We start from the raw sequence: 70,767 nt of genomic DNA on the forward strand, positions 1-70,767 counted from the left end.
CTTAAACGAACATGAATGCGGGAGAGCAGATGAATCAGGAAATTAAAGAACTTGTTAGTATATATTATACAATGTTTCATTTTCATATCACATTAACAACTTGTAAACTTACACTAATTCATGCTGTCACGAAAAGTTACCAAATGAAACATAATTATTCTAATCATAGGCATTCTATTTAAAGTTACTGATTTAAGAATTATCGATAGCAGTATCCTAACAACGTGCTATCTACAACAGAGAAATAGAGCTCTTGAATCAAAATCTTGATTCGTCAAATGACCACTAACAGAGACTTATTGATGGAACTATGTTTTTGCGTAACCATGCTTTCACGGTACCAAGGAAATAAATCTATTTAACCAAAATTTAAGATATTGTAGGAAAGCTTAGAGTCAGATTCATGGATATATGATCTTCAATCCTACAGACATGGTTCAATACGATAAAGCTCTAAAGCATGGTTTCAGAGTTTGTTCATAAAATACACACATCTATGAGTGTAACATAAAATATAAAGCACACCCATTTAGCATAAAAACTAAGCATGACTTCCACTCTAACCCCATGTTTGGATGGTGGTTTCCCGTGGTTCATTAATATATGGTTTTCTAGGAAATCATGTTTGTTTCCATTGTTGTTAAAATTATGTGGTATGGTGTTGTAATCCCGTGATTCATTCCATGGTTATATAACCATGAAAAGTCTCAATTTTTGAAACCACGGATTTGGTGATTTTTCCGTGGTTACTTATTTCATTTCTCCATTATACCCTCCATCCTCCACCCTCCACCATCCACCCCACCCCCACCCCCACCCCCACCCCTGCCCCACGCTACCACTCACCCCCACCCCCGTTGGCCAAAGAATACTCGTGGTAATCGGAATCCCTGGATTAATCAAGGAATACTCGTGGAGCAGTGACCAAGGAGATCTACACTCACAAACTCGTCAATCCAAAGTTAGAGCAGAAAGTTTAGATCTCTGTAATAGCTAAAGTCAATATATAGAGACCAAGAGAATAGTTAAAGAAAACTTAGATTTGTAAAGAGATATCATAAGTGGAGAGTAGTAGTGTTTTGCATTCCAAACATGAGTATTTATAGGGAGAATACTAGGGTAAGGGTTTCATGAGCGGGAAACTTGCATTTTTGAATCACGGTCAAAAGTGAACTTGATAGATATTCACGTGAGATGTTAATTGAAGTAGTGAGATTTGGTCTGAAACAAAAGGGATTTGACACCCTTTAAAATATTGAAAAAGGAAACCTATATTCATACACGCCAAAAGAATAGCAGAGAAGGACAAGCTTTGCACAAAATGGGATAGATAAAAGCTGTCCATGCTGGGAATAACCGAAACCTTACCAGAGAACCGATAACATTTGGTTTGGTTTGGTGTTAAACTAAAAAAACCCGAATTAAAACCGAACCGAACCGATAGATACAAACATATTTAAAATATTATATATATATATATATATCTTCTTAAAATTTTGGCTCATTCTAAATCCAATACAAATTCAAATAATTAGAAAGAAAAGTGTAGCCCATTTAAGGTAAAATAAAAAGAAATTTGCTAAAGGTAAAATAAAACATTTCCCCTTATCTAGTTTTACGGTTCCCTCTTTTACATGTCATCTGAATTACTACTAATAAGCTAGCATTTTATCCGTAACAAATTAAAGGGGAGAAAATGGCAATTGGAATTTAAAAAGATTTGGTAAATGACTTTGTCTTTCTATTTATCATTTTTTGTTTTAACTTCTGTGCTTTCTTCTCAATGCTTCATAAACACGATGAGTCTAGAAAACAAAAATTCCAGAGAGCTGCGAAATATCAAAAGGCTGTATGTAGGGAGGTAACTACAATCATGAAAAGTAGATGTTATGTTTCTGTAATTCCTATACCCATAACCATAGGCCTATACCTAAATAAACTTAATGAATTAATTAAAAAGATTCTTAGATTTGAATGAATCACGGTCAAAGTTGTATTTAGTTACCATTTAATTCAAAGGTTCTTTGTATTAATACATTCTTAAAATCCGAAAAAAATCGCAAAAACTTAACCAAACCGATAAAACCGACATAACCAAAACCAATAGAATTTATACTATAATGGTTTGGTTTGGTTTGAATATTAAAAAAAACCCGACTTAATTGATTTGGTTTGGTTTAATCAAAAACCGAGTCAAACCGGACCATGAACATCCCTAGATACAAGTCCTACATAAAATTGACATCTTTTTAACCCAAAACATTTTTGGGCAAAAAACATATATCTACATAGTAAGTGGGTATATTTACAGAACATGACGATACTTTTCAGTTTACAAAATATATCAATAGATTTGTTACAAAATCTATACGAATCAGGTAAATTAAAAAGAAGTAAATAAAACACATTAAATAAACTGTTTACCTTATTTTATCCATTTTTCTCTCTCCATTCAAAATTAAGAAATATTGTTTCCTGATTTTCTCCAACTTTTGCTCTTTTATTTCATCCACTTTTCTCTTCTCATTTAAAATTAAGAGATATTGTTCCCTAATTATCTCCAACTTTTACTCAAAAAGTCCATTCTAATCGGTAATTTTTATGTACAAAGTTCATACTCCAGAAAACATATATGTATAATTTTTGTATGCAATATGTATAACTGTATAAATTCGTTATAATTTTTATATATGAAACATGTATAAAAATCGTATGTGTATTTTGATTATGATAAAGTACATTTAAATTGTATAAAATATAATCAAAGTATGTATAAATTTTGAGAAAATATGTATAATAAATTTGTAATTGATAAAAACCAGATTCCATACAAAATTCATACACTAAAAAATAAATATGTATAAATTTTTGTATGCAATATGTATAACTGTATAAATTCGTTATAATTTTTATGTATGAAATATGTGTAAAAGTTGTATGTATATTTTGATTATGATAAAGTACATATTGTATAAAATCTGATCAAAGTATGTATAGATTATGAGAAAGTATATATGTATAATAAGTTTTCTGATTGATACAAACCAGATTCCATACACATTTCATACACTAATTCATATCAAATTTTTCGCATTTCATACACACTGTACCGCATATATCTAAATGATATATAGAAAATTTCATACACATTCATATATATATTAGTTTTCAACATTTTTGAAAACTACAGTTTATATAATATATAAAGATTTCAAACACACAATGATCACACATATCTCAAAACGATACAAACCAATTTTTATATACAATTAATACACATGTCAGTAATAAAAAATACTTTGTAATATTGGTTTGAAAATTTATTTTAGGAGAGAAGATGAATTTTAGGTCTGAAAATGATATCTATCATAGAAGGAGAGGGAGAGGGAGAGAGAGAAATCTTTTTAAAAAGTAAAAGAAGTTAAATGGTAACTATCCTAAGATTAAGCCAACAAAAATCAGATTCTTTTCCTTTAAAAAAAATCCTAAAATCGTGGGATCCCATTAAACCAAAATCTGGTATACTTTGTAATTTTATTGGTATGTTTTGTAAATAAGGAAAAGTATCCTCATGTTTTGTAATAGAGTCTTAATTAGTATTATTAGGTCATTTTCCCAACATTTTTTGGCCAAATTTGTATCCAGCCCCTAAAATGATGCTAAGCAAAATATTCTTTTCTCTAAAATCAGTAGAATATTCCCCCTCCCCCACCCCCCCCCCCCCCCCCCCCCCCCCTCTAATTAATAGTAACGTAATTTTCCTTAATAAAATTCTTCTATCAAGGGTGTCAAATAATAGTCCAGAATCCATTCAAATAATAGTCCAAAATGATTTCTTCCTACTTTTTAGCCAAATTAGCTCCTATAAGCTGAATACTTTCTTCATCTTCCATATATTGAGCCTGTTTGGATGGGCTTATGCCTATAAGCTGCAAACAGCTTATAAGCTAAAAAAAATAAGTTGGGGTAGTCTAACTTATTTTTTTTTTGGGTAGTCTAACTTATTTTTTTTTTTGACTTATAAGCTGCTTTAGATAAGCTAAATTAAATGGGCCCAATTATTTTTTTGAGCTTATTTTAAGCACAAAATGACTTTAAGCTGGCCAGTCAAACACTCAAAAAAACTGAAAACAGCTTATAAACAACTTATAAGTCAATCCAAACGGGCTCATTATCTCCAATATAACGTCTATATTCTACGCTTAAAATACATCAAGAAAAAAAATTGATTTCTTCTTAAAAACTTATAAGGTTATATTTTCACATAGTTTGGTATCATATTTGTATCCATTTTTATACATAACAAATATACATTGTCTAATAGTGTAATAATTGTTTGCGTGTGCTTGTGGGTGTGTCTATACATATGCATTTGTGTTTATTTATGCATTTTATTTAGTAAATATTTTCAGTATATTTTTGCAGAATAGGCAAAAATACACAAGATATATAGCAACATACATTAAATATTTATAGAATAATTCTGGTGTATTAAATTTATAATCAGCAAAGTTTTGGCTCACTCTATGTAGGTGCTACATTGTATATTATCTTATCATTTGTATACATAACTGAAGGTCTCTTCACAATATATATATATCTGAAAGTTTGTCTACATCCAATTCTCAGAATGTATACATGGTGCTTCACAATCCCCAAAATGTATACATGGTGCTTCACAATCCCCAAAATGTATACATGGTACTCTTCTTCTCAGATGAATTTTCAGAATGTATACATGGTACTCTTCTTCTCCGTCAAATTTTCAGAATATATACATGATACTTTACAATATATATCAGAAATTCAGAATGTACACATTGTACATTCACAATATATACGAGAACATATACATGGTACTTCACAATATATACCAGAATGTATACATGGTACTTCACAATATATCATGATATGATTTTTAATTTTGATAGGAGGAATTTAAGAAGATGGAAAGAAAGAGAGTGAAAAAGTGGAGGATAGATATGCAATTATGGAGAGATGGAAGAAATGAGAGAGTGAGAGAGAGACGGGAGAGATTTTAGAGGAGAAAATTATGGGATAGAAAATAAGAAGCAAACAATATGTGAGGTTGATTTATGCTTCATGCAGTACAATTAATGACCTTTTTATGGCAACTTATTAAAGTTTGGCTAGTATATGCCAATTAAGTCTAAAATTTAGCACACCATGCCAAATTTCATCTATTATGTGATGACAATCAATAATTAAGATGTTGAAAATAAAGTACAAATATTGCAAACTTACCGTTAATGATTTAGCATAAAGATAGATACAGTATAACCTATCCACTCATAACTAATTTAATAAGTATGGAACTTGAAATAAAATAACGACAATCAATTATTAATTTTTTTTTTGCATAAAGTAGTAGCAACGTTGATAATAAAAATGTAATTTTACTACTACAGTCAAACCTCTCTATAATGGCAGCGTTTGTCCGAGAATTTCATGGCTGCTATAGTGAGGTGCTGTTATGTATGTATAATGACATTTCATGTTAATATCTCATTTAGCTGTTATAAACAAAAATACACAAAAAACTATTTTTCTGTATCTTTTATGTTATAAATGAAAAGAAATGCTTGTTAATTTTAAAATCTTAATTGATTTTCATATTTCAATAATTAAAAAGACTAATAAATTACTCATAAATTCATAACTAGTTGTACCATACCGATAAAAGATTATAATCTAAGGAACACATACATTTGAAATTAATTAAAAGTTTTTAATATCTAAAGTTTGATTTAAGAATTGTACAATTGTAGGTTGTTTCGAAATTTTCGGACTCTTTGTGATAATATAATGATGATTACCATAAATATTTTAATAACTTGTATACATAATACATTCTTATAAAATATTATGACACAATATTCGAGTATGGCCGTTATAGAGACGTAATTTTACAAAGAGTGTACCGCTATAATGAATGTCACTGCTGTTATAGGTAGAATGCTATTATAGAGAAGTAAAATATAACATGAAAAATCGGTTCCGGAGAAAATCAGGCCGTTATACTGAAATGTTGTTATAACGAATGACAATTATAGAGAGGTTTAACTGTAATAATTGACTGCCAAGCAGCCAAGTTTATGTTTAATAAAGATTGCAAACATGATGTTTCTAAACAAATGTTTGCCAGATGGCAAGCTCTTTTAGCACCATTTGATTTTGAAATTCATTATAAAAAGGGAGCGGATAATAGTCTTCCTGATTTTCTCACTAGTGAATGTTGAAGTTCATAACTATCATTTTCTCATTTGCAGGATGAGACCCACATTGACACCTCCCTCTAATAGAGGAAGGAGAAGAGGACAAAAAGGAACGGGCAGAGGCACTGTTCTTGCCCAAATGGGTAACAAAAGACTAATAGCCGACAATATTGCAGAAACTTCTGGTAATACCCAGAAACAAATCACTTATGCTGAATATCCTGCTTTTATAGAAGCACAGAAAAAAGGGGATAATATGCCTCCATCATATTCCAGTGCTCTCGCAGTTGATCATAATGAGGACACTGATTCATACAAAGGAAATACTCATCGCGAGTTAATAATTCTCCTTGAAAATGATGATCTCCAATGGAAAGATGAACCTTGGAAAATAATGCAAAGGTATTTTGATACAGCGTCATACGCTACTCCGACTTATAAATATCGGATGAACTATGAAATGATCCTTTCATATACAGGGTCAGCTGAATTTCAACATTTTTATCCTGCCAATAGCAAAACGATTTTTAACTTTTCAAAAATTATCATAAAAAAGATATTTTCTCCAAATGAATGGGGAATAAGTCCATTAAAGGACAGGAAGTATATTCACCCAGAGCAAAAGGTCCCAGTTAAATTTAATTATTGGGATTATGTTGAAAGTTTTAATAAAACTTTCCTATATCAGAATCCTAATAGGAAACACTCATGGTTTATAAAAATCTGTGTCAATGTTTATAAACAGGGCATTCCAAATTGATTTTATCAATGGTGGATCCATTATGGTCAACCGTAAAATCTCTACCAGAACCTTTCAAAAGTTTATATACTTAATGGGTTGATGTTTCTCCAAAATTATAGATTTGAAAAATAATATCACTTTCTCTGAAGAAATTTCTAATATGTATTTCTTCATTGAATTTTCGATTCCATGGATAATGAAATGGTCAGTAGAAGTGGGTTATACCCCGCAAAATATGTCTTGCTTAAACATAATTTTTTATACAAAATTCTGGAAAAAATTGATTCAAAAATCAAAGGATGGACTATCCCAAGACAAGTTTTAATAAATCAGATTCAGACTACTATTGCACATTATAAAGACTCCATTAATTTCAGACAAAAGGAAATTCCTAGTCCCTTTGAGCACATTGCTCGAAAAATTCAGATGAAGAAAGAAGCAATTCCCCCAGAACAGCTCATAGCAACATATATGGAGGAATTTAAATCCAATTTAATGCAACGTCTTAATATGGAAGCTATTTCTGATACATCAATGGCATCTGTTGGTCATACCACTGATAATGATGATGAAGATGAAAACGAAGACGATAATACTCAAGTCTTAGCAGGAGAATCTCAAAGTCCAGATAATACCAAAGATTTTTTCACAATTTGTGGCCCAATTCATTGGTCAAACGGAAGAATCTTCCAGTTCTACAAAAGACAAGGGCAAGACACCGATGAGATAATTGGTGGGACCCGCCACTAGGCGGCTACTTTAATAAAGAGGAATCTGCTTTTATAAAGCAGCTTTAATTATTTGTATCGTAATAATTATGTTTTTACTTTTGATCACTTTCAGCCACTTTTACTTTTTACTTTTACTTTTACTTTTATCTGGCCATGATATTGTCGGCCATTTTAATTTTGTTGTTTAGTGTGCTTGATCAGTTATATAAGGATCATTCTTCTTAGGAAGAAGGCAAGTCTTGGATCCCCCAAGCACAAGCCTTCTACCACTCCCCGTTGTAAAAAATCTTCCTTCATAAATAAAAGTTTGTTCTTATAAATTCCTTTTATGCTGAGCACAACCTTCATCTTTAAGGTATAACATTTTTCTTTTTCTTTTTAAATTTTATTTAAATCAGTTCATGTTTAGCCTTATAGGCTAAATACTCCGTTGCATTACGTCACACTAGACTACTAAGATCATGGTAATAATGCTTTAATGCATCATGATCATGCCAAAACATGATGTTCAAGGTTAGGTAGAGACTGACCCAGGCGGACTGTTCATAACCAAGCGGTGGTCCTTTTGTTAGCCCGCTTAGCCAAGGATGGCGTTTTAGGGCATTTGTTGGACTTGTTCTGGTAGGAACAACCCCAACACCAGGGTTAGTAACCTAGTAAAACTGTTGTTACCTAGATGGCATCATGCGGTGGCGCGATCCTGCTATTTTATGAATAATAATAATAATAATAATAATAATAATAATAATAATAATAATAATAATAATAATAATAATCAACAACAACAACAACAGTGAAAACTAAGGTATTTAATTTATCACTAACTTAGGAGCCCACAAAAATAAATTGGAAGAAAGGAGGAAAAAAAATTAGGTGTCAACAATGTTTATTTTTTTAACCCAAATAAATGATAGTAATGGTGAGTATGATTTTGGTAGGTGAAAAATCGGTGCGTCTTAAATTATTTACTGTCCTCGCTTCCTAAAGCTCTTACCATAATTATGGGTAAATTTAATAAGTGGTCGCATAATTATGATATTTTTCACCAAAGTCATATAACTATATTTTCTAACAGAAAAATTACAAAACTTTCACTGTACTAACTCAAAAGTCAAATAATTATGTTTTTCTAACAGAAAATTTATGAAATTGTCACCCTACTAACACAAAAGTCACAATTGTCGGAAATTCTAACGATAAGTTTTTACTCTATATTAATTATTATTTTATTTTTAACTAAATACGGACCAACTAAAAGAGGACCAACCTGAAATGACACGACACGACCCGACACAATTTTTGAGGAATGTAGTGTGTGTGTATTGAAAAGCGTTATATTTTATTGGATAGTTTAGAAATTGAATTTTATGGAGTAATAGTTACTACGACAAGTTATCAGTGCACTAGAAGTTAAAATCATGTGATATTTAAATTCTTTCCGATCCATTAACTCTTTTAGTTGTTAGAAAGATTAGAGTTGATTTGTTCGAGTATTTTGCATGCGATTCTGAGGAAAAGAAAAAGAGGAAAGAAAATGTATGGATAAGGAGGTAGATATTTAGAATCAGAGAGCTCAGGAGACAATAAGCATTACATGCATGTATTTTTTTAAAATTTGGAAAATTTTCGGGCGATGATTTTCAAAGAATGTGTAGAATACGTCATTTGAACACGTACGAAGGTGGTAAAAATTTGGTGAAAGGCTAGAAAATTGGGTCGGATCGATCCTCTTTTAATTGGTCTGTAATTAAATTAATAATTAAAAAAAAGGTTAAAATGTTGTAAAAAATTATCATTCATCGGAAGGTTGAGTTTTCCGACAATCGTAACTTTTGTATTAGTAAAATTTTGTGATTTTTTTGTTAGAAAACATAATTATGTGACTTTTTTCATTAGTAGGGTGAAACTTGATAACACAATATACTAAAGTTTTTAAGTTGAAAAAATAAATTTCAAAACACGTTATCCTGAAGTTTGAGGAAGCGAAGAAGAAAAAGAACCAACATTTTCTTGCTTTAGTTAAATATTGTAAATAATTTATAAGCGTGGGATAAAACTTAAACGACGGCCCTAGAAAAGTAATGTTTACCCAGGTGACGTTCCCACTATAAATCAATACAAAAAATAGGACTCTGTTTTACATGTATCTCCGATAGATTAATTCATTACTTGTTATAAAATAATAAAGCAAGAACAATAATATTTGGAGAGAAGGAGAGAAGAGAGGAGAATTCTTTTATTTCTCTTGAGCGATTTATTTACAATGAAGGAGAACCTCTATATTTATAGGGAAAAAATGACTTGATCCCAAAGTCACTAACCCTAATATTTCTCCTAAAGATAGACATCCATAATAATAAATAATATTTATAACACTCCCCCTTGGACGTCTATTTGATAGATAATGTGTCTCGTTAAAACCTTACTAAAAAAACCCAGTGGGAAAAATTTTAGTGAAGGAAAAAGAGTACACATTTCTAATAATACACCATTTGGTTGCCTCATGAAAAACTTTACAAGGAAAAACCCAATGGGACAAAAATCTTGAAAGAGAAAAAGAGTACAACGCGTATTAACTCCCCCTGATGAGAACTTCAATCCAAAAACTTGAATCTTCTCATCTCAATCTTGTACACCATCTTCTCGAAAGTTGCAGTTGGTAGAGACTTGGTGAATAATTCAGTCATACTATCGCTCGAACAAATCTCTTACACGTTGATATCACCATTCTTCTGGAGCTTGTGTGTGAAGAACAACTTTGGTGAAAGATGCCTTGTGCTTTTATGAATCCTCTCTTTAGTTGGGCTAGGTATGTTGCTACATCTTCAGTCTTTGGATAGAGCTTACTTAACTTAATTCATATAAGAATTATGAACAAATTTCTACAACTTGTATATGCTTCAGGCATTTAAAATTCTTCAGAAATTTTTATATAATTTTGTCAAGTAACTCATATAGGCTGTGCCAACATCATTTCTATTTAAATATGTGACATCTTCTGGTGTCTGGACAGCAGGTCCAATAAGCTTTACGCTTACGAAGATGCGTCATTTCACTTGATAATAATTTCTACATTAGCATGCTTTAATAGACGTAGAATTTAGATCCTCACAATCTTTTACAATATTGCGCTATATTATACCAAAGATATCGTCGACGATATATCATGTATCGGTTCGCAATATGACATAACTTATTGAGATCCCATCACTTCTATTATTTTTAGGTACCTAACCTCTCATGAGGATTCATGAAGTGTTATGCCGTAGGCTCTTCAAGAGCATATTGCCTCCTTATAATGATCATTGCCTCCTTATATTGATCATTTGTTCCACTTTCTTTTCGATGATTATTGTGTTTGGAACCGATTAGTCTACCACGCTTCATGCATGTTGTAGACTCTGTCCTTCAGGGACATGAATTTAATAGGAGCATTTTGCAGCTGAAACTAGAAATTAATTTTGGGTCAGCAAATGCTTCTAGCATTTGAGTTGAATTATCTTTTGAATGAGGATCATACTAATGATAATTCATAACATATTCCTCAGCTGTTTATTCTCTCCCTCTTATGTTAGAAAAACTAACACATATCCCATCTTATTTGGAGGAATCCATTTTTTTGCATCATGGTGAATTAATTAATATATATACCATACATAAAAAAAAAATTGTTAGATGGAAATATCAGGTTCCTAACCTTGAATCAATTGTGAGGTGAGAATTTATCATAATTTATTGGTCTGAAGCATACAAGTGATGTTGTACACAATATATAATATCTCAGACCAACACATGAAGCTTTGTTCTCATAAGCAATGGTTTAGCTATATATCAGAGGCATGCAACGCCAAACCAGCTTGGATATAAACTAGCAGTAACAAGATGAATTATCTTAATTACATAATCTGAAAATTGTGCTCTCAACTCAATCATTTTGAGCAAGTAACTTTGCATATGTCAAACTGCAGGTTGACAATAAATGCACATGCGACTGTCTCATCGATGCATCTATTTAAGATATCACATAACAGGTGAACGGGCTCATATCCACCTTTTATATTTTTCCAGAATTTAGGGAATTCAATCTCAATATTAATTAGCTGATATAATCAACTTATCATGAGAACAAGCAACACAAATAAATTCTTGAAGAATCTTCTAGTTCTTCTATGTCGAATACTTAATATGCACATCATATTTGAATCGGGATGGCCACATTGCCCATGCCAACTGATAAAATGATTTATATTAGTAAACTCCAATTTTACATGACATGTGCTATTAGTAAACTTCTGGTTTACTATGACATAAGTTTTATATCAACATAAACTTCTGGTTTATTGTGCATGTGATTCATCATAACAACTTCGTATATTACAATCTAGAACAAATTACAAAAATGTACATAAGCTCTTCAGGAGCCTTTAATTTATTCTCCATAATCACCTATTGTTTGGACACTACTAGTGCCATGATCTTCTAGATAAATATTTAGCTATTCTGGAGCCCTTAATTGATTTTGTATTATCAAATATTACCTTGACATCGCTGGTATCATGTTACACCTCGGAAAAATCTTCCGTTGGTACGCAAATGAATGAACCAGTGAAATATGAGTATCGGGTTAATGATGACTTAAGGGCATTTTGGGAAAGAGTTATAACGTCCCTTAGATTGCTAATGAAGTGTTAAACAGGTGTTAAGAAGGTTCCATAAGGATTGCAGATCAACGAGGTGACGAGAACAAGTTCAGTGGACTGGTGAGTTTTACGGCACATTATATGGACCGTATAATGTTTTACGAACCGTATAATGGACCGTAAAACCATCACAGCGAGGGTTGCTCACTGGTGCAATTTTACGGTCAGTTATACGGACCGTATAAAGTTTTACGGCCCGTATAATGAACCGTCAAATGGTCACAGTGAAGGGTGAAGGAAAGGCACGTTCTACGGTCAATTATACGGACCATATAACGATTATACGAACCGTATGATGGACCGTATAATGGACCCCGACAGATCACTGATGGGTTATTTAATAAGGGACCAAGTTCATGAAATCATTTTCACATTTCATCCTTCTCTCTAAAACATCTCTCTACATTTATTACACAAGTTTTCAAGGATTGTAAGCCATCAATAACATAAACCAAGTGAATCAAGAGTAAGGAAACCCATTAAAGGCCATTCAAGTCAAGAAATCCAAATGGAGGAAAACTAGGGTTTTTGCTCAAGTGGAGTATTATCAACTAAGGCTTGTTCCTCCAACTTCTAAGGTAAGATTCATGATATTTATATGTTGTTTGAGGTATTTGAGAGTTAAAATGCTTGGACATTAGAAGAGTATAGCAAAATGGGTCATGAATGATGAATAGTGACGTTTTGAGAAATAGTTCGAATTGAATCATGATTGTTGTTGTGTTGTGACATGAATGTGTTATAAATGACGTTAAGACCATGAAATAGACATTGTAAATGAATGGACGAAGTTGGGTGTTGTGACCATGAATATGGATAAATGAAAGTGAATTGAGAAACCTAGATAATGTGGATGATTAATGGTCATTGTTATGATATTGTGAATGTGTTGTTGACGTTTGGAAGTTGAATTACGATATGGAGGAATGTCGTATAAATAAAGGAAATGTTGTCCGATTTTCTCTAGCTTTAGCCATGTGTGCTAATTGTCGATTCTAATGATAGTACGACTTTAATGAAGGTAGAAACGTGAGCATCCAAGGAGTACGTGCAAGTGTAGAATAGTTCAACGGAAAGGTATGTAAGGCTAACCCTTCTTTCATAAGGCATGGTTCTTTGGCCAAACCTCAAATCCTCTATAAGCTTATGATGTCTTCAATGACTTATATTCCGAGCTAGTGAGCTCACGATGCTTGATATGCACTACGATTGTACTAAGTTCCTCACATGACGAATAAGCCTATAATATAGATGTAACGATAATGGTGATGATAGTATGATGTTGAGAGCAAAATGATGCCAAAGATGCTTATGAGCTATTATATATGTATATGTGTCTATGAAGGGCTACAATGGGACCCCGAGCTTATAATGCCGGGTAGAATATATGTATATGAATATGTATATGATTACGTAACGCGCGCACACATCTGCAGATGGTACGGATAACCCTGAAGCCTTGGTAGGGCCAGGTAGATATAACCTTGAGCCTTGGTTGGCCAAGTATGTATGAAACACCGAACCTCTATGGTCGGGTACGCTATGTATACCTGTATATATATATGTATATGCTTTGTAAATGACATCATTAAGAGTACGAATATGTTATGTATATGAGATGTAAATGATTATGAGGGTAATTAAGTACGGATATGGATGTATGTATGCGGATACGCAATAGAAACGGAATGTCTCTATGGAAAGCAAGTAAGTGCCATGATGATGATATTATTGCCCCCTCCTATGCTACTTCACATGTGGTTCTTTATGCTTCCATATCGATGTTGATCATGCTTTACATACTCAGTACATTCTTCGTACTGACGTCCTTTTGTTTGTGGACGCTGCGTCATGCCCGCAGGTGCACAGGGAGACAGACTTGATCCATAGCAGCTTTCTCAGAGATTACATAGCAGAGCTCCATTTCATTTGGAGCCATAGCTTTTGGGTACTTATTCTTTTGTGTATATAGTTATGGGCATAGCGGAGTCCTGTCCCGCTCATGTGATATGTATACTCTTCTTAGAGGCTCGTAGACATGTGTATGTGGGTAGATATGTTTGGCCTTGTCGGCCTATGTTTTGTATATCATTTTGTTGGCCTCGTCGGCCTTGTACATTTGATGTGGCATAGATACCTATGATGCTATCCAAGATGATTGTCGCCCAACGGGACTAATATGATTGATGACTAGAATGCATGACTTGATTTATGAATCTCCTAGATATTATGTGAATGTGTTTTAAGGGGTGCCCGGGTGAGGTAGCACCGGGTGCTCGTCGCGGCCCCCTAGTCGGGTCGTGACATATCATGACCAAAAACATTGCAACCAAATGAATATTTAAAGACATTCTTAAATTCATACATGACAAAAAATAAATATTAAGTAATACAGTATGTGATACTTCTATCATCGATGTCTATGGTAAATATCTCCTTCAAGGAGAATACCCATTATCATATTCATATGATCCACCTCAACAACACTTTAAAGGTCAAGTGCGCCTCCACTTTGTACTCCTTTCTTTTGATGGAGGATTTATATAATTTATCAAATTAGGTCGCACGACAACCGCGTGCCCCACGACATTTCGTACCACATTGAGGCAAAAATTACCTTCACCTTTTGAAGGATCATTTTGAGAACCCATAGTGTTCTTTCTTTTATAATTACCACAATGATGTCTATTATTTTGTCCATTGTCACGTCCATGTTCATTCATATGGACACAATAATTATTTTATCATCTTTCAGGCTTATCATATACTGCTACCACATTCACTTCAAGGAATGGAGCAAATTCAGTGGAACGGACTTCATAATTTTTTTTTCATCAAAAGTATATATTATTTTGCCTCGATCATCATTATATCATCACTATGGTGCATTGGAACTCAAACCCTACGCCTTACCCATATAAAGATGTGTTAAACCATAATTTGCTTGGACTTGAACCCAACATCTTATCATCATGGTGCACCAGGATTCGAACCCGATGTCTTATCCTCTTGGTGCAATGGACTTAAATCCACCGTCTTACCCCCAACCAATGACATAATAAACCAAAGTGTACCGAGACTTACCCTTGAGTCTTTAAATAATTTACCACTGGTTGTGATGCATAAATAAATTTTGATTATAACGAGGCTTATAAAACATAATCAGTTATCATGTTCCCCTGAATAGTAGTAATTAGTTCTTTCCCAAAACCTAAAATCTCACAAATTAGGTCTTTTAAAGCAAGTTAAATAATGTAATGATAGACATAATCCTGAATTCACAATTTACCATCACCAAGGATAATGAATAGTACCTCGAACCATGCATGAATCTGATTAATCCTTTATATAATTCTAGGATCAACAATTGTCAGCACTTAGAATTCATAATCAAGTATATTAAAGGTCACTTGTTAACAGATGTGAAGAGTTAAGTGTGCCATCTTCTCTGCTTTTTTATACCACACAAATAAAAATCATAAAATTAAAATAGTAAAAGGCTTTGTGGTCATATCCTAATCAAGTTCCAATTTTGATTTCGTAATATTGGATTCACATCCACTGTTTGTGGAATTAAGTTGCAGTAGAACAATCATATATGTATAATTCCCTCTTTGTAGCATACATGTTGTATTATATATGCGTCAAGGTATCTAGAAATCTGATTCCTACAAAATCATAATTCATAAATGATTCCATTTTAAGAGACAGGGAAAACCTAAGTATCACATGGAATTTGAAACTACGTGCATCATTACCCGAAGATAAGAATCAAACACATAAGAAAATGGAATATACATCCTAAGATTGAAACTTCGCATACTGGAAACAATTCTAATTATATAGAACTTTGTCTACCAAACATATGTAAAAATTCAACATAAGACTTGCATCTTACCGTTTGGAGAGAAGGAGAGAAGAGAGGAGAATTCTTTTATTTCTCTTGAGGGATTTATTTACAATGAAGGAGAACCTCTATATTTATAGGAAAAAGTGATTTCTCCTAAAGATAGACATCCATAATTATAAATAATATTTATAACATTACTAACTTTTTATACATATAAGAGTGGGACTGTATCTAACGCATACATTCATGTGATTTGAATTTGTAGGCTCATACTTTTAATATACAAGTAGTTGTGTCTGAAAAATATCTGCTTTATGCATAACCCAATGTCAAAATCCAAAAGATAGTCTAAAAGAGAAATTTCTTTAGCAAAAAGGCAATTGAACTTGACTATTACTATCGAATTTTTTCCTTCTTCTAGGGCAATTACCCCTTTTTGTACTACAACGAAGTAATAATTCTGAATAATAATTGAAAAGAAAAGAAATTTCCTTTAGTAAAAATTGTTAATCCAAAAGATAGTAAAGTGCTTACGCAAATTTATCTATCTATTGCTTCCCTTTTCAACAACTCAATTAAGAAATCACTCCACACATCAATTGGGCCTGGCAAACACCAATGGACACAGTCATTAGACAATGTAACATTTGGATTGGGCCACCGTCCATATTTACTAGGATGACCATCTGGTCTCAACAACATAGGTTGTGTTGCATCAAATAGCCTAAATTTCAAACCTCTATTTTCCCCTTCTTTTTGAGCAACCTTAAGTTCTTGCAATTGAATCTTGTAAAACTCCAAGTTATAATCCTCCAACACCTTTTCATTCCTCTTAAATGGAATGGTCCTAACACAATCTCCTCCTTTATCCCAAACCCCACCTTCAAAATGAGATGGTGCAAATGTCCTCAAAAATGTCACACCTTTATAATTTTCCAAGCTATTAATGGCCCGAAAAGCCGTCTGAAAAGCCTTTTGATAGCTGAAAAAAGATGTCAATTGGCTAACATTGGGTTGTGAACAGAAAAGGCAGCCAGTGAGGGTGTGGTTTAAGTAAAATATAGCTGGACGGTTGAACCAGTGGCCAGATGAGATGATCACATAATCGAAATCTTGGATTTTGCTCCAGGCTTCATCAGGTTCATCGAGATATAAATTGAAAGGTTGATATATATTGTTGGGTTCGGTTTTATTTGCTTTTACCAAATAGGGTGCCCAAAATATGGACATGTTGAAGTTGTAATCTCTGTATTCATAGCGTCTGTTTTCTTGGTCTGTCGTGTTTGAAACATCTACGGGGTATAAAACCTGAAACCAAAATTATAATAGAATATTAAATGTATTTTACGAACTACTGTGATAAGGGCGTAGAAACAAAATTCTTGAAAAAGCAATAGGCTCTTTCATCAAAATATTCAGAGATTGAAAATATAATTAGCCAAGTATTTTGATTATGCTCTTTTCCTACACGCTTGTTTACCTACGCTTATAAAGAAGGTGAATAAGGCTAATTTCATAATCCATGAGACCAGAGTTACTTTACATTTCGTTTGACCTTTAAAGAGGCTGAAAGAAATGCCACTAAACTGAATATGAGTTTGTAATATAACATGCACAAATTATAAAAGGACCACTTTATTGTGTATCAAAACTAGGAGTTGTCAGTACATATCAAGATCAAAATCGAATACCTTGTGTAGTTGGCAATGGCATGCAACTTGTTGATTTAATTTGGGCTGCGACCCTTGGCTAATCTTGCCACAATTTCTACGTCATGTACATTATGAACTCATTTTGCTATCCATACATATAAACTCATAATATAAACTGGACTTTTTTGTGTTGCCAGAATTTAGATATGTCATTGTTTTTATCATAATAGTACATTTACTACTATATTATATGCTCATCCCTTCTAGCTAAAGAAGTTACAGTGAAAATTGTAAATTATGGAGGCAAAATGCAACTTCAGTTGCTTTTTGTTTTCCTCCTCCTAATTGTTTGAGTTTCCTACTGTTGTCTAGATCTAACTTTTCAAACAGATCAAGTAGAAATACCTGAGGGCAAAGTTTTCACTTAGTCCAAAAAGACATTAGTCAAATATTTCATTAATCTTTCTTTCTTCCTTTCTTTCTCTTTTAGTAGGTGGGAGTAAAATCATTGAACTTTTTAATTTAAATAAATTTTCCTTTGAATTTTTAATTAAGTTTTTTCATAAGGTAGTAATATGTGTATGTAAATTTACTTCAAATGTAAGAGAATGTTGACAAGTTAGACCAATATTAGGTAAAGGAAATTTGGACAATATACTAGTGAAATGACAATTTTTAGTTTACTAAAAATGTGAGTGAACGAAAGTTTACTTTACCAAAATTAAAAGTGAATATATCATTAGTGTGTAGATTATAATACTCAATAATTAGGTGTTAGCTAGTGAATCAGTTGTTAGTTTGGTTTGTTCCTAAGCAAAATAGTTATTAAATTACAATTAGGCTACTGTTTTTTTCAATTTCGAGTCAATGTGAGGAAACTAATGCAGAAGATAGAAAAGAAAACTAAACATTCTAGATCCGTAATTTACTACGCACATTAATGTTTTTTATGACCCGGAAAGGCATTGTCAACTCTAAAATGTGTCACTCAATATTAACGTAGAACTGTAAAGTCAACAAAAAACATATATAGTACAGCAGACTTGAATGTAGCCTAACCAGACTGTATATTTGACCTTCTAATTATTTTTTGCTGGATTTACGATATACTATATTTAATTACAAAGTTCCAGTCTTCAATTCCCTATTGTCAGCCGTAGAAAAAGGCAAGAATTTGCACATAAGCACTTAAGAATATATGAGACGAAGCTTTGAGATGCAAATTTAATTTAGATCCTCATTGCATGTGAAAACTGAAGTTATATAATAAAAATTAAGTCTCAGAAGAACAGAAATTTAGAGATAAATGCACTCCAAAATCACGTGGTCGACATTTAATTAATAGTCATTATTGTCAAAGCATGGAAAAATTCTTATAATTAGAAACAATAAAGAAGTTGCGTGAATGAATTGATCTTTCCGTGAGTGGTGTTTGATCGGTCACTAAATTTTAAAGACATACAAAGAATTCAAACGCCTGTTAAAATAAATTTAAAATTTGTGATCTTAAATATGTCATAGCTATAAAAACATATACTATAATTAAGAGCAGTGATAGAATCAGAAGTTCTAGCAAGGGATTTTAAAAAAATGCAAATATCTATACCTAGATTCGTGATCTAAATCGACTTTTTAATTAACTTTGCCACTACATTAGAAATTTTCTTATGTTAAGGGATTCAATAATTCATATATATATATATGGAAAGAAAATATTTTAATTCTATTTGCGCAATATAATTTTTAGGTGAAAGGGATTTAATTAAACATCTTCTTTGTTTTAATTCCATCACTGATTTAAGATAAAACGAAAATTTTAAATTTAAAAGAAGTCGTGAATAGTAAATTAACCAACCGGCCTACCCCCACCAAACCAAATGAAAAGAACAAGACAAAACATAGAAGAAATAATACTCTACAGATTTAGGGTTGTTATTAAAGGACAAAAGATCATGAGAATTAACTTACCTTGGACAAGAGGCATATCAATGATTGCATATGATTTCTTGCAACTGAGTCTCCAACAAAGGCCAGTGATTTTCCCCTAACAAGTTCTAGAAATTGATGTGCCTCAAATTTTGGCAGCTCACATGCATCCGGTTTCCATTTCCAATTCAAGAATCCTCTATCAGGCCTCCCATACTTCATGCAATTTTGATGTTCTTGAATTACAAAGCATGTATTGTTTGTATAATAAGGCCCTTCTATATTTTCAACCCAGTCCCCCGAAAACAAATCGCATTTTTCAGTACCATTAGTTCTTGCTTGCAGGGGCGGAGCTAGAGCTTCTTCTACGGGTTCAGTAGAATCCTGTAGCTTTGGCTCAAATTCTGTATATGCGTTTAAAGATTCTCTTAATATGTATAAATAATTTATCAAGAACCCAATAAACTGTGTTTTCAAGATTTCAGAACCGATAAACTTAAAATCTTACCTCTGCCACTACTTGCTTGCGGCGCCACCGAATAATTTGAGGCATCACTTTTGGTCAGATTAATTTGTGGTGATGCTGCTATGAGCTTTTCATTTTGTTCTTCTGTACTACTATTATTGGATTGGTGTAATACGTTATCTTGTGAAAGTGGTCCCAAAGAAGAAGAAGAAAGAACTTGTGAGAGTTTTTTATGGTGCAAAGAAGGATAGTATATGGGGATGATAGTGAACAAGATAGCAAGGGCAACGAATGGAGCAATTTTTGTAGCATTTTTCTTTCGTGTTTGTAGTTTCCCTAATGATAGCTCAAGATCTTGGAAATTCATGGAGAAAGAAAAAAAAAGGAAAAGAGATGTGACTTGTGAGTGAAGAAGCAATAGAACTTTTAAAGTTGCTAATGTGCATGTTTTGCTAAATGTAATTAACAAATGATGGCCATGCGTTGACTTAGGACTATTAGAAGTGAGGAAATTCGTATAGCCGGCTTCCTTCTAATTATGATAATATCAATATTGTAATTTGTTATTTTCAAAAATACTGCTCTCTTTTATTTTATACGGTGTGTTTAACTTGGAATAAAGTTTACGCCAAAAAAAAAAAACTTTTGCCACGTATCAATTGCCAAACGTACCATTTAAAACCTGTATTTTAAAATATGTGGCACGACATTTTTGTTAAATTTAAAATTAAAGAGTCTTTAAATGTAGAAAACATATCAACTTTTTTAACAAACAAAAGGAAAGAAGTCATATGAAATAGCGGAACTCACTAAAAATGCAGTTCAAAAGTTGTTGGGCATTCAGATCATGCTTTTTTCCTTTTGGGTTAGACAAAGAGATCATATGGGATCTTTTCCTTTCTTTTTGCATGTTTAAACACTAATATTCATTAATTCCATTTCAAATAAGATTAAGTGGAACGAAAAACATTATTATTCCATTTCTATTATGTAGCTATAGATCAGTTTGAATTTAATTTTTTACACAATTAACAGGGAAGTAAAGAACGTCCAACTTGACAATCATAGTTATTCTCTAATTGGATTTATGACTCATAACACTACATGTAATAAAAAGAAAGATTTTTTTTTAATTAATAAAAAGAAAGATTTGAAAGAAGAAAAGCAGAATAAAAGCTAATATACTCCCATTCATGTATTATGTCCTTTGGATTTGTTCCTTTCTGTCTGATCAATCAATTCCTTCAATCAACAATGACCGAAAACGTTAAAGAATTTCTTCAACAATTTTTTAATTGGATGAAGTAAAATGAACGGTGGAAATCAAGAAAAGAGGCATAGAAGGGGTTTTGTTTTTAGGAAAGAGCCACCTGGCCGTGGTCCAGTTAGTGCGTACTGCGTAGTGCACCTATTAAATGAGTTTAAACTTCATATATATATATATATATATATATATATATATATATATATATATATATATATATATATATATATACCGACATATGTTTTTTTTTATATTATTAAAATAAGTTATAACATGTTTGGTCAAACTTTTAAAATATACTTATTTGAAAAGTATTTTTGTTAAAAGTGCTTTTAGAAAAAGTAACTTTGAAGAGTAGTAGTTATGTTTGACTAATCAATTTTAAAAATAATTTTGCTGGTATTAGAACAGTACTTTATGCTTAGTAATATTTCGAAAGTACTTCTCAGCAAAAGTTATTTGTTTTGGAAAATTTGCACGATTGCACTTATTTGGGGGTGGTCTTTAATTTTGCCCCTCAAATTTCTGGTCTTTAATTTTTGTCCTTCACCTAATGCCCCGAGGTTCTGGGTTCGAACCCCGGCTCAATAAAAAAAATCGCAAGGCAGAGTTTCGTAGCAAAATTAGGCCTATTTGGACAAAAGTTAGACCTTAAGGCAGAGGTTTGCTTTATAGAAAACTTTTACCCAAAATTAGGCCTATTAGGGCAAAAGTTAAGCCTTAAGACAAACTATTGCCCAAAATTAGGCCTTAACGCAAACCTCTGTTTTGAGGACTAATTTTGGGCAAATGTTAGACCTTGAGGCAGAGGTTTCGCGAAAGTCATGCCTTGCAATTTTGTTTTTTTATTGAGCGGGGGTTCGAACTAAAACCTCGAAGTATTTTCGGCTACTTTTTTAAGCGAATGACTAAAATTAAAGACCAACTCTGAAGGGAATTCCACTAAAAAAAAGATTTTTTTTTTTAGCTTTTGAAAAACAGTTTCTGTTACTACACAAAAATATTTTTTTAAAAAAAAAACTTGGTCAAACGCCTCAATTTTTTTTTAAATAAGCACTTTTTGAAAAGAAAAATAAATGAACACTTTTGGCTACTCGAAAACTTAGCAAAATAGCATTGTAAAGTGCCCGAAGTAGGTGTTTTTTACAATTTTTTGGGGTTTAAATTTTTTTCACATTATCTACATATTTTACTTTTAAAAACTGATTTTCTTGTAATGTTTATAGTATATGGGCGGTTGCAAACATTTTCGTTGGGAAAATAGCATTCTCGTGGATAAAACGGTGGCGGCGAAGTTTAAAAACCTTCTTGTTGATAGAGATACCGCAACTTCATGTATCTCAAGAGATACCGTGAAGTTTGACTTGCAATTTAAGCTTATGGAAGCTAAAGAAAAGATTGACCTTTTGGAGGTCTTGCTAAAAGAATCCGAAGAAAAATAAAGTTTTCTCAAGGCTAACCTTAGAGAAACTCAACACGAGAAAAATGCTTTGAAAGAAATACTGAAATTTTGGAAGATTATTTGTGCTATGTTGTTGTTGTTTATTATTTTTATGTATTTTGTTTATTAAGTTTAATATTTCTACGTATTTTCTATTTATTTTGTTGTTTTTATGTACTATGTTTTTACTAGTTGCACGTTTTCATTTATTATGCAATCCTCACCCTTTATGTACTAATTTTTTTTTTTATTTTTTTTTTTGAATTGTTAAACTTTTTATGTATTATTAACTCTACGAAGATTATTTCAATTAATAATAGACTATAACAATCAAAGCAAATTAAAAACATACTAAAAATATTCAAATTGGTGACTTCATCATAAACTAAAAATACAAATTAACCGCATGAGTCCGAAACTTAAATTACCCAAAATTTAAGAGAGTGAACCAAAATAACCCCTATTCATCATCAGAATAGAAGTCCTCAATATCGTCCTCAGAACAATATTTTGGGTTTCTTAAGACAGTTTTTTTCTGTAGATGTTAATTCTCTACTTGTTGATGATGCTTGTTCTTCGGCCAACTTTAACATGTAAAATCTACAACGTCTTGCTAGCATTCTGTTGTTTTCTTTTCTAATCCTTTGTACGGCAAGCTCGCAAGTTTCTGGACCTACTCGAGGCATGATTATTGAGTACCTTGTTGGGATTTGAGCGTTGAGAATTTCCATGTCACGAACAAGACGTTCTGATTCGGTATGCCGATATGCCCATTCTCGGCGTAACCCGCAAAAATATTCTCGTGGATCTAAATAATTCACGCCGTAAAAATCATCATTACGCTCTATAAGAAGGTGGGGTTTCAAATCGTCTAGTTTGAAATCGTTGTTATCAAGAAAACTTGTTTCACTGGAATAGCTACTATGATTTGAACTATTATCATCACTGCTATTCGAATCATTTGGAAGGAATACAGACCAATCTACATTTCTACTACTCGCCATTGAATATGTTGTAGTCTGATAACAAATGAAAGCCTACTTATATTGTTGGAAACCCCCAAGTACCCTCGGGGGTGGTCATTATGACCCTACCTACTTACTTTATTATTAAAAAAAAAATCTTCATCGGACATCTCACAGTCCGAATTCTACTTGGATCTGAATCTTACGTAACCATGTTGACCATATTGTACCCTTAGGCAACGTATTTTCATCCGATTGTTCTCTTCGCGAAAACGGTTAAGAGTAAAATTCAACTCTTGTGGAGTGTCACGAGGCATTGACATAGCACCTTTTTTAGGCGTTTAAGCCCTAATGACCTCAAGTTTTGTTCAAGCGCTGCAGCCTCCCTGACACGCCAATCCCACTTCTCTCTCATTGTATTATTGTATTGTCGATTGAATCTATTGTTCGGGTTATTTGAGTATTTAAAATCATCATCTAGTTCGAATGTCCTACTCATTGCTTCGAATATTTCTGTTGGGGTAAAATATGTAATAGAACCAATATCAGCAAATTTGGTATAGAATGACATAATAACTCGTTTTAATGTGAATGCTAGTTATTCGTCAATCATGTTATATACTACTCCTTGATTTGACAACATCAACTTATATTTCGCAACATTTAAATGCACAAAATATGAGTTTTTAGAATGATATGCTTGATTTGACAAAACTATGATGCATTATTTGACCGCTTTTATGACACTAACTTGTATTGCGCAACATTTAAATGCGAAATATATGAGCCATAGATGACACACTATGCTTGATTTGACAACATAATGCTCCATTATTTGTCCTCTTTTTATAACACGCTATGCTTGATTTGACAACACGATGCTCCATTATTTATCCGTTTTTTATGACACTAACTTGTATTGCTCAATATATGAGCCATAATGCTTGATTTGACAACAACATGCTGCATTATTTGACGGCTTTTTATGACACTAACTTGTATTGCGCAATATGTGGGCCATAGATGACACACGATGCTTGATTTGACAACACAGTGCTCCATTATTTGTCCGTTTTTTATGACACACTATGCTTGTTGTGACAACACAATGCTGCATTACTTCAGGAATCTTATCCTATTGCGCAGTGTTTTCATGCGCAATAGGGTTCCCACATTTTTTAAATGTTCACTTTTGCGCTCAAATTTTTCCTATTTAATACGAATGTTGGATGAAGTAAAAAATCATCCATTTCATAAGTTTAAGTCTTTTAAGTTCTTAAAAAAAAAACCAAACTTCAGAGAAAAAAATGTCTTCTCTATCTTCAACTGTTAAGGGTTCTCTATTCTGGGATGGAGATAATACTTGATGACAATAATACCGTTCGTTATAGTATCAAACCAAAGCCAATGTAAAGTTTCCAACAACCTTGAATTACAAAACATTAGTCACTTACTTACACAAAAAATGAAAATTGATCCCACGCAGTATGGATTATCTGTAATAGGCAGATATCCACACACCGTTTCACAAGGTTTAGTGCTTTATAGTGTGTGGAATATCAATGATGATGACTCATTGAGGGAGTATTTGAGGGCGACTGAAGAATATAGGAATTTAGTCGCCATTTATGTTCTTGAAATGTATATAGAAAAGATACCTGAAGAAGGCCCTCAAGTCCAGCCTACTCATGATAACACTTATGGAGACTTTAGTTCTTATGTGTCACGCCCCGAACCATGGCCTGGACGTAACACGGCACTCGGTGTCTGACTGCATGTGACCGAGCGAACCACATGGCCTGCTGAACTATCATGAGGCATACATGAGCGGAAATATAACGTGAATGCATGATGAGCCTTTATAAAATGTAGTAAGTCGTATTACTTAATAAAAACACTTGTTTAAACATGAGTACGGAAATAACACGAATGAGCCAAAAATGGCTATACGATTCTGAATGTCTGACATAGCATAACTGACTTGTCTAGTCTATGAAACCTCTATCATGAGTCTGACTGGAAAACATATTTACTGGGACAAGGCCCCCAGCATACCTTTAGATGCAAAACTAAATAAGGAAAATACAATGTCTAAACCCCGAATGAGATGGGGCTCACCAATAAGCTGGTACGTGCAAATCCTAATGAGCAGAGGCGTCGTCCTGTAAGTTTGTACCTACATCGTGAAATGCAGGCCCCTCGGGCAATAAAAGGGGACGTCAGCACATTGAATGTACTGGTATGTAAAGCAACTGAAAGAAATAACATGGGACATGGAATAACATGATAAGAACTGAAACTGAAAACCTGGAGATGAACATGAGCATGAGTACATATGCATATATATATATAACATCAGTAAAAACATGATAAGTAGGGAGAGCAATAACTTATAACCGATCCATGGTCTGGTGTTTGCGTCCCGCCAGCAGAACACTCAGTCCTTGCCAGGGAACATGAGATTTGATAAAATATGAAAGGATCCAATCATTATGAGAGATCGTCCGGGACATGGGTGGAGCGATCCTCATCCTACGGTGGCTACGTAGTTTCAGGCTATCTGAAGCCCTCCTCGGTAATTAATGCAACTCCCAAAACATGAACATGAAAAATAGTGGCACTTGCTGCCCATGATATATCATAAATCATAACTTGCTTGTACATAGTGTTCATGAATCATAACTTGCTTGTACATGGTTTTCATGAATCATAACTTGCTTGTACATGGTTTTCATGAATCATAACTTGCTTGTACATGGTTTTCATGAAATAACTTGTAAAATAGTTTCATAAGATAACTTGTCAAAATCTTGCAAACATGTTCTTGATTCATGAGTAATAAGAATATTTCGAAATCATATATATAATTGACTTGAAAACATGCTTGTAACTTGCTAGATAAAATCATAAAGTTTCATATGAACATAATGAGAACACATGAGGAGGAATTCATGATTCATGGATTAAGCTAGGATTCCTAATATCAATAATGGAATATTAGGAATACAATAACGAACATAGATACGAAATTCGTGTACATACATACATAATTACGGGCTACCAATATGTTGGATTTAATGCCCTAGGATTTGAACTTCATAGATTTTTACGAAACGGATCATGGGGAAGAACGTAGAGATTCCCACATGTGGATGGAAGTTCTACATACCTTAAATTCCCGCTTTTGAGCGTATCACAATGTCCTTCAACCCCTTCAACTTCAATCTATAGCAATACAAGTCATAGGGATTCTATATTAGCAACAATATCCATGTTTTGTTCATCTAAGCATTTTATCAAACACTTAGTGGGCATGAAGCTCTATAACCCTCATTAATGGTGTTTTCTTCACCAAATCCCCATTCTTTTACTTCTAGCTAACACTACAATCTCAATTAGATGTAATTAACATCATTCTACATCATCCATATGAATACAACAATCCCAAGTCAACAATCCAACAACTCTAGCATAGTTCATATAATCCTCTTCAACAAACCCAATTATTATTCTCCCAAGAATTCATCAATTCACAACCATAAATGATTAGGGAGTAGAAACATTACCTTTCAAGAGTAGTAATCACGAAATCAACACCCCCAAGTCCGATCTTTAGCTCAAAATGACGATAACAACTTGTACTACAATTTATCCTTCACGAGCTTTGGGATTCGGGGCCTTAAACTTGGTTGATTTTCTACTTTCTCTCTCTAATTTCCCCTCCCTCTCACTTCCTCTCTCTAAAATCTGATTTTGGAGAAACAAATGGGCTGCTAGGGTTATATTTCCCTTATATATCAAGGGGAAATGGGTTTGACCCAACTTGAAAATGGGTTGGGACCTTTCTGTCTTAAAACGTCCATATCTCCCTATCCCGATGTCGTATGTGAACCCAGAACCTATGGTTGGAAAGGTATTTCAATTATCTACAACTTTCATTCTTTGCGTTTTCATAAATTCCCAAGTTATGATAGGGTTATGTCCTCCCGAAGTCAGGTGACCCGAAACGTACATACGGACCAAGATACGGTCACTGTTACGGTCCCGTAACACGAGGTACGGACCGTAACTTGGTACCGTACCTTGGTGAAAATTTCCAGTGAGGTTCTGGAAATTTTCGGGACGTTACGGTCCACTGTTACTGCCCGTAACACGTGTTACGGTCCGTAACGTCACCGTTACGCTGGCAGAATTTCCAGCGAACAGGCTTCAGTAAAATGGGCATAACTCTTTGCACATATGTCCGTTTGACCTCCGTAAGATACCGTTGGAAATCTATTTCAAAGGGATACAACTTTCATCAAGGAAGTTTTCTCAAATTCCCAAATTATTTTCATGAAATTTTACTGGAAGGAAGACGTATCAAAAACTTAGCCGATTCTATAGGATTTCAAGAGCCATATTGAGACAATCATATCTCCTTGCTCCGATCTCTGATTGGCTTGGTCCTTATATCGTTAGAAAGGTATTTCTACGTACTACAACTTCATTGATAGTACCTTCCAAAATTCCAAACCGATCAAGGAGTTATTGCTGCCTGAACTAGGCTTATCAACCATTTTCGCAAAACGTTCAAACCTTCAATGTTTCTACTAGAACTCTAATAATATGAGCTTAAACTTAGTTCCAAGATGCGGGGTGTTACATTATGGACACATTTTGAGTGGTCAAGTGCCGCTGGAAACTCTAAGCCAGCAATTTAATCAAACTTACATTGAAAATTGGTAAATATCAATTTTTAAATTATTATTTTGTGCAGTAGCACGTGTTTATTTTATTTATTGGTAATATCCATTTTTGGTATCTTTGTAGGGGTTATACACCTGATATGAGTAATAGTGGGCAAAACTCAGTTCGGTGGAGTTGAAAATTATTCACAAAACTCGCCAGTGGTACCAAATGTTATTTTGGACAATCCACTCAGTTCGGTGGAGATGATCTTTCTCCAAACCATGTCAATATAGATCAATATCGGTAGGTTCATCACCTTGATATTAAATAATCCATATATATATGTTACACCTCGGAAAATTTTCGTTCGTGTACAGTGAATTGACTAGCGAAGGACAGTTACGAGTATCGCATTAATGGTGTCTTAATGAATTATTGGAGAATAATTATAATTCCCCTTATGTTGGTAATGAAGTGCCAAGTAAGTTTCAAGAAGGACCCATAAGCCAAATATGGGCATAAGCCATCCAAAAAGGGCGAGTTAAGGAAACACTTTCGGAGGATCTGGTTTGGAGGGGCCAAAACTCCATTTTTAAGTCGGAATTTGGGAAAACCACCACAGGATGAAAGTTGTAGATAATTGAAATAGATTTCCAACCATAGGTCGTGAGCCCTCACAGCATATCGGTATCAAAAGTTATGGCCATTTTACGACAGACAGTTCATCACGTTCTGGCATGACATGCGATTCGCACTTGGTGTCGCATGTTCGACATGCGACTCGCACTTGGTGTCGCATGTTGTGCCAGTGAGAACCGATCGACTGACAAGACCTGCGACACAACATGCGACTCGCATGTTCGACATGCGACTCGCACATGGTGTCGCATGTGGCGCCAGTCCAGAATCTTCTGGGCAATTATATAAAGACCCAATTTCGTTTTTAACTCATTTTTTCACCATTTTTGGTCCTAAAACCCTCTAAAAATCTCTCTAACATCTCATCCACAAGAAAATCAAAGGAAACCAAGATTAACAACATCAAATTCAGGAATCAAAGTGTATGAAACTCAAGTAAGATTTATCTTCTTCAAGAAAATCCTAAGGAAGGTGATGTAGGGTTTTGGTGCTAGAAGGGGAACTCCACTCAAGACTTGTTCAATCACTATCTAAGGTAAGTTTCATAACTTTCTCATGATGATTAAAGTATTGATAAGTTAAAATGCTTGGATTGAAGAAGAATGTAGGAAATGGGTCCTGAAAGGTGAATAGTGTCATGTTTGGATAGTAGTTGAATTGAATCATGAATGATAGGGTGTTGTGAGTATGAATACGTTATAAATGACATGTAAACCATGAAATAGGTGTGATGTATGAGAAAATATGATGATGAGCTAAAATCCATAAACGTGAGTTAATTGGAAGAAAATGGTGGATTTTGCTAAATGTACATAAATTACGATTGTGGATTGTGTTATTGTGAGTAGTATTGTGAGTGTTGGGAGTTGAAATATGACATGGGAAAAGTAGTAGAAACAAAGGATATGCTGCCCAAATTCTCCTAGAAATAGTGGGCACGTTTAAGTAACCGATTGGCTAACGTTCATGCGACTTCTTGTGAAGGTAGAAACGTGAGCATCGAAGGAGAACAAGCGAGTGACATATATGTTAAACGACAAAGTTATGTTAAGGCTCGTCCCTTTCCTTCAAAGGCATGATTCCTATGTTACGACTTCATGAATGCTTCCATAGCTTTCTCATTTTCCAAAGCTAAACGTTTATGATTCCAAGGCATGATTCCTCTCTCGATAACCCGCAAATGTGTCCCAAAAATGTCCGTATCTTTCCAAAACAAAGGTTTATGATTTTATAAGCTTTTATGATCATAAGGATGGACACGTTTTGTAATGACAACGATGATGTTGAAGATGAGAATATTTTCTTATGATGACTACGATGAGAACAAATTTCATGTTTAAGATTCCAAGTTATGATTTCAATGACGATATAAGAATGCTGAGCTATTTCTTGATTTCTCAATTTTATTCATGGATGACGACTACATTTCCTTAAAGATTTCCAAAGGTATAGAGAATGACTTCTTACAAGATTATGACCCTATTTTCTGTCCCCTTTTTATATTAGCCTTTGTTGACAGTCTCGCCTTAAGATGATTGTCCCTTCAAGGTGAGGTATGACGATCATGATTAATCCATAATATAATCGGAGGTGTTCGACCTTACGTCACTCCGGTGGAGTTATAGCTTTTCCTTGGGTTCAACTGCATGCTATGTATATTATGTATGTATAGATATATATATATATATATGATATGAAAAAGTTTTCAGGGGAAGTGGGGAAAGGTGAGGCGCTATAGACGCATAGCCACCTGTACAGCTGGCATATCATGATTTCATCCCGGACGCGGGGTGCCCGGACGCGGGATAGATGGGTGATGGATCGGGCCGTACGTTCCTCGGCAATAGTATACTATATTATATATATGGATCGGGCCGTACGTTCCACGGCAATATATTTATATATGATGATATATGGATCGGGTCGTTCGTTCCGCGGCAATATAGTTATATGTGATGATACATGGATCGGGCTGCACGTTCCGCAGCGATATATTGTATGAAGTAAATCAGCATGTGATATTTCTTCTACACGTGACAGTCATATACAGTTGCTCCTTATTGATGTTTCCCTTATCTCATTGACATATTTCCATTGTTATGCCTTACATACTCAGTACAATTTTCGTACTGACGTCCGTTTTCTTTGGACGCTGTGTTCATGCCCACAGGTAGACAGAGAGACGGCGCCGACCTATAGGAGCCATCAGCAGATTTACAGGAGCACTCCACTATTTTGGAGGTGCTAGTCGAGCTATGATTTTGTGTATATATGTATATGTCTAGTACTCCAGTAGAGGCTCGTAGATACGCAGTGTGGGTTGTGTGGTATCCCAAGGTTGCCATTATGTAGAAATTTATATACATATATGTGCATATTATTTTGATAGCCTAAAGGCTTATGTTTACAAAAGTATATATATTTTAAACAGAAGATGATTTCTTTATTATTTGAATATAAATTGATCAAAGGAGTATTAAATTAGCAGGATAAGTCATAGAATGAGCGGTGCTCGGTGGTTAGCCCCGGGTACCCGTCATGGCCCCCTAGTTGGGTCGTGACAAAAGTGGTATCAGAGCAGTTCGGTCTTAGGAAGTGTCTACGAGCCGTGTCTAGTAGAGTCTTGTTTATGGTGTGTTGCGCGCCACACTAATAAACAGGAGGCTACAGGGCATTTAGGAAAAATGACCATCTTTCATCATAAGAAATCGTGCGATAGAGCTGTATTATAAGATTATCTCCTCCCTAACGGTGCGTTATAATTTCAGCGAAGCTGATGAAGGGAAAAGCTACGGCAGCCCAGAAGGGCAAGATGGTGGTTGAAGAAGGGCTCGATCGAGAGCCGTCTATATATTTGGAGGAGGGCGAACCCCAGAATAAGGCCCCACCTCATTTTTCCAATACTTCACCTACTTTCGAGGATCAAAGGGGAGCCTCAACGTTAGCTCCAGCATCCCCTGTTCCTCCCCCAGATGCCTCGGCACAAGAGATGAGGCAGGCTATTCTTTTACTTACTCAATTGGTTGCCACTCAAGCTCAGCGGCAAGATATGGGCCACGGTAACAGGGGTTGGAGAAAGGAAGATGATTCTTCAGGGTTTGATCATGAGTTTAGGGGTGATTCGAGGCAATAATTCTCTAGGCACTCAGTTCATTCGACAAGTGGTGCTCCTCCACAGTTTTCGAGACCCAGGTTTGATGGATCTACTTATTCTGGGTCATCCCAGAGCCTCAGAATTTCCAATTCCAGAATTCGGAGTGGTTCTAGTCCGACGAGATTCTCGGTACCACGATGTACTCAGTGTCGCAGGTTACATAGGGGACCCTGTCGTTTTGGCTCGGATGTTTGTTATGTCTGTGCCCGGCCAGGCCACGTAAAGCGCAACTGCCCATCGCTACGTGGTAAAGATAAGGTTCGGACTACGAGAGTGGTAGTTGGCTCTTCGTCATCGGTATGCCTCCCAAGGCCAGGGCCATATGTGTTAGTAGGTGCTGGTAGAGACCAAAGAGGGACGCCTAGTCCGAGTAGATCCCGGCGTCATATCCATGCATTAACTGAGCGACAAGATCTTGAGTCCTTCCCTGACATTGTTCCAGGTATATTGTCAGTATCCTTTTATGATATGTATGCATCGATTGATTTGGGCCTTATACCGTCATCTATTACTTCAGATATTATTGACTGTGTTAGAGTAAAAGACTGGGCCAATCAAGCAGATTGAGATGTTTATATTTGTTAGTGAACCAGTGATTGCCAGAATCATGATTTACGAGTAAGTTGATTGACAACGAGTGAATATAAATAATATGTGTATGTATATGGATATTGGAATCCTAGACCGAGGGCGCAGGCACAACTTGTGAGACAAGCACTATTATTTATATCCCTTAATGGTAAGTGATCTTGTGTTGTTCGTTTATGTATGATGTGTGTTCCGATATATGTCCCATTGAGACATCGGACGTGTTTTCTGGGATATGTGCAGGTTCGGAATTGTATGTTTACAAGAGAAACTCTGCCGAAATTTTCCTAGAATCTAGAGGAGATAAGACGTAAGCTGGTGACATGTCCTAGCGAGAAGAGATGTTGTGCAACAAGGTAATGGCAAGACGAGATTAAGTTAGGAGTATCATTAACAACTACATGAGGTGAGTTAAATACTATTGGATGGATAGTAACAGTAGTTATAAGGTAGTACTAAAGCATGTCATAGGATAAAAAGGGTAACTCCAATGGAAGGTGATACTGAAGTATTGATTGGAAGGGTAAGCACGAGGAAGATACGATAAGGTTATTAGCAAAATAAAGTAATGGCATCACGGAGACAGAGATACATATATGAAGGGCTCTAATGAATGAGAATACATTGGTGAAGTGACTTGGGTGGTAAGTGAAATAGGGATAATCAGAAAGAGTAACAGTTTAAGTATGCTCACTTTGCAAAGTTTAATCTATTTTATGAGCCAGGTTTGCAAATAATACCAAGAAGTGTCACTCTATAGAGTCGATTATGATCAGGATATAATGAGGACATAGCGGTAACTGGGATGCACAGTAAGTAAGGTATAGCAAGGAAACGATTAAAGATGTGACATGCGACATGGGGTGAATGCAAGTATGAAGCCAACAAGCGAACCATGGGGCAGTAGATGAGGAAGCTTATAAAACCTTGTTAGAGGAAAGTCTAGCATGGAGGTTCCTCAATGACAAAAAGAGAAGTTAAGTTGACAAAAAAAAAAAAAGGGAGATGGCAAGTCGTAGTATTTTGTGAATGGTATAATCAAGAGTAAAAGAGCATAAGACATAAGGGGTATTAGTTACGCATGAGACTTAGACCCTCGAGAACAAAGATGACATTACAATCGAACTTTTACCACTGAAAAAGAGGGCAAGTGGTATTATATGGATAATGTGGATGACTAGACCTACTACTGTTGTGAGCACCCCTATGGGACGAAATTTGTAATTGGAGCGAATTTAGACATTGAGTGATAACTACCGAAGGAGCTAAGTAAAATACATTATTGCTCGGACTGCTATGCCAATTGTATCACTCGATTACAAAGTTGCAAAGTGAGTGTGTTAAGACCTCCCACACGAATTATCATAGTTATAAATTATGGGGAACAACACAAATGAGATATAGTATATTAAGGGATATGTGAATTAAAGATTTGAAGGTGAGGTAACGGAATTAAGAATGGTACAAGTAAAACCCTTAAAGGGGGGAAGCGAGTAAAAAGAATACAAGTATAGAAATTGGAATGATGGACCCTAAAATGTGATAAATATAGATTTTGGAACTAAGAGTGAGAGTTGTATGGAAATAAGTTTAACGACTGGTAAATAAACGAATACGGATTGAGCAGGCATCTGAGGCTACATTGGAAATCATCCGCGAAGACCTTGAACCACGTGACATTGGGAGCAAACAACTCAAGGGACATTGTAAAGGAGGGCGATGTGATACTAGAATGGAGACAAATGCACTAATGATAGAGTCGTTGTAATGATATTGTGATTTATAAGCGACAATTGATAAAAGGGACTTAAGGTTTTCTATAGTAGGGTGTAAGAGATTAAAAAAAAAAAAAAAAATCAAATTGAATAAGATGAATAAAGGAAATAAGAGATTACGATGCGGTAAGTTGCTACGGATAGACAAAAGATTTTGTAGTTCGAATAATCACCGAGCCTAGTCATAGTCGGGTACGTGAAACACCGGACCTTCGTAGTCGGGCATGCTATGTAAGTAATGTGAATATGAATATGACTATGGATACGATATGTAAATGAGTACGATTATGAATACGGATGCAGGTACGGACACATGTACACGTATAGATGAGTATGTACACAAATCATGCAAGAACAATTATGTAACTTGCAAGTAATTATACGTTGCCCATGAAACCAAGTGGCTGCTTAGAAAGAGGTAAACAAGAATAGAGTGGTTATGCTACCCCCGAGACAGTTGAGGGGAAATATATGGTAAAATTAGTTGAAATGTGGAGTTGGGGTTAGTGTTAGGGATAAATAGGATAATTACTTCGAATATGACATAAGTGCATGTTATACGCTGATTACAGTGACCTGGGATGTGACAACCTACGAATGCATAAAGAAGCAGCCTCAGTCAAGACCTTGTGGCAAGACGACCACTGGGAAGGAATGACCTGGGAAGAAGAAGAGAAAATGAAATCCATGTACCCGCTTTTATTTTAATCCCCGGGAGAAATTCAACATGAGACATCAACATTTTGAGGTATGCGATGCTTTATCTTTCTGATGTTGCGGTCGTGTGTGGCCCTTATTGTTGTCATTGTTATGGCCCTGTGAGGCATTAAGTATTATGGGTTGTTGTGACAGGTTAGTAGTGCCATATTACAGGGGAAACTCTGGCGAAATTTTCGTAGAATTCCCGTGTGTTTAACATTCGAGGACGAATGTTCAAAAAGGGGGGAAGAATGTTACACCTCGGAAAATTTTCGTTCGTGTACAGTGAATTGACTAGCGAAGGACAGTTACGAGTATCGAATTAATGGTGTCTTAATGAATTATTGGAGAATAATTATAATTCCCCTTATGTTGGTAATGAAGTGCCAAGTAAGTTTCAAGAAGGACCCATAAGCCAAATATGGGCATAAGCCATCCAAAAAGGGCGAGTTAAGGAAACACTTTCGGAGGATCTGGTTTGGAGGGGCCAAAACTCCATTTTTAAGTCGGAATTTGGGAAAACCACCACAGGATGAAAGTTGTAGATAATTGAAATAGATTTCCAACCATAGGTCGTGAGCCCTCACAGCATATCGGTATCAAAAGTTATGGCCATTTTACGACAGACAGTTCATCACGTTCTGGCATGACATGCGATTCGCACTTGGTGTCGCATGTTCGACATGCGACTCGCATGTTCGACATGCGACTCGCATGTTCGACATGCGACTCGCACTTGGTGTCGCATGTTGTGCCAGTGAGAACCGATCGACTGACAAGACCTGCGACACAACATGCGACTCGCATGTTCGACATGCGACTCGCACATGGTGTCGCATGTGGCGCCAGTCCAGAATCTTCTGGGCAATTATATAAAGACCCAATTTCGTTTTTAACTCATTTTTTCACCATTTTTGGTCCTAAAACCCTCTAAAAATCTCTCTAACATCTCATCCACAAGAAAATCAAAGGAAACCAAGATTAACAACATCAAATTCAGGAATCAAAGTGTATGAAACTCAAGTAAGATTTATCTTCTTCAAGAAAATCCTAAGGAAGGTGATGTAGGGTTTTGGTGCTAGAAGGGGAACTCCACTCAAGACTTGTTCAATCACTATCTAAGGTAAGTTTCATAACTTTCTCATGATGATTAAAGTATTGATAAGTTAAAATGCTTGGATTGAAGAAGAATGTAGGAAATGGGTCCTGAAAGGTGAATAGTGTCATGTTTGGATAGTAGTTGAATTGAATCATGAATGATAGGGTGTTGTGAGTATGAATACGTTATAAATGACATGTAAACCATGAAATAGGTGTGATGTATGAGAAAATATGATGATGAGCTAAAACCCATTAACGTGAGTTAATTGGAAGAAAATGGTGGATTTTGCTAAATGTACATAAATTACGATTGTGGATTGTGTTATTGTGAGTAGTATTGTGAGTGTTGGGAGTTGAAATATGACATGGGAAAAGTAGTAGAAACAAAGGATATGCTGCCCAAATTCTCCTAGAAATAGTGGGCACGTTTAAGTAACCGATTGGCTAACGTTCATGCGACTTCTTGTGAAGGTAGAAACGTGAGCATCGAAGGAGAACAAGCGAGTGACTGTCATTAGCCCATAAGGGCAATTCGAGCCACTTTGATAATGACAAGGGTAGGAACAAACACTTTCTTAACAGAGGGCAAAATCACTCCAATGGTCTAGGGACCTTTTTTAAACCATTACCCTGGTTTAAAATGTACTGTTATTATGTTTACACTCACTGTCTAAATGAAATAGTGAATACAATGACTTTTCTGTATTCGCAGTAATTTAAGATCTTGAATTGGTATTTACTCAGCTGGTTAGTTCTTCCTTTGCAGGTAATTAAAAGAAAAATGGTGATTGGTGATGATGGGGTTGGAGAGATTATATGGTGAGCTTAAAGATGGAAGTAGAAAAAAGTCCCGGAAATGAAGCATTGAGGAGCAGTTATTGTAACAAACTCTCAACACCATAAATCTTGGAAATGGCACTTCAGTTTCATGTTGCCAGCAAAGCACTCTATTTTTATGGCGTGCATCACTCGCCAAGATGTCACACTTCATTCACAGTTGTCAAGAACTCCAATGAAGTGATCACTTATAGCCTCTTTGGCCAAGCTTATTTTTTCTTCAAAAGTACTTATTTTTTCAATAAGTGCTTATTTGAAGAAAAAAAAAAGTGAGGTGTTTGGCCAAGTTTTTGAGAGAAAATAAGTGTTTTTGGAGAGTAACAGAAGCAGTTTTTCAGAAGCTAAAAAAAACTGTTTTTGCCCAAAAGCACTTTTGAGAAAAATACAAATAGAAACACTTTTTAAAAGCTTGGTCAAACACTAATTGTTGTTCAAAAGTGTTTTTTTAATTAATTGTCCAAACATAAACTGTTTTTCGTCAAAAGTGTTTTTTTGAAAAGTACTTTTAAAATAAGTTAATTTTAGAAGCTTGGCCAAACAGGCTATTAATCACTAGTCTGTGGCATTTTACACCCTTAATGTGTGCTCTGTTTTGTGATTTGCACCCTGTCTTTTTATTTTATTTTATTTGACTTCAAATTTTTGCAAAACAATAAAATTACTCTTTTTATAAATAATACATGAGGGCAAAATGGGGAATACAAATAAAAAATCATTAAATAATAAAAAACAAATGATATTCAATCTAAAGAAAGCTTAAACAATTCTTTTTTGTCTCATTCCACTGCAAATAGGGTACAAGATAACATCTATTGTTTTTAACTTAAAAAATAGCATAGTTCCACTACATGTCAAGTCTTTAACAAGTCTGAGTATATTTTTTCTTTGCAGAGTAGAAATCAAATGATGGAGTAAGGAAACAATGACTCAAAAAAAACACAATTGATTCCTTGAGTACTTTTGTTCAGTTTGTTCCAAAGAATGGAACAACATCCTCAAGGGTATTTAGAGATAATGTTTTCATTCTTTAGCTTTCAATTTCACAAACTTATAATTCCTCATGTTGTTATATCTTTATGCCAATCTAGTCTTCTATCAAATTGATGAATACAATATTTGGAAATTTTGCACTGTGATGTGCAATTGATCCTAGTTTTCATTATGCTTTATTAAATTGAAGAGAAACACTTGTAGCTTTCAGTAATGCTAATTTTATTCAAAAGAGTAAAAAGAATAGCATGAAAATCACAAAATAGAGCACACATTAAGGGTGCAAAATGTCACGGACTCCTTAATCACATCAAATCCAGTTGGTCTTTTCCAAAACCATGGAGTTTAATCGTCTCAAAAAGACATTTTTTGTCGCTCAAAATCCAAGAAAAGTATAACCTTGAAATCATGCGCACTTGGCTGAGATCAGAGACAAATGAAGATAGCGTGCCATATACGGTTAAATAGAAGACTCAGTTGTTATCCTTACGCTAGGTTTAGAAACTTGTATGTCATTCAAGAATAAGTGCGAGACTAGATAAAAACAACAAAGGGTTAGGTTTCTGGACACATCTAATAGTCTTAAAAGAATATTAATGACAAACTAATAATCGCATGGAAAATGACACGGATAGATAAGATTCGTAAAGCAAATCCTATTTAGTTTGGATTGATCCTCAGCTGATTGATTGACTTGGTACAGGAAAATTTGTAGAGAGCAAGGCCAAGGAGTGCAACATTTTGTCAAAGTTTCTCAAATTTAAAGAACATGAAAAAGAGACCAACCTATGAAAAAATGATTTACTCACCACAAATTGTATAATGCCAGTAGGGACCAATTTAGTGTTCTGCATTAGTTTATGAAATTAGCTTCAGAATAATAACAAGGTCTGGTCATTGTGCAGAAAAACAAGAGCTAAATATCATGAGCCAACGATTTAAGTTTTTAGTATTAGACTTCGGGAAGGAAAAATGTTGTAAATACTCAATAAAAATGATGCCTTAGCTGAGGAGCTTTGTCCATCGAATGATTTCCACCGTTCGTACTGTTACAAGTGAATCAAGCATGTCTCACATCTCCTGAGTCAACCTATCCTTATACTTCAAAGAGGTGGGAGGTTGACACCTTGTTTTCCCTTTTCTTTTTTCCTATGGTATCTTCTAGTTTCAAGATCAGCTTATGAATACCTCCAAGTATGCAAATTACCAGCTACGACGGTAAAGCCTCTGTAGATCCTTGCAGTGCATACATGTCCATGGAAACAATGGAGGATCCAGACAATAGGAATGAATACAGAGAGTCTCGCAGAGATGACATTTGACTAGTAGGTCCTCTGGTTCTCGACAAGAGCATTGACAACAGACCGGAGTTCTTGATGACTACATAAACCGAAACGACAAATAAAAGTGAGCTCGGCAAACTGAAACGCAAGATACAAACACATAACATACTTCACTCCTGTTATTCCACTCCTGTTCTTCTCTTCTTTGTGAATGTTTGGACAGACACAGGCTTTAGGAAAAAAGTAAAGCAACTCAGGGAAATCATCAGAACATGTAGAATAAACAACCGCATTGAAAAAAATTATTCTAGAGTCTTTTCATGTTGCTGTATCGCACACTGAAATAAATAACATAGCTGTTTTGCCATTCAATCCTACCGAGACTAACCCTAAAGAGCAGTTTTTTGATGTACCACTCTGCTACTCATTTTACTTAAGGCGTATTTCAACCACAACAGCCATTAAGGATAGACAATGACAATACATATGGAACTCACGGCAGGTGTGACCTCCAACATTCAGGGCGTATCTCGTTCCGTATTTGCAAACGAGATACTTTAACCTACGTCTTTGGCTTCAACCTATATTAACTAGATAGAAGTTTTCAAGTGTAAAATTGTTTTCTTGGTTACTGGTTTTTGAAAAGTCTACAGTGCCAAAGGGAACAGCCCTAAGTCGGCTGTGGACAGGTAGTTCTATAAGTAACCGTGCTTCAACAACAGTGTGAGGGCAGCTTTTTAATACAAATTATGAAGAATCAGATGAGCATCAGAGGTTGTGGAAGTAAGAACCTACTTTGATCTAATAACATAGAACCTACTTTGATCTAATAACATTGAATAGCTTGATACAGGAAACTAATATGTCCCAGTCACTCATTACACCAAAAGGGGAATAGGCTATTCATGCATCCGACTTTTGTCTGCACCTGTAGGAAGAGAAGGCACATGGATGCAGAAAAGGTAACCAATATTACGGTAATACATGTTCTTCGATGGCAATGATGAGATATAGATATTCACATCAATTACAGCACAAACAAACAGGAGGTAATGTTCTCCACCATACAGAATAGAATGAAAACTGCCATTGAACTTACATTAGAAGGGAATCTTGGTGTTTCACCCACGGGAAGTATATATATGTCCATTTCTGGATTGTGGTCCGGAATAGTTTGGGTGTATATCTTCTGATCAGCAGGAATTGCATCATCAACCTTTCTAATGGCAACAAAACTAGCCTTGCACAGAGGGCATGTTGAAACTTTTCTGCTTGCTGCCTATGATGAGGGCATTGTGGAAAGTAAATATCAATTGCAACAAAAAAGAAACATCCAAGAATCAGAAGCTGCACTTGCATGCACAGATGAAATTATAACATCTCATCACGTGCCAAAATTGGAAATGAAAAGAAAACTTCCACCAGACAAAATTGAAAAGACAGATAGGAAGATTTACCATATGATTGGCCCACGTCTGGATGCATGAGAAACAAAAATGATGACCACAGGGAAGCGCCCCCCTGGATGAACTAAAATCTGTCCAACATATGACACAGGATAATGCGGTTGATGTAGACAATTTGCACATATTATCACTCTCATTTTGGACCCCATCAACAGCTGGGCATGGCTCTTGTTGATTTCCAGTGAGGTTAGACGAGGCACCTTCGACATGTAAACTCTGATCACCAGTAACAAGAAGTCTGTTAACTTCAGTTTCCTCAATACCATCTAGGTCTATGCTACTTGGCTCCGACTCATAGCAGCTAAAACAAGATCCATGACTGTTGTTCACAGAGATTTCAGGCATTTCAACATCCAAGTTGTAAAATTGAGCTGAAGATTCAGGTTCCTGATGAGCTGGTATTCGGGATTTCTGTTTATCTGAACCCGGAATAATCTCCACAAGATCCCCATAATTGTTCTTCTTCACCAATCTACGACTTCTGCGAGAAGTTTCTGAAAATTCGGAACTTCTCTTCTTGGGTTTAAGCGATGCTGAAGAGGGAAAATTCAGTTCTTCAATCTACACCAAAAAAAATTAGGAAAAGAAGAGTATCAATTAAAGTTTGGAAAGTAATACATCAAATAATGACAGTCATAATTGTTATTACCTCTGTCCTATGTGAGCCTTGTAACGAGTGCTCATCAGAACAATATTTGCTGCTGGAGGGGTGATCCCTGTTCGTAATATTGGCATTTGATTTCCTCCTTGGTCTATCCTTGTGTTTACCCATCTCAGGAAACAAATTCTGCAACCAGTACCATACAAGCAAGAAATGAAGCTGTGTTTTATAATGGTTTTATATAGATATGTTTCGGCACACATTTTACAGTACAATATATATCCAATAACTAGAGTCATGGAGAAGTTTGGACGAACATTTCTATGAAGTAATATTTTAAATCGGAATGCAATTTAAGAGTACATATGCACACTTGAATTAAACTGAATCAACGTGTTGTTTTCCTTGATTACCAAAATTGAGGTGCTAGTTCGATGAAAATTCTTCCAATTCTTTTATTTTAGATTTGACAACTGACCTTCAGCTCCTTTTACTGAAAGAAGAAAAAGAACTTTTTGTCTACTGCTCAATCAGACCAAAATCAACACCAAACTTGAAACTTGTATGAGTCATTTGAAATAGACGGAACAAAGTAAAGTAAGAACATCTCTATTCAAAATCATAAATCCATTTTACGTGAAAATTCCAGAGCAACAGACTGCAGTAACCAGCCACATAAAGGCCAACAATTTAAAGTTCTGAGCAAGAAAGCCATTAAGATGGTGGATAATTGAGTCCAGGTATAAAGGCAAGAGAAACGAAAAGCAAAGAAAAAGAATAAAGGAAACTAGTTTGTTTTCAGAAAACTAAAGAGAAAGGAAATAAATGAAGAGCAACATAGAGTTAGTTGTTCCAGGTGGCTGCTATTTTAAGAATGCAAAGGTGCTTTTAAGGAGTTAACTCAGTACACAATTTACAAAGATGTTGACCTGCTACCACTAGACCGGTCTCCTATTTTATATTACATAGCACTTTGTTATAAACTGTTTGAGTTGTTGCCATCCCTACCTACATTATTTGACCACTGCATTTGTTAATTCTCATCCGTCTCACTGAAAGAGCCCCACATTTCACGACACATTGAGACATGTATTAAAATCGGAAGGGCACAAGATCTTCCAGACTAAGCACATACTGAAGTGAGGTTGGTGCATGATCAACTTCGACCTACACTGCACTAACTCTTTTTGATAAATGACATAGATTACAATAGTTACTAGCCAAGGCATACAACATCTACGGCATGCATCGATAAAAAATTGTACTGGACGAAAGTTAGCTATAGGATGAAGTTTGCACTGCAAAGTTGAAGCATATATCCAGGGACAGCAGGTTAACGTGGTTCAATTGACAACCCAAAGGCACATCTTTGAGCTTGAACTTTTAAATAAATGCACTTTGAACTACCCACGAGATCTATTTATGAAAACGATAAAGAGCATTGACGAAAAATGAATGCACCTCTTTTAACAAAGTTGAATCCGTCCAAGAGTTGAAATCCTCTTCAGATTCAATATGAATAGCTGGTTCTTTGGAGTGATTCGATTGTATAGTTTCTCTAAAAAGTGTATTATCCAACATTAACGGCCCCACCTCTTGGCCGCTGCAAATAATGAATGCCAAGGGATAAGGCTCCAGCTGTAGGACTGGAGATATAATTGATAGTAAGCAAGCTATACAACCAACTTTCAGATGAGCAATACAGTAGCTATCAGACAGGCAAGTTACAAAGAAAGAAATTGCTACATTCTGCTAATAAATCAAATGTTGGTTAATAAATTATAAGCTATTTCGGTCTGATGTACTTCAGAAGTAAGAAATAGGAATGACTGTTACAAGCTAAATTTTCTGTCTTGAGAAGAATGAATGAAATAATACTGCAGATAGACTTTTCAAGAGAAATCTGAAAAGGATAATGTAGTCATGCATATACATTTTCTCTTTAGAAATTTATAAGCACAAACGATATTGATTAGCTAACTTTTTGTCTTTTCTTGATTCACAGCCATTAGATGACTAAACAGAAATATTTATGTCAGTAGACATCTGGAAGCATAAAGATCTCATCAAGTAAATAGCATCAGCAGAACATGACATTTTAGTCCAAAAGTAATCTAGATTTCAGAGAATAATGAAAACATTCTCTATCAAAATTTCATATTATTTTATCTAGTTTTCTTCAAATGAAATGGCCTGCGCTTGCTATGAGGATCACCTTCCCGCAACAGGCACCCAAAGATCAAGTCCAGTCCAAATAAGTTTGCCAGGCAAAATAAACACTAGTTATGCAAACCAAGAGAACCTAAAAAGAAAACCATTGCAGTAACCAGTAAGCCAGTATTAAACTCTCTCCATTTCATTTTGTTTGTTATAGTTTTGACTTGGCACAAAATTTAATAAAGAAAGGCAGACTTTCGAAGCTTGCGGTCTTAATAACATTTGTGTGGCTATAAACCTTTTATAACTTGTGTCCTTAAACATGTCATAACATTAGTATGGCGATAGAAGCTACTCATTAAGGAAATATAGGAATGGGCCATTCTTTTTGGGACGGACTAATAAGGAAAGAGTGCCGGAAAAAGTGGAACGGAAGGAGTATACCATTGAAATGTGTAGGGAGCCTCCGGAAGACGTCTTCCTTCGCTAATACAATCTTCAACCCACTTATGGTTGATTATTGATATTCTGAACTTTTTGGCAAGCTCATATTTCTTCCCTTCAAATCTCCAACACACCTAACCAACAGGAGCAGCATACACATTAACACCACATGGATTCACCAAACAACTTGTCTAAATTTAAGCATTATCTCGAGGAATGGCTCTCACGTTATGGCACCATATTGGCAGAAAACACCGAATTTATGAGAAAAGAACAGTTAAATACCCAAAGGACACGCCAATTGAAGGTGGGGCAGCAGAAACTTATATAGTATTTCTTATACTCCAATTGGCAGAACATTTGACCTTGTAAAGAAGAAAATCAGAACGGTTGTCTGAGTAATTTCGGTAGATGTCTATTTTTTGCAGCTCACAAGGTGAACAAAACCACCAAACCTCCAGGTTTAGCACAAAAAATCAACCTAAGCAGATTATACTTATAACTAGATTTATTTAAAGATAGTTTACCTCACACATAGTGAAGGTCCAACCAGGCAACAATAGACACCGAGATTAATTTTGTGATACAATGGATGTAATTGTGGCTTCTTGCCCATTAGACCATCCATTGCCCCCAAAAATCTTCTTGCAATACCTTTTTTTTTGGGGATTATAGTGTCGCGATTTGTTGAACCAAAATGCTATGATGCCTTCTACTATTAATGAAATACTCCCTCCATCCCAATTTAAGTGTTTTAATTTGACTGGGCACAAAATTTAAGGGACTTTTGAATCTAGTAATCCTAAATTAAAAATGTGTGCAATGTAAGGTGTTGGAATTGTCAACTCACTAAATACAGAAAGAAACACTCTTTTTGGGACATAACAAAAAGGAAAGTAAGACACCTAAATTGGGACGGATGGAGCACGAAATGTTTAATACTTTCTTCAATAAAATTCCTAGCTTCTTACATAACAAAGAGAGTAAAAAAATTTCAACTTTCTGGTAAATAATTGAATTGGGATAGTGAAACCCTCACATACCAAATGAGTAATCGATTGGTTCATTGAGCCGACATAACTTGCACCGCTCTTATCTATCAATTTGATGAGATTAAACCGCTCCGTACCATGGTATCCACTCACTGTAGCTATCACTGATTCCATGCCTCGGATCGGTAAACGCACGTGCACTGAGTACAAATGAATATGAATTTCAGAAATATTGTATAAAATTGAACCCTATATAGAACATTAATGATGTTTCGCAAAGTATAGAAAGTGATTTTTACCTTTGTTATGCCGTTGATTCGCATCCTCCTCTTCTTCCATGGAAGCGTAATGCCTTTGCCGGGAAAGGCAAATTTTTGAATTTGCAAGCACGCGGGTTTTGAATCAAAGTATGAAAATATATTTTCGGGTCGGGTCTGGGTTTTTCGTGGTCCGACCTTTCTAGTAAGACTTTTCTTCTATAATCGAATACCGCCATTCATCCATCTAATTTGCAAAATATGGACAAAGTGTATAGGCATGTATAAAGTATATATGTATACTATACATGCATATACATTATCTATACGACCAAAGTGTATAGACAATGTATACTTTGGCCATGTTTGGTAAACTAGGTGGCCGAAGTGTACATGAGTACCCCTTTTCTTTTCCCATGGTGTTAGACAAAAGTTTTATGTTTTCTCAATTAGTACCATTTTTCGCATAGCTGACAACAGGTATGGAATACCAATTATGCAAACATTGAGCATGAGATCACCTAAATTAGCATTTAAATGCACTGCGATTTGAATTGTCACGTCGTGAATATTAGACTGCCTCTTAGTACTATTTTTGTCCGCATGCCCATATATGAAGAATGAGCTTAAATTATACACAGGAAATTTTATTTAGGAAACAGCCAAGGAAATTTGAAGACTTGAGTTTTAATATGTTTTAGATCAAATATTTATATTCAACGAAAGAGAGCAACATTCTCAGACGGATGATTAAATTAGTGAAAATAAAGGAGAAATGGTCGTATATATACTGTATTCTTCAGAGAGAATTTCTTAAGCAACTCTAATCATTATAACACCATTGACATCGACATCTAAAGCATCTTTGCATGAATGTTTACAGGAATATATATCAAAAAAAATCCAACCAAAACTTTAAGGACAAGTAGCAACAAACACTAACGTAGTGCAATGTCTTCCAATTTGATTGCCAATCTCTAGCTGGAAAATTCACTATATTTCCTACCGGTACAATTTTCTGGTGTTTATAGATTCAACTATTTCTCAAGACTATCAACTAGAGATATCTATTGTCAAATATACCAATCATCCATAAGCATTACTCAATGTCATCTACTTCAAAACACACTATCATGCCTAAGAGAACGTATTAGGCACAATAAAAGATTGTCCAGAAGAGCTTCCATTTTCACTGCATAACTTGTTGAGCTCAAGGCTCACCATCAGCTTCTGTGAACTTTTTTGGCAAGTAAACCGACCTCAATTTAGATGGTACTAGACAATATCATTAAATGTGAAATATGAACTCGTAGAGACTCCTAAAAGAAAGATCAAATATAGTTAACTTGAACCTACTACGCAGCTCATCGACAAGCAAGATTTTCTTCTTTTGCATTAACCAGCCTCAAGTCACTTCATGCAGTGAATAGATCTCTAGGGAGACTGCTAATAGTAAAATTGAAGTGAATGCTCAAGATAAATAATATTCCTCAAGAATTAAAACAAAACTGGAGCTGAAATCATCTACGTGCTGGATTTCCTCCTTGTGCTGATGCATCGTACCCAGGACCAACATGACCAGGTGAGGGAGCATGACCATGAGGGGTATTTCCCGTAGGTGCTACCTGTCCTTGAGTTGCAACACCGCCTTTGGATGATGCATCGTAGTTGGAGGCCTTGGTGGGATCATAACTGGCTCCCCTTTGCACATCATAACGAGCTCCTCTCTGAGCATCATAAACAGGTGCTCCATATCCATCATACCCAGGTCCTCTGTAAGCTTCATAACCCGCAGCCCTCTGAGCATCATACCCAGGTCCCCTCATTGTATCATATCCATGCCCCCTCTGAGCTTCATAAGCTGCTAAACCGGATCCTCTCTGTCCATCATAGCCAGGACCACTTGGTCCCATTTGTGCTTCATAACCATGTCCAGCGGGTCCTCTGACTCCCCTTTGTGCATCATTACCGGACATATTTGATGCATCATAAGGAGGCCTGTTTGACGGAGGCACAGACTGAGCTCCAACTTGCGGAGATGTAACCGCAGCAGCTGCTCCAACATTAGTCCCTGTTGGTAGGGGGCCTCTGCCCTGCCATGTAAAATGTAGAGATAAGGTCAGGTATTGGCACTCGCGACAAACAATAATGAAGAACATTCATTTAATCCAGAATTTAGACAGGAGACACAGTTCCGGTGAAACAAGGGACTTCAATCTCTCTTTAATATTTGATAAAGAGACTTCAGTCCTCTTATCCGCTTATTTTAAACTTCATGCTATTGGACCTCAAATAATTGAACCATACATCTCTACTCAGCAAAATAGGTTGGGCAAAAGAATGAATACAATAGCAAGTTTGGAATTACACTATTTGGTTAGCAGATAGTTCTAGATAACAATCAAATGTGTTATTGCAGCAATCTAGTTTATTCTTTTTAAAGGCTTAATATGGTTTCAAGAAACGTCCAAGTGCTTTTAATGGAAATTTTCCTTTTACCTCTACATCAATCAAATTCAGATGGCTCACCTGACAACCAAATAAACTAGTTGATTAGGAATTATAAATGTTCAAATGGAAAAGGAAGTTCAAATTTAAAATATCCATGAGTGATGATTCCACAGCAATTATTCAGGCACTTATCAGAAAGAGTTGCTAATGTTAGAGGAGAGGTTCACCCTGGCTTTAAGAGTCAAAATCTATGTAGGTAAACTAATTATTAAAATTTTCACTTCACAGCTCCATTCCCCTTGTTTTTTTTCCCCTGTTCTCCCATTCTTTGTATCTTCAAACCAAATAGTTTTGATCAAAAAAGAGAACACAAAGATCTATATCTATATAGCAATTTAAAGCAGGGACATGAAGGAGGTGATGTGGCAGTTCCTAAGACTAGAAAACACATTTATCTTTTTTCTCCTATTTTTGCTTTTTCCCATTACTTTCCCCTCTTTTTGTTTTGTTTTGTTTTAACTTTTAAGAAGCCAAAAGTCATGTCTTTTAGAATTTCACACATTACTTCCTTTCCAAAGGTCTACTTCTTTTAAAACTGTTAACTGCCCTATATCTCTTCCTATTCTTTCGTCCATACTAGACGTACGTAATCTCTTCTTTTCATAATGCTTCCCTCTTTTCAATTCCTTTTTCGCTCTTCTTTCTTTCACTTGCCAGCGAAAAAAACTTCCTCTTGCTCTTCTTAATATGGTTCTTCATGAAAACTTATCACTACACACAATCAAGTTAGAGATCAAGATGCTGCAAAATCTTTATGAACTGCTAAAGGCAATTTTTCTTTCGCTGTAATTTGTTAGGCTTTTTTGTATAAGTGGTATGAATTTGTATTTAGTATTTATCTAATAACAATTGAAGCTTAAGATATATTATAGTATAATATTAAGATCAACGAGATACACGATGCTTTCTTTGTATCTCTTCCTTTGCGTTGCTCTCTGACGATTACTATTTACAGAAATTGTCCTGTCTTAATAAGTATTATCACAAAATTCGCTACAACTTAAAATTCTTTTCCTTTTTTCAGTTGTACAAGATGATAACATAAATTCTTCTGTTTCGCTGGCTTACTATTGAAATTTGTACCATAATTTAGTGGTTGTGAGTTGGTGATTAAGAAGACGCAGTCTAAACTCCCAAATATAGGTTAGCATCTGTATTTATCAATGTGTCCAACTGTCTATCAAACTTTGATATCATAAGTGGATCCATGGGCGGAGCTTGAATCCCCTTGCCTTCTTCGTATGTTTACTTCTGTATATTTTGAATCCCTTAATGAAAATATTGAACTCCTATATATCCTAGCAAAGTTCGTGTTCTTTTAGAATGACAGTATTATATTTCCTGCTCAATGAACATGTCGGAATATCCTACATAAATTATTTTCCATGTGATTATATTTAGTTATTTTGTTGGCCAGTTTGATTCTAGCTAATCTCAAATGTTCTGGGAAAATTTACTGAAACTATACAGCACTTTTGGCAAACACATTTTTGACATAATGAAGGGAGGATATTAATTTTGATAATGAATTATAAAATTATTACTATAATCTATGTTGCTCGGACTCTTCAAAAATGTCAACGGGTGCATGCCAGATTCTCCAAAAGTAGTGTTTTTTTGGAGAATCTGACACGGGTACGGCATTGAAAGTAAAGAGTCCGTGCAACTTAACATATAATAAGTAAAATAAAGATAGGGTAGGAGATTTAGGAACGGAAAGTAATTAATTATACTTTAATGGATTAATTATGTCATTGATAACTATTGCCATATTTTAACCCTCAGGGGTTGGCCTGGTGGTAATTGGCTTGAGCCTTGGGGTGCTCCCTTTCAAGGTCTCAAGTGGGTTTCGTTCGAAACCCACTGGGTGCAAACAATTTCTGAGGGCCATCGGACTGGGGTAAAACCCTGAATTACCCGTGGTGCACTTGCGGGAAACTCCTTGCCGAGGGCCTGTGCACCCCCGGGATTAGTCGGGAAGAGACCCGGACACCCGGTGCTTAATCAAAAAAAAAATAACTATTGCCATATTTTATCAGCTTTTGGAGCTTTCCTCACTTAAGGAAAAAGTAAAACCTATTTAGAAACTAGGAATATAAAGAAATTATGATCCTATGTTATGAATCATTTTTTCCTTTTACACTTAATACGTCATGTCACCAATATGGAAAAAATTAAAGGAGGTTCTCTAAGGTGTTTCAAAAGGAGCTCTTTTTTTTTTTTTTTTTGAGGAGCTAATTTTGTTCCATGAATACAGAAGTGTCATTTTACTTTGCGTAAGAGGACAGTAATCATTTACTATTAGTCAATGATCTTTGACTCTTTATTTGACTTCTAATGTTGGACTAAGCATTTTTGCTAAGCATTCAATTGAACGTTGCATGATCTTTTTTTCTCAGTTTAATTATCTATCAATATGACTATTAACAATATTTCCAATGCATAGCGGGAGCTTAGTGGACCGGGCTTCCCTTTTCTCCTACAAAATAGGGAGGGAGGAGGCACGTGAATATCGAAAGCAGTTAGGGAATGAATGTATTACAATCAACAAAGAACTTTTCCAGCTGAAAAATCTGAGGCTAAGCTTCATGATGCCGACCTTCATCGATGTGTCTTTAATCTTTTCCGATAATTTAATTTCTTTTCAATTAGATGATAGTCTTTTATTCCTTTTTTCTTTATTTTGAGGATTTAATAAAATTGTTTTTGGTTCTTTTTCTTTGTAGTCTATAGATAAAATGATATTTTTGGTGTCGGTTGGAGTTGGAGTCCATTAACCGATACTTTCTATTAATTTTGAACATTATATTTTGAAAATTAGTGAAATTCAATATCGACTGTCAGATAAAAAATATCTTTTATTTTTAGGCTTTAATTTTAACTAAAATAGTTTGAATCAGGTGACATGGAGAGTTTTGGAATTAATTGGAATAATATTTATATTTCTATGTATAAACATTAAAATCTTATAAGTTATATCACGATAAATTTATAGCAAGATCATATCGTAAGTTCACATTTCTATTTTAACCGAAGTGCAGGTAAACTGACTAGTTACATGCACAGTACCAATATCCACCAGATCAATTCTGAGTTTCTGACGAACAAAATTTAGAGAACTTGAAGTATAAAGATAGCATCTAAAACTACATAATAAGTCTTCAACTTCCTCAACTCAGAGAGAATAAACGTAGAACTAACGAATACATGAAGAATAACAGATTAAAAACCTGATAAATTCCATAGCCATCTGCATAGATGTTTTGTCCAATAGCATAATTATTGGCAACATCATTCTCATTATATCCAGTTGAACCACCATATGGCCCACCTGCATATATATATTAACATAAACGTAACAATAAATTTTCAGCAACTACTATGTCCAGTACAATAATAAAATAAAAAAGACAGAAGCGGCTAAACAGATGCACTACCTGTTTGTCTGTCAGAGTTAGAAGTGTTGGTTAACTCTGCCCTAAGCTTTTCCACCTCTCTGGACATAGTCATGTAGTTCTTCTCCATCACTTGAAGAGATTCAAGATGATCACTGTACAATTTCCTCTCATACTCATAGGTAGTCCTGTCAACGAATTACGCAATACCAGACATCATTCGATCAAACAAGAAGTTAGCATCCATTGAAAAGCATTACCAAAAATTACTTCCTCTCCCCTCTCCAATGCTTGCATATGATAAGCTATGTGTAGACATCCTTGAAGTGCCTCCTAAATCATTTAACCTCAAATAACTACTATAAGTCTAAAATGAATTAACCCCCACACTGAGTTAAATCCTTTAACCAAATTTGTGTAGCGACTACTACAGTGAGAGATTGCTCAGTTCCTCCACATAACCATATGATTCTACAAATACTCGCCCCATGATGATTTGTTTGTCACGTCATTCAGCTGGAAAAATTTTGTTCTAATTTAGCGGAGGGAATCTGATCCGTGACTATGATGTCGGCTTGGTAAGAAAAAAAACCTATGGGTAATTCAGAACTATGATCCTTGGGGAAAACTCATATTAGAACCAATTCACAGGTGGATAGATTTGCTCATATTAGCTTTGGACCTGAAAATAGAAGGTGCAAAACTAGCAAGTCATGTCACAACGGGCTGGATGGGTGGGGTGAAGCGGGTCATGGGCCCTGCAGAGAGAGAGAGAGAGAACAATTTTCCATTGGTATATAATGTTTTACGTAATTCACAGGCATAGTCTTAGTGTTCGGCTGTTTTAATTTATAATATCACTATTTACCGGTTTCAATATATATATATATATATATAAGTTCACAACTAATAGCTAGAAGCATTAGATGTTTTAATATTTTGGAAGTCCCTAAATCAACCTGCATATACATTGGAAGTTCATTAATCTTTAAGGATATTTAGGCCCAAAAAGGAGTCATAGAGCATTACTTTTGAAAAAAGGCATACAGGTATACAACTATTTACGTTGTTGAATTTTCGGAGTAACAAATGGTGTACACTAAAAGGTTTCTAAAGGATAGTGTAATATGAATGTATCTCAGCACAAAGTGTAACTTTTCCTACCAGGATCTGGACATCCATTACAGCTCTAATTACGTCAGAAGATCCTTACTTGTTCAGTTGCATTTCAGCTCAATAAAATAGAGAGTTATCAAAAGAATTACCGGCACTGCTGATACTCCTTTTTTAGGCTCTCCAGCTCAGCTAACAAAGGAGGAATCTGTTGCACATCTGTGTGAGCCCTTTGAAGATCCCGAGTCAGCATTTGCACTTTAGCAACAAGTTCCTGCCTTGCTGCAAACAAAGAGCGAGCTTCACCTTGTGCTTGCGGCAATTCTATTTTGATAGGTTCAGTAGCTTGAAGTTCAGCCTCTATCCTAGAGATTTTTTCTGTAAGGCCTTTAGTCTCTTGTTCCCTGTTAGCCTTGATTGTTTCTATCTGAACATGCAACATTTGCAGCTCATGTTGTGCAGCAGCTAGTTCTCGCCTCAAAGTTACATGGGTCGAAGCGAGCCTCTGATTTTCTGTAGTAAGTTTTTGCATCTCAAGATGCTGGGCGCCAATCTTCTGTTCCATAATCTCTGGAGGAGGTAGCCTGTCAAAAGGAGGGAAATCACCTGGTGGTGGGTTGTGCATAGGAGGACCAAAAGAATCAGGATACATCATGCCGGGGCCGGGAGGTGGACGCCGAAGGTTGGGAGGTGGCCCTCGACCTTTGCTTCCCATCGAGAGATCGTACCAGGAACCTGTAAACAAGATGTACAATTACGAAGCATTTAGAAGGCATCCAAAAGAGTCTCAAATTTCAATACAGTCTATCAAAAAAATCAAGAAAGATAAAACTTGTTTCACAGGATATCTGGAGATGATAGAATGCAGGAAACCAAAAGTAGCATTGCCACATGGTTTCAAAAGGGGGGGAAAAAAAGATGGAGCACTTGGAATTGACACCGCATTTGTTCGTCTCTTTCTTTCCTATAGCACATAACCCATATACTGACCTGTTAGCAAATCCAAAAACTCTAAAAAGTCAAAATCCCAGTAGTCAACATGCTACATCCCCTTCACTTTAAAAGGCCAAGCAGACAATTCTCCAGGACAAACTATTACATTCCCGGGACTTGAGAAAACAATGCCACAAAATTATATGTTTCCTATTTCCGGGAAAAAGAAAAAGAAAAAAAAAACAGCTTTATACCTCCAAGTTTCATAGTATAAGGTTGACGACAATTAGTTCAATCAACCATCCAACAATAATCCACTATTCACAGACAATTCAACAACCTTGGATGTGAATAGCAAAACACAACATCCCAAATGATCAGATTGATATACATTGTTTCACACAAGACAATTAACTCAACCACAATCCTTATACTTGATATTTGTTCGAGAAAATGACCAAAATAGTCATTAATCTATTGGGGCTACTTTCTTTTGGTCCTTGATATATCTCTCTTAACAGGTACAGTCAATAACCTGTAAAGACTATTCCCGGTCAAAAGCATTCATCAAAATTGCAGCTAATGAAATTAGAAATTACTCATAACATCTTTGGTCGATAAACCCCGTGCCCTAATTTTCTACATAAGCTCTCTCTTCATCTCTTTCTCTTGATTACCCAAAAAAACGCACTTTGCTGCATAAATAAGTGCACCAGAATTAACTCAAATGCCCCAATTTTTTATTTTTTATTTTACTTAAAACAGACATCAATGAGTGCAGTGAAGCTGAGAATAAGTGCACCATAAATTCACAATTTAAATGCACTACACAGATATAATGATAAATGATAACTACAACCATACTTGCAAAACTAAATGCGTAACCAAATTTAGAAAAGACACAGAAAAATTTGTACATTACATAAACCAAAAGTTGTCAAAGTACAAGGTTTTATAACAACAGAAAGAAAAAGGTTCTTTCAAGGTAATCAGCCTTGATTACCTTTACACAAATTGGGGCTTCGAAATCTGCTTCAATTAGGGCTTCGAATCGGAGCAATCATAAAAATTAGGGCTTTGGAGAGAACGAGCTCGTGTGTCTTAAGAGTGATTTTTGCTGATGCAAAGATAAAGCTACACTATGACTAGACTACGCAAAGAGAAGAACTAGGGCTAACTAGAATATTTTTTCATTCAATGAAATTAGGAGCCAATATACGCGAATTAGGAGTCAAGGACTAAACTGGAATAGGAAAACTTAAAATAATAAAGTTAACTAAATGAATCATTTCAACTGATTTAAAATTATGAGATGAAATGATGATGTTTTGAAGTTAAAGTTTTGTTTGGACATATAATTTGAAAAAAAAAATTATAGACATAAAGACTCTATGAGTTATGAAAATCATCAAAACTTTCCCAATTTTTATACAATCTTACCAAATGAGTAAGTCATAATTCGTAACAAAATTAATATGCTACTAGACGACCTTTTTAAAAAAAACAACATCAATTGATCAAACTAATTGATTCAATAAAATAAAAAAATTAAATAAGTTGTAGCGTAACTACTCTTTAATATAATACTCTTACATGGTTAGTAAGAGTAAATTTGTTATGTTACGAATATACTGCAAACTTGTATATCTTTTAATATTTGATAAAAATAGTTGGTAAACATGATTGTTCATATATATACTAACTTATGGATCTATTTTTACAAACTATAAACTTATGGGTCAATGTTTACATTTAAAAAAAATTGAAATCATGATTCGGAATCCCAAATTATGCCTTTTAGAATGATTTGGAATTTCATCTCATGAAGTGGACTCAATTGCAAGAATTAAAACTCATTTTTTTGCGCGGATTGTCCTTCATTTGGGGTGGTCTTTAATCTTTGCCCTTCCAATTGGTGGTCTTTAAATTTTGGCCTTCGCTTAATACCCGAGGTTGTGGGTTCGAATACTAGCTCAGTAAAAAAAAAAAAAAAAAAACATGCAAGGCAGATGTTTGGATTCACAAGGCCGAGTTTTGCCTCAAAACTCTGCCTTGCGAATCCAAACTCTACCTTATAAATTTTTTAAAAAAAAATTATTGAGCGAGGGTTCGAACCCGAAACTGAAAATTTTTTAGTGAAGGATAAAAGTTAAAGACCACCAATTTGAGGGTCAAAAATTAAAGACCACCCCCGGCGAAGGCAATCCTGCAAACTAACTCATCAGCTGACTTTCTCCAGTTATTTCCACAGTGCAACCTTGTAAGCCCATTGTATCCATTTTAAATTGAACTATTTCTCCTCCGTTAAGCACAACATCCTTGTTCTCCGTCTTCAGAATTTCAGTTTTTGTATCCTTACATGTTTTTCATTCAAAACTTGAAGGTTAATTATGTATTATTTTAATCGTATGATTGAATTATGAAAGAGTGATCTTCATGCTCAGCGGCGTACGTAGGATTTATTGTCAGCGGTGTCAATATTTAAAGAAAAGAATAAATTGAACAAATTAGAGGGAAGAATTAGTTTTAGCATTACTAATCTAGTTGAAATTTAGTTAAACTTATTTAGTGTCTAACGACTATTCAAAGGACGTTGGTTGATTGGTTTTGTTTGATGTTTTGGGAAAAGGGTCTAGGGTTTGAATCCAAAGAGCCATTTCGAGTCTTGCCAAGAGCTATTTTTTTTTAGCAATTAAACTTGGGTTTAATGCTACCTAACCGAGGCGTTTAACCAGGAAGCCATGGAGTATGAAACAAGGGTGATTTTTTTCAGCGTCACCACTGCTCGGCAGTCAGCGTCACAGCCAACTTCAACCTTCGCACACACACTCACTTTTGACACTTAGATTTAATTTCGGGTCAAACACAATGAAAGGAACACACAATGTTTACAGGCAATGCCCAACCTTTTTATTATCTCTCAGATATACAAAAGGACTCACGAATTTGGAGGCTTACAAAACTGAATAATGCTTTAGCCAAATTCTGTCTACTTTACAAACCTACCAAGGTAGTTACAAGCAGTTACAAGGGGAGGGGCGTGCATGGCATGTGCCAGCATTTACATTGGGATAATGGCATACAGATCCTAAGCCTAACATTTCGCCCATGTGGGCAAAGCCTTCAAAAACCGACCCTAACCGTCGCACATGTTGCGCACACTGTGTAACTGATGCATGTGCCACGCGCATGGCCCTTCTGCATGTGCCGCGCGCATGCCTTGCTCATGTGACGTGCACCTGCCTCGCTCATGTGCCTCGCGCGTGCCTTAGCCTGATTTTCGCCTCATAGCTTCGCCCAACACTTAGAATATTTTTCGCCCATCTTCATGCCAATCCCATGCCAACACCGTGCCAACCCTTTACCTTTCCCATCTGCCTTGGCCCCAGCCAGCCCATGTCAATGCCCATGTCAATGCCCATGTCTGCCTGTGCCAACCTACTGCCTGCACGCATGCCCGTCTAGTGCCATGTGCCTGTCCGTGCCACTAACATTCGTCAAGCTGCTTTGCCAACATCCAAACACCTTGACTTAGCTGCACACCATGCCATAGGCATGCAACCCCACACATTGCTTCTAACAACCACATAGGCCTATGTCAAGGGGCAATGTACAAGCCCTTGACACTGCCCTCGCCTGCATGCGTCTAAGTCCGAACTTAGAGGTCTACCAAACCACCCTCACCAGTTGAACTCGACGTCCTCGTCGAGGCTGTTTTCAGGTAGTCCTCCAATTGCTTGTCGAACTGCCAAAGTGACTTAGTCTTTTCCCAAGTAGCATCAGTTTCTTGCTTACCCTTCCATTGAATCAGAAATTATGTCCGCCTATTCTTCTTCACACCAAGTACCCGGTGATCCAATATCTTTTCAATCTCAGCGTCGAACTGTGTGCGCACCACAGCCGGTGCTCTCTTTGACTGGTTCCTGTCCGGATCATCAGCATCTTCATAATAAGGCTTCAAAAAACTTACATGGAAGGTTGGGTGTAATTTTAACCTTTCAGGTAGTTTCAACCTATAAGCAACTTCATCAACCTTCTGAACTACTTCAAATGGTCCATCATATTTTGGGATTAAACCGCGGTGTCTAAACTTACTTGTAATCTGTTTCCAGATTTGGGGAGTAAGCTTGAGCAGCACCCTATCACCAACATTAAATTCCAACGCTCTTCTACGCTGGTCTGCATACTTTTTCATCCGTTTCTGGGCCTTGCGCAAACTGTCTTGCGCTTCTACAAGCACTTCTTGCTTGTCCCTGACATAATGATAGGTAGCAGGGCATTTCCCTTGAGTCTTTTGCTCAGCAACATCAAGTGGAGTCATAGGCTGTCTGCCTACGACTAACTCAAACGGGCTCATCTTCGTTGCCGACAACTTATGCAAATTATAACAAAATTGTGCACTGTCCAATAAGTCCACCCAATTCCGCTGACTTGCTGTCACAAAGTGCCTCAGATATTCTTCCAACAAATGATTAATTCTTTCAGTTTGCCCATCAGTTTGAAGATGGTTCGCCGTAGAAAATTTCAAATCAGTTCCCATCATATTAAACAAAGCAGTCCAGAACCGACCCGCGAACCGAGTATCCCTATCACTGATGATATCAGCTGGTACACCAAAGAACTTAACCACATTTTTGTAAAACAAATCTGCAACAACATCCGATGAACACACAACTGGGGGCAGCAATAAAAACAGCATACTTTGAGAACCTGTCCACCACCACTATGACTGATGCCATACCGTTTACCTTCGGAAACCCACTAACAAAGTCTATCGAAATAGACATCCAAGGCCTTTCAGGAATAGGAAGAGGCTGCAGCAAACCCGCTTCCTTCTTGCGCTCAGTTTTATCTAGTTGACAAACCAGACAAGTTTTCACATAAGCTTCAACATCATCTTCCATCTTTGGCTAGAAATACACCCTAGACAGCAACGCCAACATCCGTTCAACACCCGGATGTCCAGCCCAAGTAGTGTCATGCGCCTCTTTCATTAGTTCTTTACTCAATCCACCACCTTGAGGTACCACGATTCTCCCCCCTTTGAAATAGAGCATATCGTCCTCGATCCAATACCTCCGCACTGTCCCCTTTTTAACTTGACTCATTAACTTAGTGTATAATGAATCATTTGCAGCACACAGTCTAATCTTATCAATAAAATCAGACTCCAATCGAGAAATTGAATATATAGCAGCGAATACCTCTTTTCTACTCAAAGCATCAGCAACCTGGTTGTGTTTCCCCGGCTTATGCTCCCACATGAAGTCATATTCAGCCAAGAACTCTTGCCAACGGGCCTGATTGGGACTCAGCTTGCGTTGCGTTTTAAAGTAAGTATTAGCAACATTGTCCGTCCGCACCACAAACTTTGTCCCTAGCAGATATACACGCCGAGTCTGCAAGCAATGTACCACAGCAACCATCTCCTTTTCATGAGTAGAGTATCGTTGTTCCGCTTCATTCAACTTTCTACTTTCAAAGGCCACGGGGTGACCTTCTTGCACCAACACGCCTCCTACAGCCTTGTCAAAAGCATCAGTATGCACTTCGAAGGGCAATTCGAAATCAGGCAGCCTTAGTATGAGTTCTGAAGCAATGGCCTCCTTCAACAAGTTGAATGCACCATCACATTTTTCAGTCCACGCCCACACCACGTTCTTTTTCAGCAAACCAGTCAAAACAGTAGCCTTCTTTAAATACCCTGCAATGAACTTGCGATAATATTTTTCCAACCCAAGGAATGACCTCAAGTCCTTCACACTCTGCGGCGTCTGCCAATCAACAATAGCCTGCACCTTCTTTGGGTCCATCCTCACTTGGTTCTGGCTAACCAAGTGCCCAAGAAACTTGATTTCTTGTTGAGCAAACTCGCATTTCTCCATCTTTACACAAAGCTTGTACTCCCGCAACCGAGACAGTACCATTTTCAAATGGCTTACATGTTCTTCCAACGAGCAGCTATAGATTATAATGTCATCTAAGTACACCACAACAAAATCATCTAGGTACTCAAATAAAACAGTGTTCATCAAATTACAGAAAGTAGCCGGGGCGTTAGTCAGCCCAAATGGCATTACAAGAAATTCATATGAGCCATATCTAGTTATACACGTTGTTTTTGACTTATCACCCTTTGCTATTCTTACTTGCCAATATCCAGACCTGATGTCTAGCTTAGTGAACCAACTTGTCTTGCACAATCTGTCCATGAGGTCCTGCACCAATGGAATAGGATACTTGTTCTTCACAATCACCTTGTTCAGCGCCTGATAGTCCACACACATTCTCATTGACCCATCCTGTTTCCTTTGGAATAAAACAGGTGCACCATACGGAGCCTTTGAGGGCTGATCAGACCCGCATCTAGCAACTCATTCAATTGTTTCCGCAATTCAGCCAACTCATTAGGAGCCATACGATAAGGAGCTTGTGCAGGAGCAACAGAACCCGGCAGCAACTCAATCTTATGATCAATATCCCTCCTTGGTGGCAACTTTTTAGGGAGTTCAAGTGGCATAACATCTTTACATTCCCCCAAAACCTGTGCCTCACAATCAGGCACCTCTACCTTTACATCAGGTTTTATCTCAACCAAAGCAGCAAGGAAAGTTTCTTCACCTTTCTTTAAGCCTTTCTCAACCGAAATAGCAGAAATAATGGGGCTCTTGTACTTGCTCAATTTTTCTGCCTCGCCATATGGATGAACAACCTTTATGAACCCCGCCATATTTTTTTGCATCACCATAACTCCATCCAAGTAGGGCATTGGAACGAAGCAGTTCTTCCTCAAGAAATCGATTCCAAGTATCATATCGAAATCTCCCAACGGAATCACCATCAAACTGTGTTTCCAGCCCAAGGTCCGGCAAGTACCCTCACGTCATACGCCATACCTTCAATCAGTTGGGCCACCTGGTTCACAGTTTTCATATAATTCGGGCTCTTTGTCAATTTGAGTCCGAATTTCGCAGCCAGTTTGACATTAATAAAAGTGTGAGTAGCTCCAGTATCCACCATCGCCACTAACACTCTATCGTCAACCTTCATCTCAATGTGCAGCAACGAAGAATGAGGATTTTAGATGACTCCCCCATCGTGTTCACTAATGAAATTTGATTGTTCAAGAGTAAACCAAGTGGGTTGCCAAAGCAGCAACTACAACATCTTCCTCGTTTGCATTTACATTCCCCGCAAGCATAGCATTCACCCTTTCACGATGTGGACAATTCTTGGCCAAGTGAGACCCTCCACAAGTCCAGCAACCTTTGTCACTCGCTGAATTTTTCTTGTTCTTTGAATTTCCAACGTCCGCAACAGCCTTTCCTTTGTCAGCACCTTCTTTCCGCCCTTCCTTCTTCCACTCCCCCTTCTTTTCAATCTTTTTCTTGGACTTAGAAGAAGTGGGAATTTCAGATGGAACACGTGTTGAGCGAAAATCTACCAACGAATCTGCCGCTGCAATTGCACTTGGGATATCTTTCATGTTCTGTCTCCTAAGTTCGTTTTGGGCCCATGCTTGCATCCCAGAAATGAAGTTGTGCAATTTATCCTTATCCGACATATTTTGGATGTCTAACATCAAAGAAGTAAATTCCTTGATATAGTCACGAACTGAACATGTTTGCCTCAATCTTTTCAAGTGATCCCTAGCAATCCAAGATGCATTGCTAGGAAGGAACTGATCACGCATTTCCTTCTTCAATTTGGCCCGAGTATCGATCCTTGGCCTGCCAGCACTCATATCATCCGCATCCCTGGTCCTCCACCATAATTTCGCATCACCAGTCAAGTACATAGTGGTGATACTTAACTTGTCGTTCTCAGAAATACGGGCAGTTGTGAAGTACTGTTCCATATCCCACAGAAAATTTTCCAATTCCTTTGCAGATCTTGAACCAGTAAAGGCTTTAGGTTCAGGGATCTTCACCTTGGAACGTTCTGCCTCATGGCCTGCGTTAGAACCAGCCATTGCCCTCCGCAGCACTACCACTTCCAAGTTCAGAGTTTCGTTTGCCTTTTTCAGATTCTCGATCTGAACCAAGGCTTCTTCACGAAATTCATCATATCCCGTTGTTCTTATTGTCATAATCTCACGAAACTGAGCGAGTTCCGTGTTCAAGCCATAAATGCGACTGATTATAGACGTCACATCATCAGCGTTTTCAGCCATTCCCACCAGTGCCTCTAAGGCAGCCAATCTATTCCTCAATTCATTGTACGTACTACTTCCGCAAGCCATCGTGTCACGAACGTAACCACGCTCTGATACCAGTAGAAACAGGGGTGATTTTTTTCAGCGTCACAGCCAACTTCAGCCTTCGCGCACACACTCACTTTTGACACTTAAATTTAATTTCGGGCCAAACACAATGAAAGAAACACACAATGTTTACAGGCAATGCCTAAACTTTTTATTATCTCTCAGATATACAAAAGGACTCACGAATTTAGAGGCTAACAAAACTGAATAATGCCTTAGCCAAATTATGTCTACTTTACAAACCTGCCAGGCAGTTACAAGCAGTTACAAGGGGAGGGGCGTGCATGGCATGTGCCAGCAGTTACATTGGGATAATGGCATACAGATCCTAAGCCTAACATTTCGCCCATGTAGGCAAATCCTTAAAAAACCGACCCTAACCGTCGCACATGCCGCGCACACTGTGTAACCGACGCATGTGCCGTGAGCATGGCCCTTCTGCATGTGCTGCGGCATGCCTCGCTCATGTGCCTCGCACGTGCCTTAGCCTGATTTTCGCCTCATAGCTTCGCCCAACACTTAGAATATTTTTCGCCCATCTTTATGCCAATGCCATGCCAACACCATGCCAACCCTTTACCTTTCCCATCTGCCTTGGCCCCAGCCAGCCCATGTCAATGCCCATATCTGCCTGTGCCAACCTACTGCCTGCACGCATGCCCGTCTGGTGCCATGCGCCTGTCCGTGCCACTGACATTCGTCAAGCTGCTTTGCCAATACCCAAACACCTTGACTTAGCTGCACACCATTCCATAGGCATGCGACCCCGCACATTGCTTCCAACAACCACATAGGCCCATCTCAAGGGGAAATGTACAAGCCCTTGACACTGCCCTCGCCCGCATGCGTCTAAGTCCGAACTTGGGGGTCTAACAGAGTACTTAGTGCTAAGAGATGTCATGTCATATATAATATGTAGGCATATTCTGGTTCTTTCAGATTATATACACATATACATTGATTAAAACTTTCGATGAGGTAGTGTCTCCGCTCAGTCTCTCTTTCGTGTGTGCAACAAAAAAAAGCGATATAATATAAGTGTGGAAAAAGCTAGAAAAAAAGAAGAGGAGGAGGAGGAAAAGCGGACAATATCTTTCTAGAAATGCTTTCTAGACTTCAAATTATTAGCAAGCCCTGATTAAATTTTAAACAGGGGCGCATATATATATATATATGAATATTGCACTTCTCCCTGACCTTATTTAGAGCCTTCAAAATGGGCTTGGCCCACCCAACCCAACTCTTTATTTAAGTAGGGTTGAGTTAAGATTTCTTTGACCCATTTAGAAGTGAAGCTCAATAGCGTAGCCTCTCTTGGCCCGTCAACCTCAAGGGTTGAGCTGCAGCCAGCCCTTGAAGCCAGAAAAGAATAATTAATTAATTTTTTAAAAAAATATGAGTAAATTAGACGAAAAGATTCAAAGTAATGAAAAAAAATGTACTTACTACTAAGTAGTAAATTAAAAACTGGAGTTATACTTTTTAGTCTTAAAAACTATATTATGTTTAATTTCTTTTATATGTGACTTGGATTAGTGACGAAAGAACCCACTGGGCAACGATGATTATTCATTTCAACCTCAACCTGGTGGAGGATCAATTCTTGATAACACACAAATGCTATTCAATCCAGGAGGTAAGAAAAGGGGCTAGTCAATCTAATCATGGATTAGTCGATTGATCAACGGGCTTGTTAATCATGTCTTACTACCACAACTTCAATAGGAATAGCAATATTAATCTTATTACTGTTTTGGCTATGGCAGCTGGTTCTAACCATTCGTGTAAGAGAAGAAGAGAAACTACCACCATCAGGTTCAATTTAAAATAGTTTCAACGGGTTTACAAGGTTGCACTGTGGAACAAATAAAGTAATTTATTTTGTTTCTGTAATAAGAGTTCGTGCAAGAACGGGGTGGTAGAGGATTTTATTTCAGATTGCAAAAAATTTCTTGTTCAAATTGTACTGAAAATTACTTAAAGAATGCTATTTCGAAAGAATAAAAAAAACTTAAAGGGGTGGCCTATCCTGGCCCACACAACCCGCTTAGAGTTGGATTGGACTGTCATTTTACAGGCCTTCGGTTGAAAGGGCTAGCCCATATAATTCTTTGACCCTGTAGGACTAGATTGGGTTAGACTGGACCAACCTGTTTTAACACCTCAACTTATTAGGCCAGTAAGGGTTATCAATTTTTTTTTTCCGGGTTGCTAATTGAAATATAGTCAGTTGTTGCAAAACATTCTTTTAATGGACACAACTTAAAAATGACCACTTGGTATCATTTTTTTTAACCTAAAAAAAAAATAAGGGGGGTTGGGGGGAAAGGGGGGGGGGGGGGGGAACTTAAAAATGAAGCAAGTTAGTTTTGTTACATTAACTTCATTAATACTTTCTAGAGTTTGAACTTATGCAAGAAAAAAAAAATCGATGATAGTATTTTGAAATTTGAAACTCATACAAGAAAAAATGACCTAGATTTCAAGAAACATTGCTTGTCTTTCAGTAACAGCCTTCCTATCTTTCGAGATAGGGGTAAGGTCTGCGTACACTTTACCCTCTCTAGAACCCACATTGTGAGATTTCACTAGATATGTTGTTGTATTTCAAGAAACATTGCTTGAAGATCAGAAAATTATTGAAGTTTAGGAACTCTCCAATTCTCAGAGCTTCTTCACTTGTTGCTAAATGATCTATTCAGTTCCCGTCGAATCTCTTGTTTTTTTCTTTCTTTTGTTGACTTTCTTATTAATTTGTATGAGCGCACACGCGCGCGCGCACACACACACACACACTATATATATATATATATATATATATATATATATATATATATATATATATATATATATATATATATATATATATAATGACACTAAAAGTGGCTATTTATGAGAATCATTAATTTGGCTTCTCTCCATTTCCTCAAATACACATTTAGATTAGTGACACTTGTCTGACTTATTTATTAAATGTCTAGAGTAGATTAATTTAATAGAAATCTTAATGATAGTTATAGCTTAAAAAGGACGAATTTTAGAAAGAACACTTTAACTTTGGTAAGAAATAACTATCTCTCCACAAATTTTGGTACCAATTAATATCATTAATTTTATTTTTGTTGTAAATAGTTATTATAAAATGTATGTCCATTAATTAACTTGGAGAGCAAATTAATTAGCTTGGCCACCAAGCTAATTCCTTGGCCATCAAGCATTTTCCCCTATAAATAGGAGTTCATTTGTTAAATATTAGATAGACAATGAAATCTCTCTTAAGTTAAATATTGAATACTATATCAATCTCTTTCTATATATTTGTCTTTGGTGTGTTTACTTTATAGCCTTTATCATATAACAATTTTATAATTTTTACATTCAAGTATTAAAATTGTGGGGAGAAACTCTGCTCCAGTGCGAATGGCTCCAGTAGATGCCAACGGGTAGCTTAAAATGATCACACATGTCCATATTAATTTTAAAGATTGGGATTGTTTTGGTTTAGTCCCCATAATTTAATAGGAAAATTTTAGAAATATACAAGTTGGTCACTTACATTACAAAAAATAGTCCAAAAATACAAATATATATAGACATATACAAACATATACAAACACTTATACCAACATATATCAACATATACAAAGGCAGAGAGAGAGATAGAAGTTTGGGTCATTTTTTGTAAGAATTAAAAAAAAAGGGTCAATTTTGATAGCATTGTTGTCCCAATTAACATACAGTGTAATTTTCTCTAATTTAGTTGGTAAGAACTTAGAAACAAAATATGGAAGCTGCATTTGAAATGTGTGATCTGTTCTTTTCCTCTTATTTAATTTCGTTAATTATTTAACTTAATTGAGCATGACTGTTTTTTATTTCTTTAAATAATATATTAAAAACTTATTGTTTTTTATTTGATAGCTGGTTAATTATTGATGTAGTATTAAAATTTCTTGTTTTGAGTTTTATTTTTTGTCACTATATCTTAATATTTGAACCTATAGATTATAATAAAAGGATTTTTCTTTGGAAAAATTACTTGTCATAGCTTCTTTTTAACCATATTTAATGAACATAACTACCATTTGTTTTTATTATTAATAATAACTTAAAACTTTTCAATATTACCAATTATAGCTACCATGGAAAAAAAAGGTAAAACATACACAAATACACCTAAAATCACGTTGCCCAATCCCTGTTCCCCCTTTTAACGGTACAATTACATACTCACACATTAATTAGGATTCTCTCTCTTTAATTACTCAAAATTTTAGCCGTTTTTTTCTCTTTAGTTTTTTTCCATTACTTTCAACCTTCAATCACGTTTCATCCATGATTCAACCACGATTTTGTGCCCTAAATTCTTGGTTTGTTGTGTATTTGTGTAAGTATTTTTATATATATTGTGTATTTTTCATTTTTTAATGTTATTGTTCTTATAATTTTAACTTAAATCAAAGTTTAATTTTCAGGTGTTAATCACTAAATCATTCTTCTAATGGCTGATCAAACCACACCTAATAGGAGAGTAACTAGAGGTATAACACATAGTGTTCAAAATTTAGATTTTCCGACCTTTGATTTGGGTATTTCTCAACAAAAAAATCAATGTTGATTCAGCTTCTGCTGAGAAAGAATATGCTGAGATTAGATCAAAGAAAATACATGATCCTAAGAGAAAAGCGAGTCTTCAACTATATATTTCTGAGACTGAAAAAAGCTTCTGTTACAACATCAGAGAGGAGAAATACATCTGGAGTTGATTATGCTAAAAAGGGGAAGAATGTTGTTGTTGATGAAGATTTACCAGCAGCAAAATTATCAGTGAAGAATCAAGTATTTTTTCAATTTTTTTTTCATTTTTTGATTATGTATTTGAACACATACGTAATTTTTTATGAATGTATGTTTTGATTATTCTTTTTTTGATTTTCATGTTGAGCGGATTTATCATATTTTCAGTTTATATTTATGTTTTAAACACATACGTTAATCTATATGAATGTATGTGTTGATTTTTTTTAATTGTGAGACTCGTATGTCTTTGCGAGATAGATGTTGTATTTTTCAGTTTTTATTGTGTATTTGTTGACATCCAGTATTTTCTCAGATTTTTTTCATTATATGTATGTCTATTTTTCTGGAAATAAAATTTAGGTCTAAATATATATGTTTTGTTGTTTATGTATTTTGGGTTGTTTTTTTAACTTGCTTCTTATGGGAACATTTTTTCTAAAGTATGTATGTTTATTTTGTGTTGTATTTTTAAAATTTTAAGAACCAGTAATTTATTTATTTTTTTGTGTTTTTTTTAACATTCAGTTATATGTATTTTTTAGTATATGATGTGTATTTGTTCTCATATTATTAATTATGTTTTCAGGGATCTAAATTCATGTTGAAACATCCTCCAACGGCTGGGAGTATGTCAGATAATATTGATGCACATATGCTGCGTATGAGATATGACACTCTTTTGTCGAGATACGCCGAAGTAAAGTTGGCCAACAATGCTGAGACTGATAGTGAGGTTCCACCAAGACCAATTAGGACTGAGATAGATTACAACACTGTTGATGTTCATGATGTTTGAACAATTATGATAGGATAAACGATGTTTTTGTTCTTTTTTTTTCTTTAGTAGCTAGTTTGTTGTTTTAGATGTATTAGATTGATGTTGGATTATAATTTTGTGAAATGAATGTGCAGCTTTTTTTTTTAAGATTACTATTAATGTTGACAATTATTTAACTGTTGAACATACTATTCAGAAACAAGAAACTTTCATTGAATATCAAAAAGTGGCCTTCAAATACTAACATCATTAACATCTATATAAACTATGTATTTTACAAATACATAATTTTTTTTCAACTTAACAGCTAAAAATACATATCATTTTTTTTTTATATAAAAACCTAATGTTCTTGTAATGCACATACTATATGGTTGTCGTATGGTTGAATGAACAGAAAAACAATCTTCAAGTATTCACATTAAGTTTCTTGAACTGACATACATAGTTATTTACTCAAGTATGTTATAATGTCAAATTTAATCTCAATGTCTGTTTTGTTGACACCCAATTTTGTCCCGCCTTTCCTACAAAATATCTACTTACGCTTCTAGTATTTTTTGTGCAATTTAAAAAAAATAAGTATTTATATTTTTACTATAATTATTAGCTTTTATTAATACCAGCGTTCATTATCCTGTTGCGGTCACTATTGTTATTATCTTTATTTTATTACTGTTACTAATACTACTATTATCATTATTATTATTATCATCATCATCGTCATTATTATTATTATTATTATTATTATTATTATTATTATTTTGTCACCGGCATTATTATAATTCGCCTTATAATCATTTCAGCATTTTTAGCACCATATGCACACACATCACATTTATTTTCGCGCTGTTAAATAATATTTTTTATTCACTGTCGAACTTTAAAAAATATTTCGCACGACTATTACGACGTCATATAATTTTATTTTTTATTCGAGCATTAATAGATACATACTTTTATATTAAATAATATTTAGGCACCTGCTAATATATAATTAATTGAAGAAAGGGCTTTTATTTAATTTAGACTCAAATCCGAGCCCAACTAAGGCCTAATTAGTGAAACCAACCCACATTTTAATATTCAACTCAGCCCACTACATCCATAAACCGACCCAGCCCACCTTTTAAACTCACCAGCCCGCAACCCACTATCCATTACCTGGACCCGACCCGACTCTTTTTAGAACATAATAAACCACTAGGGTTTCATTCTTCAGCGCCACACGCACCCCCCGACTCCTCTCTCTCTTCCCTTTCCCTCTCTCTCTCTCCTCAAGAAAATGGCGAAATCACAGAATGATTTCGCCTCATCCAAGCCATGCATGGCCAAATTTGGGAAGAGAAATTAATGTTTTGTACTTTCCCGTCAGTTTTTCAACGGTTGAAGGGGGTGAGATTTTGTTTTCTCTTTCTTTCTCTCTGTCTCGATCTGAAACATCATTGATGAGCTTTGTCTACTTGCGACTTCAAATCAGTTTTATCAGTCTCTTTTTTATTTTCGAGTACGGGAATTTTAATTATATTTTGTCCACTCCTTTCTTTTTCTGACAAAAGATTTGGAGTGGAGCGTTTTGACCAAAGATCCCGCCCAAATCGTTGAACTCCAAAAACCTAATATTTTCCTATAAATAGTCGTTTTTCCAGTCATATGAGGGGTTTTTTTTTTAGTGGTGAAATTCCTGAAGAATTAGGTCGTCTTCTTTTTTTTCCAGTCGCTAAAATTCTCTAAAGAAACACAAGTTCTAGTCAGCCACCCGAAATTTCCCCCTAAGAAAATATCAACTTTAGCAGTTGCAATTTTCTAGGATATAAGTCATTTTTGTTTTCGTTTGCCTCCGGAGTTATTTCGAGTCCGAGTGTACGCGAGTTTGATCTTTGTGGTGTTCGAGTGTAGATCGAAGGCTTAAAATCCAGTTCGCTGCACTCGAAAAAGGTAACAATCCTCTTTTTCCTCATTTATTTTATGCATTGGATTTCTGTATGTTTCTGTATTTTAAGCTAAAAGTCATAGTTTCTTTCATTTAAAATGATGTTTGGATGCTTATGTGGTAAGTTAATTTAGTTTATATAGCTGAGCCATGCCTTGTATGTTACCTTGAGTTTAGCGTAGTTAGTTTACTGCTTTGCGTGTTGTTGTTTAAACTAAGTAGTTCAGCATGTCTATAGATGTTAAGATAGTCCAGTTTGTTTAAGTAGGTTAGTTACGTTTTGTTTAGTTTAGTTGTATCAAGAAATAGAATTATGTATGCTGTTTTGGTTGTTTCTTATTCCTCATTGGCTGTTTATGTGGTTGGCCGCGACTAGTTGCTACGCTGATATAGATTCATTGTTTCATTTGTTGAAGAATTGTACTATGTTTAGCCTGATCAGTTTTAATAAAGATAAATATATATTACATGATTTGGTTGTTGAAATTGCGAACATAGTCGAAGGAGAAAGACTCCTTGTTTTGCTTAGTAATTGAATTGCCTAACCTGCGTAAATTAGTTTAATCCAATGAAGCGGTACGCGATGAGTTTTTATAGTTAAGCATGATTGGGTCTTTGTTTGGCTTAGCCTAGTCAAAGTATATTTCTATATTATCCTAGCCTAAGTTTATCCATGTTTAGCATGCGTCTGTTCCGGAACTGTGTGAGCCCATTGAATTAGATATGAATATTGCTTTACTCTCTTAGTTGAAATATAAGTTTATTCTTGTTGAATGTGTACATAGTGTCGTTTGATTTTAAAAAGGGGTAAGGAATTAATTCGTTTATCGTTAAGTAAAAAATGAGCATTTTTTGGCTCTGATAGATCTGTTGGCAGTGAGTCTGCCCAAAATCTTACAGAATCTTAATTGGTGGTGGAATAGCTGGACTTATTTAGCAGTCATTCGGCTTGAATTGTTTTGAATATTTCCTTGTGGTTGAATGTTGTATTGAGGATATGGGTTCTCTGTTTTTTCTGTTAATTTGTTATTTGGAGCTTTCATGTAGTTAGAAACCTGCTTGTGCACTTTTGGAACATTTATATCTAGCATCTTGTTAAGTTAACTTCTAATCTGCCGCAATGTGAAATATCTGCTCACTAGCTTTTAAATCGTTTTTTCTTTTACTTGAAGCTTAATTTGTTACTTTCTGAAATCTGTACCAACAACTAATCATATGGTCTGCTGGTTTGTTTGTTTTCATTTTGGTCCTTTGATGATGCCTACATAGGGTTCTTTGTGTGTTAAACTTAGCATGATTGCTCTTTCCTATTTCTTTTCTTATGTGACTAAATTGCTGTAGTATACCGAGGGCATATACTCATATACACAGAATATATGCAACCCTGTACATTTATCTTAACATGTATATGATG

General features: G+C 35.6%; 3 protein-coding genes and 1 long non-coding RNA gene across 4 annotated transcripts; 1 reads left to right on the forward strand and 3 right to left on the reverse strand.

Annotated features, from left to right (window-relative positions):
• Positions 1-16,603: 16,603 nt before the first annotated feature.
• LOC132622516 (protein trichome birefringence-like 19) lies at positions 16,604-20,747 on the reverse strand. Its single transcript, XM_060337123.1, has 3 exons — positions 20,346-20,747; positions 19,880-20,241; positions 16,604-17,567 (listed from the first exon to the last, which is right to left on the reverse strand). The coding sequence occupies exons 1-3, from the start codon at positions 20,668-20,670 to the stop codon at positions 16,800-16,802; spliced, it is 1,455 nt and encodes a 484-aa protein (XP_060193106.1). The 5' UTR covers positions 20,671-20,747; the 3' UTR covers positions 16,604-16,799.
• Positions 20,748-37,113: 16,366 nt separating this feature from the next.
• LOC132623222 (uncharacterized) lies at positions 37,114-38,569 on the forward strand. Its single transcript, XR_009576158.1, has 2 exons — positions 37,114-37,242; positions 37,367-38,569. It is a non-coding gene; the product is annotated as an uncharacterized LOC132623222 (long non-coding RNA).
• Positions 38,570-39,284: 715 nt separating this feature from the next.
• Positions 39,285-46,025, reverse strand: LOC132623345 (uncharacterized). Its single transcript, XM_060338087.1, has 8 exons — positions 45,670-46,025; positions 45,422-45,570; positions 44,379-44,512; positions 43,239-43,380; positions 41,826-41,963; positions 41,168-41,737; positions 40,810-40,989; positions 39,285-39,807 (listed from the first exon to the last, which is right to left on the reverse strand). The coding sequence occupies exons 1-8, from the start codon at positions 45,707-45,709 to the stop codon at positions 39,631-39,633; spliced, it is 1,530 nt and encodes a 509-aa protein (XP_060194070.1). The 5' UTR covers positions 45,710-46,025; the 3' UTR covers positions 39,285-39,630.
• A 969-nt stretch (positions 46,026-46,994) lies between these two features.
• Positions 46,995-54,780, reverse strand: LOC132621438 (protein FLX-like 2). The gene is made up of 5 exons (XM_060335706.1): positions 54,583-54,780; positions 52,799-53,381; positions 51,576-51,721; positions 51,369-51,469; positions 46,995-47,720 (listed from the first exon to the last, which is right to left on the reverse strand). The coding sequence occupies exons 2-5, from the start codon at positions 53,359-53,361 to the stop codon at positions 47,148-47,150; spliced, it is 1,383 nt and encodes a 460-aa protein (XP_060191689.1). The 5' UTR covers positions 53,362-53,381; positions 54,583-54,780; the 3' UTR covers positions 46,995-47,147.
• Positions 54,781-70,767: the final 15,987 nt, after the last annotated feature.

The sequence above is a fragment of the Lycium barbarum genome, chromosome 12 (genome assembly GCF_019175385.1).
Source record: "Lycium barbarum isolate Lr01 chromosome 12, ASM1917538v2, whole genome shotgun sequence".
Lineage (NCBI taxonomy): Eukaryota > Viridiplantae > Streptophyta > Magnoliopsida > Solanales > Solanaceae > Lycium > Lycium barbarum.

Coding starts and splice junctions, on each gene's coding strand:
- LOC132622516 (XM_060337123.1), bottom strand. CDS start 20,670: ATGAATTTCCAAGATCTTGAGCTATCATTAGGGAAACTACAAACACGA. Junction 20,242..20,345: donor GCAAGCAAGTAGTGGCAGAG/GTAAGATTTTAA, acceptor ACGCATATACAG/AATTTGAGCCAAAGCTACAG. Junction 17,568..19,879: donor TGATATGCCTCTTGTCCAAG/GTAAGTTAATTC, acceptor TTTTGGTTTCAG/GTTTTATACCCCGTAGATGT.
- LOC132623345 (XM_060338087.1), bottom strand. CDS start 45,709: ATGGAAGAAGAGGAGGATGCGAATCAACGGCATAACAAAG. Junction 43,381..44,378: donor GCTCCCTACACATTTCAATG/GTATACTCCTTC, acceptor CATTATTTGCAG/CGGCCAAGAGGTGGGGCCGT. Junction 39,808..40,809: donor CACCAAGATTCCCTTCTAAT/GTAAGTTCAATG, acceptor CGGTTTATGTAG/TCATCAAGAACTCCGGTCTG.
- LOC132621438 (XM_060335706.1), bottom strand. CDS start 53,361: ATGGGAAGCAAAGGTCGAGGGCCACCTCCCAACCTTCGGCGTCCACCT. Junction 51,722..52,798: donor AAGGAGTATCAGCAGTGCCG/GTAATTCTTTTG, acceptor ATTCGTTGACAG/GACTACCTATGAGTATGAGA. Junction 51,470..51,575: donor TAACTCTGACAGACAAACAG/GTAGTGCATCTG, acceptor ATATATATGCAG/GTGGGCCATATGGTGGTTCA.